The sequence below is a fragment of the Engraulis encrasicolus genome, chromosome 9 (genome assembly GCF_034702125.1).
Source record: "Engraulis encrasicolus isolate BLACKSEA-1 chromosome 9, IST_EnEncr_1.0, whole genome shotgun sequence".
NCBI lineage: Eukaryota > Metazoa > Chordata > Actinopteri > Clupeiformes > Engraulidae > Engraulis > Engraulis encrasicolus.
The window spans coordinates 21859523-21923280 of NC_085865.1; the positions used below are offsets into that span (position 1 = coordinate 21859523).

General features: G+C 45.1%; 3 protein-coding genes across 4 annotated transcripts in view; 1 reads left to right on the forward strand and 2 right to left on the reverse strand.

Moving 5' to 3' along the window:
* The window catches only part of dnah5l (dynein, axonemal, heavy chain 5 like), a 137443-nt gene extending 122218 nt beyond the window's left edge, over window positions 1–15225 (forward strand). The window contains exons 71-80 of the mRNA XM_063206760.1: window positions 844–1008; window positions 3999–4266; window positions 5187–5308; window positions 5772–5873; window positions 6628–6873; window positions 8645–8833; window positions 9921–10053; window positions 10744–10952; window positions 12931–13152; window positions 14675–15225. Coding sequence (XP_063062830.1) covers window positions 844–1008; window positions 3999–4266; window positions 5187–5308; window positions 5772–5873; window positions 6628–6873; window positions 8645–8833; window positions 9921–10053; window positions 10744–10952; window positions 12931–13152; window positions 14675–14896 — 1878 coding nt within the window. The 3' untranslated portion in view covers window positions 14897–15225. The remainder of the gene's footprint in view (window positions 1–843; window positions 1009–3998; window positions 4267–5186; window positions 5309–5771; window positions 5874–6627; window positions 6874–8644; window positions 8834–9920; window positions 10054–10743; window positions 10953–12930; window positions 13153–14674) is intronic.
* Window positions 15226–16124: 899 nt separating this feature from the next.
* Window positions 16125–23128, reverse strand: cavin4b (caveolae associated protein 4b). The gene is made up of 2 exons (XM_063206761.1): window positions 22336–23128; window positions 16125–18557 (listed from the first exon to the last, which is right to left on the reverse strand). Exons 1-2 carry the CDS (start codon window positions 22684–22686, stop codon window positions 17970–17972), a joined length of 939 nt encoding a protein of 312 aa, XP_063062831.1. The 5' UTR covers window positions 22687–23128; the 3' UTR covers window positions 16125–17969.
* A 3110-nt stretch (window positions 23129–26238) lies between these two features.
* tmeff1b (transmembrane protein with EGF-like and two follistatin-like domains 1b) lies at window positions 26239–59405 on the reverse strand. 2 transcript variants are annotated; one of them, XM_063206121.1, is made up of 11 exons: window positions 58650–59405; window positions 54680–54736; window positions 38427–38536; window positions 37886–38015; window positions 37657–37683; window positions 35027–35123; window positions 32305–32453; window positions 31741–31776; window positions 30554–30686; window positions 29831–29989; window positions 26239–28128 (listed from the first exon to the last, which is right to left on the reverse strand). In XM_063206121.1, the coding sequence occupies exons 1-11, from the start codon at window positions 58807–58809 to the stop codon at window positions 28044–28046; spliced, it is 1143 nt and encodes a 380-aa protein (XP_063062191.1). In that variant the 5' UTR covers window positions 58810–59405; the 3' UTR covers window positions 26239–28043. The 2 variants fall into 2 exon arrangements, with proteins under 2 accessions (XP_063062191.1, XP_063062192.1); XM_063206122.1 differs by lacking the exon at window positions 54680–54736.
* Window positions 59406–63758: the final 4353 nt, after the last annotated feature.

The following is a 63758-nucleotide window of genomic DNA, read 5'->3' on the forward strand; positions in this document are numbered from 1 at the left end:
AAAAAGCACAGTTTCATGGTAAAGCGATAACTCTCCCCCCTCCCAATCCCTCTTATTTTATATAGGCTACGGTACATTTGGAACGAGATTGCACGATCAGCATCCATGTGTGGCCGACGATTGTGTCGGTGGCGGTGACCGGTGTTAAATTGATTGAGGCGTGCTTTTATCTGAATAGCAACTTTGAGTCGCCACCAATGTGTCCTGAGACTAACACGGTCCCCGAAGTAATTTTACCCGGTAATGGTGTGTGTGTGTTTTTTTTTCATATAAGAGTGGGAATCACGCTACTGTAGCAATTGCTGTGCCGTAAAGAAAATGACTTTCTCACGTATAATTACACTGCTGCTGTGCCGATTTTACACAGCCTGTTGGGCTTTGCGCGCGCGTGTGTGTGTGTGTGTGTGTGTGTGTGTGTGTGTGTGTGTGTGTGTGTGTGTGTGTGTGTGTGTGTGTGTGTGTGTGTGTGTGTGTGTGTGTGTGTGTGTGTGTGTGTGTGAAAATGTATTCGTCTGTAATTTGGAGACAAGTGGGGAACAGATGCTCTCAATGCTATGTTAAAGTAAGATAAGGGGTGATTTGTGGACCTAAGGACCTAAGTAGGCAAATTGGGTTTGTCAATGGATGTGGCCCAATGTGTTTTTGTGTGTGTGTGTGTGTGTGTGTGTGTTTACGTGTGTGTGTGTGTTTACGTGTGTGTGTGTGTGTGTGTGTGTGTGTGTGTGTGTGTGTGCGCGTGCATGTGTGTGTGTGTGTGCGTGCGTGCGTGCGTGCGTGCGTGCGTGCGTGCGTGCGTGCGTGCGTGTGTGTGTGTGTTTGTGTGTGTCTCAATGTCTCATCCAGGCTCGGAAGTACATCACAGCTTCGCTGGGGAGCAGGTATGCGGAGGGCGCGCTCCTGGATATGGAGGCCTTGTCTGGGGAGAGCGACAAGAGGACTCCCCTCATCTGCTTCCTCTCCATGGGCTCCGACCCCACTGAGAATATCGAGCGGCTCGCTAAGGCCAAGGTAGCTGTAGCATTGTCTGCTGAAGTTGGCTACACAGATATACAATATGCACACACACACACACACACACACACACACACACACACACACACACACACACACACACACACACACACACACACACACACACACGCGCGCGCGCGCGCACACACACGCGCACACACACACACACACACAGACAGACACGTACAATTTCGGACCCAGATATGCATATACTGTACAATCACACATAAAAAGATGCAGACAAACACATGCATCCGCTTCTCAAAATCGCTATCCACCAGTGATCCGCCCACATGACCGTTTTTTCACCAATTTTCAAAACCGCTACTGCTACACACACACACACACACACACACACACACACACACACACACACACACACACACACACACACACACACACACACACACACACACACACACACACACACACACACACACACACACACACACACACACACACACACACATTTTCATGCATGTACATTTGCAGACAGACATGCATATACACTTGCACATTGCACTGTATACTTTATAGTACGTTTACTATACTGTACAGTATTATATGTACAGACAATGATTGAAGTAGTCTGGGAACACAAGCATATGTACAGACAATGATTGAAGTAGTCTGGGAACACAAGCATGAATGCCTGCACAGTACACGCACAGTACTGTAGGTTTATTGCTACAAATGAAACAGTTTGATGTGTTGTCTGTTTCCATCTGAATGATGAATCCTGAATGAGACCACAGCATGATGTGATTCCCGCGAGATCTTTTCACAGCACATCTATAAAATAAACTGCTACGGTTGCCTTTGAAAATGTGCCATAAAACTAGATTTAGTGTTTGTATTATTTTGAGCTTGGTGAAATAGGGCTGCAACTTTCACTTTTGCACTTGTGTGCAATGCATGCTTGCCGTACGCACACACACACATACGTGCGCACACCACACACACACACACACACACACACACACACACACACACACACACACACACACACACACACACACACACACACACACACACACACACACACACACACACACACACACACACACACACACACACACACACACACACACACACACACACTATCATCTATGAGCGATACCACCGTCCTTCGGAGCCTATTGCACCGATCTCTGTGGACTCGTCTCCAGGCAGTCCAGAGATCAATTGTAGGTGGACCGCTGGAAACCAATGCAGGAAAAAAAGAATAGAAAGAAAGAAAGGCCTTGGGTCCTGCCGCAGAGTGCCGAGAGACACTGACTGACATTGGATTACCACTGCTATATAGTAGTATATAAAAACAAATACAATTGAACTGAATAAAATCGAAGTTGAAGTAAATGGAAAGGTGTAGAGGGAGTGGATGAGCAGTGCCTGGCTGTCGCACACTAGCACAGAAGTGCTTCAGGGGCATTGGTGTGGCATCATGGCTTGGTGGTTCACTTCTTAAGAGTAGTGCCTGCTGGATTGCAGGACTGAATTTGACCCAGTACTGCCTTTGAGATAGCCTGACCATGGTGCTGTTTTTGCACAGGCTCTGGGTGCTATTGCTTGATACTGCTCGCTGAAGGAACAAAGGTTCAAAAAGGACCAAGTTAACAAAAAAAATGTTAAGATCTAGATCTAGAGAGGTGGTCAGAACACAAATCTACCATTTGCTGTATGTTTTTTTTTTATTTTTTTATCAAAGGTGCCTCCCATGTTCAAATTTGTAAGTTTTATTGTTGGGAAGTTTTATTGAGTTGGGAAACAGAAACAGTGAACTGATTTTCACCAGAAAAAGAAGGCAGTGAAAATACTGACAGACTATGAACATTTCAAAACCATGCTGTACGTTCATGTTTTTTGGAGAGACACAGTGAGACAGACAGATATTGACAAAACAAGGCCCTTGGCAGTAGGGGAAAAAGTGAGTGTTGTGCTCCTCTGCTCTGTCCAATTTATTTTTCTCTCTCTTAATGGAGGAATGGAGTGTTGCATTGCTCTGCTGTGCTCCCATCTCTCTCCTCTGTCTCGGCATTAGTAAAAAGTGAGTGTTGTGCTCCTCTCTTCTCCTCTTTTATCCCTGTCCTCTGTTCTGTTCTGTTCTGTTCTGTTCTGTTCTGTTCTGTTCTGTTCTGTTCTGTTCTGTTCTGTTCTGTTCTGTTCTGTTCTGTTCTGTTCTGTTCTGTTCTGTTCTGTTCTCTTCTCGTCTCTTCTGTCCTTTCCTCTCATCTTTTTCTCCTCTCCTCTCCTCTCCTCTCCTCTCCTCTCCTCTCCTCTCCTCTCCTCTCCTCTCCTTTCCTTTCCTTTCCTTTCCTCTCCTCTCCTCTCCTCTCATTTGCTCTGGTCTTCTCTCCACTCCTCTCCACCCCTCTCCTATCCTCTCCTCTTCTGTCATCTTTTTCTCTTCCACTCTCTTCTCCGCTCCTCTCCTCTCCTCTCCTCTCCTCTCTCCTGTCCTCTCCTCTCCTCTTCTCTCCTTTCCCCTCCCCTCTCCTCTCCTCTCCTCTATTCTCTTCTCTTCTCTTCTCTTCTCTTCTCTTCTCTTCTCTTCTCTTCTCTTCTCTTCTCTTCTCTTCTCTTCTCTTCTCTTCTCTTCTCGTCTCTCCTCTCCTCTCCTCTCCTCTCCTCTCCTCTCCTCTCCTCTCCTCTCCTCTCCTCTCCTCTCCTTTCCTTTCCTCTCCTCTCCTCTCTCCTCTCATTTGCTCTGGTCTTCTCTCCACTCCTCTCCACCCCTCTCCTTTCCTCTCCTCTTCTGTCATCTTTTTCTCTTCCACTCTCTTCTCCGCTCCTCTCCTCTCCTCTCCTCTCCTGTCCTCTCCTCTCCTCTCCTCTCCTCTCCTCCCCTCCCCTCTCCTCTCCTCCCCTCCCCTCCCCTCTCCTCCCCTCTCCTCTCCTCTCCTCTCCTCTCTTCTCCTCTCCTCTCCTCTCCTCTCCTTCCCTCCCCTCCCCTCCCCTCTCCTCCCCTCTCCTCTCCTGCTCCCCAGTCGGTGCCCTGCAGGCCGATCTCCATGGGCCAGGGGCAGGAGGTGCACGCTCGCCGGCTGCTGTCCCAGAGCATGGCGGATGGCGGCTGGCTGCTGCTCCAGAACTGCCACCTGGGCCTGGACTTCCTGGACGAGCTGCTGGACAGCGTCACCAGCGCCGAGGGCGTCCACGACGGCTTCCGCGTCTGGGTCACCACCGAGGTGCACCCAAAGTTCCCCATCAACCTGCTGCAGTCCTCCATCAAGTTCACCAACGAACCGCCGCAAGGTGAATTGGTTTGCACTTTCATTTGTCACTTGACCTTTATTTAGCCAGGAAGTACGCCATAGTGTCTCGCCCTACCAGAGTCAAAATTATGGTAAATAGTTAGGTCTCCGTTCCCATAGAGAAAGAGTGTTTAGGAATTTGGCAAGGTTGACATTACAGTAAAACTTGTTAATGTAAAACTATTTTTTTCACTTTCACTTTTAAGAATTTCCAGATCATAACCCGTATGCTCCACTTTTGCACGAGACATGTTCAGTTAGCTGAATAACGAGGTGTAGCAGACTGCCTGAAAGTCTCCAGATCTTTAAGAGTTAAAAAAACACAAAACTGTTTTTTGCTTCATAGAATATCATTTTGATTTTGCTGTCAAGGAACAGGCCGACTTGGGAGGAAGTCAGAAGATCTCAGTGTTTGCATATTTATGATCGCTTCACAGTATTATAATCCTGGATATAATTACATTCATCCTCTGTGAAGTCTTGTATAATCACCCATATGGGAACTGTTCCTGTTTATATTTGTATATTTTTAGACGATTTGACGAGATGTGTCGCGACTTCCCGAATATTACTCATTGCCATATTGTCAGTGGGTGTTCGCCGCAAGCTGGATGCCAGCGTGGTTTTCTGCTGGCTGCTGCAGCAACACGGTTCTCTTTGTCTATAAACTACAGTACTTTTGGAGGTGCACTTTTGGATGCAGGGCCACTGACAGCTTTAGCCAGGCCCTGGACAAAGTCATCTGAAAGCCCCCCCCCCCCCCCCCCCCCTTCTCAGTACATACAATGTTATGTGGACCTAATTTTGCCCCACCCCCTTCTTCCTGAGCCTGGGACAACCAATCCCTTTGTCCCCCACTGTCGGTTTGCCCGTTTGGCTGCATGGCTGTGTGTGTGTGCTGTGCTGTGCTGTGCTGTGCAGGTATGAAGGCGGGGCTGCGGAGGACATATGGAGGGCTGACTCAGGACCAGCTGGAGATCACCAACATGCCCCAGTGGAGACCGCTGCTCTACGCACTGGCCTTCCTACACACCACCGTGCAGGTGGGGCTGAACTGCTTCATGTATCCGAGCTAGGCTGGATCTATAAAATGTTAAGCATTATCGAATTCAGGTCAGGAGGGCATTTACATGTGCCTCCCTGTCTTTGCCTCCTCACTTTGTTTTTCACATTTTTATTTATTGCTGAACACACTTTTCAGTCTGATGTATAAGCAAGTTATCAAATCACCTGTATGTGATGCATGACAGTATGTCAATAAAATGATCTAATTCAGGTCAATAGTGCATTTAACTCCTGGTCTTTGCCTCCTCACTTACTTTATGGGTTCCACGTCTTTATTTATTGCTGAACAAACTTTTCTGATTTACAAGCGAGTAAGTCAAATCACCTGTATGTTCTGTATGCCAATATGTCGATAACATTATCTCATTCAGGTCAAGAGTGCATGTAGCTCTCAGTCTTTCCTCACTCCTTGTACTGTGCTTCCTCTCCCGTGTCCCAAAGGAGAGGCGCAAGTTCGGCCCGCTGGGCTGGAACATCCCGTACGAGTTCAACCAGGCCGACTTCACCTCCAGCATGCAGTTTATCCAGAACCACCTGGACGAGGTGCGTGGTACAGTACAGTATGCTACGTCCAGCGGTGGCACTAAACTGGTGTCAAATGTTACGTGTGTGATGTTGAAGTAATGCAACAGAACAATGCATGTTGATGAATGTTCTCCGCTGTGTCTCTTTTACAGTCTACATCAGTGGTTCCCAAACTTTTTTCTTTGCGCACCCCCTTGTACATGTCAATGTGGTTTGCGCACCCCCTAAGCAAATGTTTTGGTGTACTTATAGCCACTTAAATATGGCTTCACAGCACAAATCATTGCACATTATACAGAGCCATTTAGGGAAACCTCATTTACAATAGACTTGATGAAAACACATATCTGCCATTGCTCTATTCAACTCGCAGGCCACGCACCCCCAGGGGTGCACGCACCCCAGTTTGGGAAACCCTGGTCTACACTAACCCATTTTGACCATTTTGAAGGCACCTGCAAAAAATGCCCGCTAAATGCCCAAGCCCATTTTAAGAAAGGTGCCCTCAACCTATAAAACCTACATATCTCAGCCTCCCAAGCACATAAAAAACATGCAATATTACGTAACATGAAGCATTTAAAGGCTAAGACCCTCATCTTGCATTAGAATATGTTCATTCAGCTATAACATACCCACACTTTCAATTTAAAAAAATCTCAAATATCATAAGCCTGAATGCTACGTCCATGCAGCTCCAGGCACCTTGGTCAGTGTTGCGTATACGCAACATCCAGCATCAATGGTTTAATCCTGCTACATACACTACCAGGTGGACGTGAAGCGTGGCGTAAACTGGAGCTGCCTGCGCTACATGCTCGGGGAGGTCCAATATGGCGGCCGCGTGACAGACGACCTTGATAAGCGGCTGCTCAACACATTCGCCAGCATCTGGTTCAGCGAGAACATGTTCGGGGACAAGTTCTGCTTCTACAAGGGCTATACCATTCCCAAGGTCAAGACCGTGCAAGACTACCTGAGCCATATTGATATGCTGCCACTGGTGGACACCCCTGAGGTAGGAACTTTAAATGAGCCATCTCTTCTTTATCAATCATCCCTATCCGAGTATGTTTCCACTGGTGGACACCCCTGAGGTAGGAACTTTAAATGAGCCATCTCTTCTTTATCAATCATCTCTATCCGAGTATGTTTCCACTGGTGGACACTCCTGAGGTAGGGATCATGGGTAGATGTAAATTCACTGTCACATTTGAATGTGCTACATAAGGGATTTTTTTTCAGGAAACATGAAGGGATATTTGGCCACTGGTGGACTCCCCTTGAGGTAGGAATCTCAGGCTTATGAAAACAGACTTGAAAGGTGCACTGTGTAATATTTTTAGTAGATTATTTCCAGAGCTCATGCTGCCCATTCACAAGTGTTAAACCGTTTTCATGATGACCACCATGAAATTCTAATTATTCATTATGACTTATCATGTCAGTTAACTCAACAAAATGTCCTATGATTGCGGCCAATATTTGTTTGCCATAACTTTCATAGTAATGTGTGTCCTTTATAGGCAATGATTAACAGTGTCAAACACAAAACAGTGTCAAAAATTACCAGAAGTTAAAGGGTGTACATGAAGATTTAATTAAATCCAACCGTGAACAACCATTTGAAAATATTCAAGTCACAAATTACGTGAGAGGCATCAGGATAGTTAAAAAAAGATGCTCTAAGCAATGCCTGTGTTGACACCCACAAGCACACTGCATTATGTGTCAGTGCCTGCCAAGTATAATGAAGATCTTTGTTGGCATCCTTTAGACTTCCAAACACTTAGTGTCCTAAGATCCACACGCCCACTCTATGCACCCACCAAGTGTAAAGTTGATGCTGTGTGAGTGAGTGGTTGTTGAGACACCAAGAGATCAGACAAGCAGATGGACATGGAGATTTTTATTGCATTAAACATACACCAGACGTGTGTGAACACATTTCAGAGCTTTAACTTTCTAGTGATATGCTCCTTTAATGTAAGATAAGCATTTGATGTGTGTGTGCATGCGTGCGTGTGTGCGTATCTGTCTGTGTGTGTGTGTGTGTGTGTGTGTGTGACTAATGATAAGTAAACCCAAAACAACTTTTTTTCTTCTTCCACCTCCTTGTAATGCCTCTGTGAAGTCCCTCTATGAAGCGTGAGGATTTCAAGTGCATTGGCATCAAAGCACAGCTCTTTGGGTAGCGGTAGCTTTGTTTGCTGTGAACACAGGCCCCTTCCTTTGTTGCGACACGTTTTTGCTCGATGTGTTGTATGGGAATACAGGCCTTCATTTGACCCAGCGTGTTTGCCTGATGTTTTTGCTCAATGTCTCCTTATGTTTTTGTTTGAGAGTACAGGGCCTCCTTTTACCCAACATGTTTTCCTTGTATTTGTCTACCACGTTCCTGATGTGCTTGTATGTGAATACAGGGCTTCCTTTCGCCCTAACATGTTTGCCTAATGTCTGCCTGCCGTTTTCCTGATGTTTTTTCCTCGCCCCTGTGCAAGTGCTTGGCCTCCATCACAACATGTCAAAAGCTTCCTTTGTCCCAACATGTTTGCCTGATGTTTTCTCATTTTTTCCTGGTGTTTGCCAAACATTTTCTCGATGTTTTCTTGATATTTCCTCAATGTTTTCGCCGGATGTTTTCACAGTGTTTGCCCGAGGTTTGCTGAATGTTTTCCCAATGTTTGCCTGATGTTATCCCGATGTTTCCTTGATGTCGAATTTCCTTTTGGGATCATAAAGTTTCCTTTGATTTGGATGTTTACCGCCTGCTGCTGGCGTACATACAGGTGTTCGGCCTCCATCCCAACGCTGACATCACCTACCAGACGAACCTGGCGCAGGAGACGCTGAGCACCATCATCAGCATCCAGCCCAAGGACAGTGGCGGCGGGGGCGGGGAGACGCGCGAGAGCACCGTGCTGCGACTGGCCAATGAGATGCTGGAGAAGCTCCCGCCCGACTACGTCCCCCACGAGGTGAGACGAGGGGTCCCGGGCACGGGAGACGAGGGGAGATGAGTTTTGGGAAAGGCGAGACGATAAATCATGTTTGAGTTGCATCAGGAAGACCTTGGGTTGTGTTGAGGTGGTTGTTACTGTTGCTTTTATTTGTTTCTTTTTTTCAGCTACTGCTGTTGCTGAGGGGATCTGCTGTCTGTGATGTGATTTCATGTTTGGGGTGTAAGCATGTACACAGAAAAAAAAAAAAGCTGTGTCTTTTCAACTCTTGGGGAGTTGATTTGCCACTTTCTATGGTGTATTTGGTCCCAGGGTACTCTCTAAGTGTTGAATTGACAGTGCATTTTATACTGTGTACTGGGAAGACCTTGTGATGTGGTGGTGGTGGGGATGGGGATGGTGGAGGAGTTGGTGCTTGTGCTGTTCTGTTGTTGTTACCGCTGCTGCTGCTACTGCTGAGTGGAATTGCTTTTGGTGTGATATGAATCCCTGATGTTACACTGTGTGCCTTTGAAACACAGTTTCTATTTTTAACTCATCATCACTCACTTGCTTAATAAACACAAATTGTCTGACAGTGCAGTGGGAGAACTAGACAGAGATTCTAAAGGAGACACGTTCAGAGCTGCAGCTAATCCTCTCTACTGTATATTGATACTGATTTCTGTACACCAGTGAAATGCATTATACGATGAATTACTTGACAATGAATAGAGTTTGAAATAAGCAGTTGTATATTTATTTTCAATATTGTAAACATGGCACACGCACACACACAATCTAGTGCCTTACCATGCTTTGTGGATTATGCTTATTGTCAGAGGTGTCAAAAAGAAACATCATTTCCTTCCAACACATGTAACTTACACAACACATGTAAGACCTGTGTACTTGTCTTATGATCAGCTGACTCCACACTGTTTGGATCAAGTTTGTGGTGGGTGCTTATTAGGTTTTTAGTGTTTTTCAGTAACAACAGTCTTATTCAGTGCAATGGAGTAAGTGGTGTAACAGCTATGTAATGTCATGTGCTAGTGTTGTACTTGCACCATGAATTTACTTTTACTGTTATTTTTGACGCTTCTGCTTCTTGTGTCATGCGTAGGTGCGGTCACATCTACAGAAAATGGGCCCTTTCCAGCCCATGACCATCTTCCTGCGGCAGGAGATTGACCGCATGCAGCGGATCATCGGAAGAGTGCGAAGCACCCTCACCGACCTCAAACTGGCCATAGACGGTTTGTAATGTAGCATTATTAATGATTTTTTTATGCAGAGTGAATTTCAGTTGTCGATCTATCAAAGATATCACTTATCAACACTAGTAATATTTCAATTCAGTTTCTTTGATTTCAGTTATTATCAATTTCTAACTGTGAAATAAACTTTGCTGGTTCGCTTTCTGTAATCCTCCAACAAAGAAAATGGCACTTCGAACCTGTAGTGCGTCTTGTAGGCTTCTAACAATCAGCAGTAATGTACTGTATTTTTTCACCCTAACATAAAATATTATCAGTGACCATCATCATTCAAAGCAACATCAAATTGTTTTTTTCAACTTTGTTTTGTTTGTTTTTGTGAAAATTGTGAAAAGAACTCTGTGTGCTATAAGTGTACACAGTCACATCTCTGTACTGTTTTCTCCTAGAGACAAATCCATTTCCAACCTGAAGAACAACTGAAGCATACATTTTTGTAGAGAGCAAATAGTGCAATAGCAATGAGACTGAAAGGCAGACAGGCGGAAAATAGGGATTTGATACTGACCTCCCAAAAAACAATCAATATGTTGGGCATTTCCTTTCAAGGAAGGTCATAGAAATTCTGTTTTATGGTCAGGGAAAGACATGGAAAAGTCATGGAATTTTGAGTCTTACTTTGAGTGGGAACCCTGATTTCATATTGTGCCATGTCTGAAACGTTGTCAGGGACCATCATCATGTCTGAGGACCTGCGTGATGCGCTGGACAGCATGTACGATGCCCGGGTGCCGCGGCTGTGGCTGAGGATCTCCTGGGAGGCGGCCACGCTGGGCTTCTGGTTCACCGAGCTCCTGGAGAGGAACCAGCAGTTCCACAGCTGGACCTTTGGTGGCAGGCCCAACCAGTTCTGGCTCACCGGCTTCTTCAACCCACAGGTGAGTAGAGAAGATTCAAGATTTGTTTATTACATCTCATTGTAGCCTATAAAATAATTTTATAACCTATAAAAGAATCAAAAAGATTAAAAAAGGGGGGGGTTGGGGGGTTGGAAAAAGTGCAAAAGAAAGTGCCTAGTCTTCAGCATGAGTTCAGAAATCTAATTGCTTGGTGAAAGAAACTACTTCGGAGTCTGGTAGTGTGAGTTTTCAAGCTTCTATACCGTTTTCCAGATGGTAATATCTCAGACATAGAGTAGAGTAAAGTAGAGTATAGTGGAGAAGAGTAGAGTGACCTTTATTAATCCAGGGTCCATGTGGAAAGAGCAAGGGGGAGCCCATTTCATTGTATGTATTGGTTAGGGGGCCATTTCAGATGGCATTGTCCTGGGCTCGTCCAAAGCTGTCAGCGGCTGTGCAGGTGGGTGGCAGCAAGGATGGGCATGTGGCTGAACGAATCCTGAATGATTTTTCGGTTTTGTTTTTTCATTTTCTACAAACAGTTCTTGCTCACTGGGTTCTTCTACTCACTAGTATGAGTCGCTACAATGCGACGCTACAATGCGACGCTACAATGCAATGCTTTTGGCTACAATGATGAATTGATTGCTATTTTTTATATTGATTGCTATTTTTTTATTAATTATGGTTTTGTTTACTGTACATGTTTTAGGTTTGTTTACATGGTTGGATGAAGTTCTACAGATGCTGAGACTTTTTTTTTAAAAAATGTGTCTAAAATGGGTCTTATGGGTGATATGGAGTAGGTCGGAGGACACGTACATGGTTCTTTGGAAATACACTCGGCATGATTTCACTTGTGGTGATGACCCATCATCTTATCAATTAGTCATGATATATCATACCAAATGAGTGTTCATTAACTTTAGTTTTAAAGTTGATTGGTACAAATGATTATATGGGTTGAATTATGTTGAATTTGTCTTCAGATTCTGACAGTAAATAAATCTTTCAAAACTGTCTGAGTAGTGAGGTTAGGATAAGGGGTTAAACTTCATCAAGGTGATCACTCAGTAAACAGGAACATGACCATATCTCAGAAGACCATTTGCAATGTCTCTGAAGGTGCACTACAATAAGTAAAGAAAGTGTTACTCATTCCTTTTTACCTATGAATTATCGACTCATTACAATTTCAAAATACACAAGTTGCGCAAAACAAGCATGTTTCAAATTTGAATATCTCTCCAGGATGATTATAATCGTTAAGCACTGTTTTATTTAGTCCTTTTACTCATCTTTTAACATTCTGCATGTGCATCATGAACGGCAATTAAATAATCCAACGTGATGCTTGATAAAACATTTATTGGGAATGCATAATACCTGAACGGTTTTTATCCTTATCTCTGCAAAAGAGGGGATATTTGCCCATATCTATCTGCCTCTTTGTTTTCCTCTATCTATTTTCTTTCTTTCTTTGTATTTGTTATATACACTAGTATGTCATTGTTGATTTTGTGCTGTGGTCCGTATTGTCAGTAATATCACTTCAAGTCAATCCTTTTAGGGTACAATTGCGTTGACTGCTTATCTCCCAGACAATCACCATGGGGAAGCTCATAAAAAGAAACATTAGATTGGACTTGATCCGTTTGATGGAGGTCTGTATTCTAGGAGTTATTTGTGTAGTTGGGCTTATTCTTTCTTTGTCCGAACAGTAAAAAATGCAGTGTTAATTCAACACTCAGAGTACTCTGAGAACCAGGGAAGCTGACAGGGGTGGACAAAGGGTTCAGTTGTCCAGGGCTCATTCAGAGAGTGGACACAGAAATGAGTTCTCATAGCATTGTATGTATTAAGAGGGGGCCCCTATCAGATGTATTTGTCCCGGGCCCGGTCAAAGCTGTCAGCGGCCCTGCTGAGACCAAATACAATGTAGAAGATGTTAAATCTATTCCCTAGGTGTTGAATTAACATTTCATTTTTCTATTTTACTCTTCATTGCTGTCTGCAGGGATTTCTGACGGCCATGCGCCAGGAGACCACCCGTATGAACCTGTCCAAAGGCTGGGCCCTGGACACGGTGGTGCTTCACAATGATGTCACGCGCATGATGAAGGAGGACGTCACTGCCCCCCCGCCCAGCGATGTCGGGGGCGTCTACATCTATGGGCTCTTCCTGGAGGGAGCCGGCTGGGACAAGAGGAACGCCAAACTAACAGAGGCCTCTCCTAAGGTAATAATAATACAACACTGACAAGCAAGGCCATCTGAAACAGTAATCTGAAAGGGCCCCCCACCCAAGACATACAATATAATGAGGACCCAATTCTGGGGCCCCTCCCCTCCTGGACCCAGGACAACTGTCCTGTGTGTCCTCCCCCCATCAGCTTCCCTGCTGACAAGTACTGTACTAGCTGTACTGTACATATGTTACAGTACATTTAACTGCACCATTTGGTGTAGTGTAATATACCAATAAAACTGATATTGTCTAGCGCTAATGATCTACACTTTTAGTTTTGCTCGTTTTAGTCATGAGATATTATTAATCTAGTAGATCCACCCAAACTGGCTGGCATTTCCTAGATGGCTGTGAGTACTCTCTGTCTATGGAATGGTAGTTGTGTCAGACCAGGCTGCCTACAAGCTTGGTCTGACAGCCAAGCTAATGAGACATTGCAACATGAACTGTATGAAACGTTGCCAAATATAGTATTGACACCGTTAGGTGTCAAGAACGTTGTCAGAGATCCCTCTGCCACCATTTTCTCTATGTACAGGAAAAATGCAGTGTTGATTAAACTCTTACAGAGTACTCTAGGACCAAATACACTCTAGTGATGTTGAATCGACTCATTAAGTGTTGAATTCACATAGCACTTTTTACTGTGTACTTTCCTTTGCCTTCCATGGATGTCATGTCATTTCTGGTCATTATCCAGGCCCCCATGTAACAATGCATTGAACTGGTGCCCAGTGTGGCATTGCTGTAGGTTAACTGGTGGCTGTTGGGCAAGAACATGATAGGGTCCGAATGCTGTAAATTTGCCGATCCTATCAAGTGTCATGCTGACTATTTAAATTGCCCTCTTGACAAAATGTGTAGCGAGCTATCAGTGGGGGAAAGTCCCAGGAAAGCACCTGTCGGTCACATTGCTCAGACAGTCGTGTGTTGTGTTGTGTTGTGTTGTTGCCTTGTGTATCATGGAGGGGGTCTATTATGGGGTACCTGTGGCCTAATGGTTAGGAAGGTGGTTCGACTCTCCTCCTACCACTAATTTTCCTCATCATCTTACTACACCTCCTCTTCCTCCTTGTCCTCCTCCTCACCTCCTTATACTCCTTCTCCTCTTTCCTCCCCCTCTCCTCTTCTTACTTCTTTCCCACTTTCTCCTCCTCCTCTTTCCTCTCCTCCCCCTCCTCTTCCTCCTTTTTACACTTTCTTCTCTTCCTCTTTCCTCTCCTCCTCCTCTTTCCCCTCCTATTCCCACTCCTCCCCTCCTCCTCCTCCACTTTCTCTCCTCCTACTCTTCCTCCTCCTCTTTCCTCTCCTCCTCCCCCCCTCCTCCGCTTTCTCTCCTCCTCCTTTTTGCTGTCCTCCCCCTCCTCGTCTTCCTAATCTACTTTTTCTCCTCCTCCTCCTCCTCCTCCTCTTTCCTGTCCCCCCCTCCTCGTCTTCCTCCTCCTTTTTCTTCTCCTCCCTCTCCCCCTCCTCCTCATCTCTCCCTCCCCCCCCCATCCTCCTCCTCCTCCAGGTCCTCTTCACTCCGCTGCCGGTGGTGCACGTCTATGCCATCAGCAGCACGTCTCCTCCGGACGCCAAGCGCGCGGCGTCCATCAGCCTGTACCCGTGTCCCGTCTACAAGAAGCCGCGCCGCACCGACCTCACCTTCATCTTCTCCCTGCTGCTGCGTACCAGCCAGGCCGTGGAGCACTGGACGCTCAGAGGGGTGGCTCTGCTCTGTGACTGCAAATGAGCAAGTAGCTGTCTGTGTCTGTGTCTGAGTCTCAGGTGCAGGGCTTGACACTGGCACCTGCCAACCGGCCAAATGCTGGTAAAACTTGGCTGTGGCTGGTAACAATTTCAGTGTCACTAGCCAATTTGGCAGGTAGCTCATTCTATGATATGACATATCATAATAGCGTATATTCTGCACTTTGCCCCTTGTGTATCAATTGTTTGTATTTAAGTTCAAGAAAAAGCTCAGTTACTCAGTTTCTATTTGCTTGTTTTATTTCCATGTTGAAACCCATGCACTCATCTTCTTGCTTTAAGCACCTCATCTTCTGAGGTTAGATGTACAGCATCATGATTTAAAAAAATGTGGCTAGTAGAACAGCTGGCTGGCTATTGACAACTAGCCACAGTGGCCGGCAAGAGATAAAGCTAATGTCAAGCCTTGCTCGGGTGTATACAGCACATCCACCTCATTAGGTACAGAAGAGTAAATGGTGCACAAACTCTGTAAGCGTTGCAATTACATCTCTAAGAGTACTTCTACTTAATGCATATCTGATTAGTCCATATCGAGCTACGCAGAGATGTCAATCCTGGGTAGAAATGACCACAAATTTGAAACGACCAGCACTGAATCATAATGAAGTAGACTAGCTAGTCAATCCAGTCACCTGTGTTTGGAAGAAAACTGTTGCAGGGTTTTTATTTTTTAATTTCCTAACCTGGAATAGACACCCCTGTGGTGGTTCCCTATTGCTGGTTCTATTGACCAAAGGGCCTACATGTAATTCACTTCACAATCAAATCAAAAATTACTTCTAATCAAGCAGTGTGTGTGTGTGTGTGTGTGTGTGTGTGTGTGTGTGTGTGTGTGTGTGTGTGTGTGTGTGTGTGTGTGTGTGTGTGTGTGTGTGTGTGTGTGTGTGAAATGTATTTGTACTGTATGACTACGTCACGGATATGTCATTGACGATGACCTAATTATTTTTGACCCATAAAATCACGACAACTGATGATTTAATTAGAGCACAAAGGGATTTCACACTTTGTTTCAATTCACTCTGATAATAAATATATATTTTGCTAACTGGGTCAATTATGCTAATTGGGTGTTAGCTAGGTCAATTAGCCCATTTCTATGCACGGTCCTTGTAATGACACAAGCCCAGAAGTGGTACGCTTGTCTTTTCCTACAAGATTCTGAATGTACTCTCGAACAACGTGAAGAATGTGGTGAAGGTTCATGATTGAATGTATTCTTTTGCAGTTTTATTAGCTGTTTTCCAAATATATAACCAGAGAATAAAAACAATGCATACTGACAAGTATCACAAAATGTCCATTGCTTGAATTACGTTTTGTTATCTGTCAACCCAGTAGAAAATGTATTTGTGTTACCCAATGCTATTTATCTGTGGTTCTTCAAAAATGAAAATGCGTTTCATAACTCAAACTAAGAATCTATTTTTTTTCTGAAATAAATTGCACAAGAAATGTAATTAGTTAATCTAGCAGCAGTTATTACATTCGAAATATGCTTCAAAACGAAGTGCAGTCAAGGCAAGATAAAATCAGATAGCACCACTGATAAAGTTAATAAATGCCATAAATATATTTTACTTAGGTGGCAAGAGAAAAAAACTATACATGCAACAACTTTGTGACCTCAAAACACCATCTATAGGTACTACATTACACTACCTGACATTACCAGTACTTTTGATTTATATATACAGTAAGTAATCAATAACACATGCAAGATCACCTGGTCACAGTGAAGAGTCCCCTCAGTTAATAGTCCCAGAGCCAGGAGCGTTTTATTTATGTTTTTGAGCCCGAAAGCTTAAATGGGTGTGTCTTATGCATCCACATTTTAAGGACTTTGCAGTGTCTTACAAACCCAAAGGGAGACACAAATTCACAATGTTAATCTGAAGTTTGGTACCTGCTTATCTGCATTTTCAGCTTTGTTTGGAGGTCATTTCCAGCAACTTGTGCCTAAATCCATATAAACATAAGGAAATGGCACTGAAGTGGTCTTCCTAACATGAAGTTGGGCTCAAAAACACAATTAAAACCCTCTTGGCTCTGCCACTCCAAGCTGTAGCTGATGGATATAAGATGCGTGCCATTCACCTCTTAGCATCAAGCTAAAGGCTAAAGGACGGGATTCTCCGATACCGTAGAGCATTTTTCCCTTTAAAAACATCTTAAAACTTAAATGCTGCTTTTAAGATTCCAAATTAATTATACTTCATTTAAACGACCCAACTAATTCTCATCAAGGTACTCATCAGAAGCCAGCTGATGGAGTTTTATTTATTATTATTGAACTGTGTCCTACCAGTTGAACAGGAAACTGATAGGATGGACTAGGCAACTTGAATGCATCTCAAATACGTTTCCATTAACAGTTGTATCATACATAAAAAGTTGTTTTATTGTTCTTTCAACACACGACGACGTTCACCCCAAAATCACCACACGTGAGATCCCCATCCTCGAAATAAAGTGTTCATTCAAACTCGCATTATCAGTGATTCATCATGCAAATCATGAAGATGATAATCACCCTGGTGCACTTCCACACTACGTCAATTCCAGACAAGTCCAGAAAATTCCAGCTCTCTTCCAACGCCAAGTTGCGACAATTGATCATTTTTCATCAACATTCTTCATTCTTCTGTTTCTCAAAGTCTATGGTTTGGTGTAAACAAGGAAGAAAATCAGTTAAGGACTCAACCTAAATCTAATTTGAAACCCTCTTCCCACATAAATCCCTCCAATTTCCCCACCCCCTGCCCACCCCCCCTGATAGAAATACTGTACCAGCAAATAAATATTACAGCGGTTTTGCTTCTTACACATATGTGCAGCTCCAACTGGCCCTGTGCTGTACCATAATTCTTTCCTTTTTTCCCTCTCTGATACCAGCCCTCACTCTCTCTCAGTTTCTCCCCCTTCTCGGAGTAATCAACTGATCCAAACGGGCATCGCTGGCACATCCCAAACCTCCGTTGGCAATCAAACAGTCATCTCGTCATCTTTTGAATCGTATTATTCCCCCCTATGCACGAATCGCTCCCCGTCGTTTAGGAGAGCTGCTTCATGTCGTACATGGGCACCTCCGAATCCTCTGCCTTGGCCTCGGCCCCCTCCTCGCTTTCTAATGCCACCTCGGTGTAGGCGACGTCGTTGGCCTTGCGGCCCTTTGCGGGGGCCACGGGTTCGGCCACCTCGGCCTCTGCCCCCTCTGCCCCCTCCTGGCCCTCGGCTACTGTCCTCTCCTTCTTCAGGTTCAGCTTGGCCGGCACGTTCTTGATGCTCTCCTTGAAGCGCGAGCCCGACGCTTTGAGGCGCTCGCCGGACTGGCGGATCTTCTCGCGCCGCTCGGCGGTGACGATGCGCTCGCCCAGATTGTGGACCTTGGTGCCCAGGTTCTCCTTGGTCTTTGTCATGTTGTCACGCGAGAAGGTGTGTTTCAGGCTCTCGATGCGCTTCAGGCCGCCCTTCTTGATTTTGGCGCCGGCGGAATCCCCCTCCTCCACCACCATGTACTCCTCATCGGAGTCGATCGCGGGAGGAGGCTCCACCACTTCCTCTTTGGCCTCCTTGGCCTCTTTCACCTCTTTGACCTCTGCTGCTTTTGGGGCGGCCACAGCCTTGACTTCATTGTCACCCTAGCAGAGGGGGGATAGAAGAACATTGCGTCAGTGATGACAATTATCACCTTCATTATCATCAATGATGTCACCGTATCACGTACGTACATGTTCATACTGAATTGCTATTGTCTAAGATCTATTGAAAGACTGTTAAAACATCACATTTATTTTCACATGTAACACCTTTAATACATGTCTGGAAAAAAATGCACCTGTTCTTTTAAGGGCCTCTCCACCTCAAGTTTTCTGAATTTTTATGTTTATATTTCCTTCACTATAATTTCAATGTTCAATCTCTCTCCCTCAATATTATGATTGCGTATCCGCCCTCAAGGAAGCCAGTTTTTCGAGCACATGGGGAGAAGAGAGATGATGCACAAACACCTGTCACAATGTAATTATGCCTGACATCCAACATTCAAATCCCAGTGGCCCCGTCAGAATTAGAAGCCATTTCTTGGCATTTACCTCCCCATATGTGCAAGGTCAACATGATGTCACTGATCTGAGAAATGCGTCATTGTCCCCAACTGTCAAATCTGTCATGGCTCTAATCTCAGGCTCGTTTGGTGTACATTAATATTGTTTTTATGTCACATCAATGACAAACATGTAGCCTCTTACTGCAGATGGGGTCGCCGGCGGGCCGGGAAAATACTTAACTACATCATAATAACATTGCTATGACATTACAGAGAGCCTTAGGTAACATATTAAGACATAGCCATTACAATTTTGGTGACAGAAAGGTTATAACTCTCTCTCTTTAGCTCTGCGCTAAATTGATATTCTTCCGTGGCTCGCAAACCATTGCCCCAACCCCCTTCTCTCACCAATTCGAAATTGCCTGTTTATCTCAGCAAAAGGTACTTACAAACAGCCTTATACAGAACAGATAAATTTGCGCAAGCAATGTTATCGCCCTTCACAGTGCCATTCTCGCCACTATCACACTTAAAAACTGGGAGCTAATAAGGAGAGAGGAACACTGATTTAATTTATTATGAACATTATAATATAGTGATCAACGGCCATCAAGGCATACTTAACCTACTACATTTGTTGATTTTCAAAGGTGTTGCTGCGTACCCTAATAGGGGCCCCTGGTGTGTCTGGTGCTAACAGCGGCGACTGCCAGGGTCATGGCAAAGTTATGCAACATCCCCGCATGTCAGCAGAACCTGACGGTGCATATTTTTGCAGCATATCAGTTGGTGAAATATTCATCATTCTGGTTTGCACCCATCTTGAGTCCCAACTTGAAAATGAGGCCAAGGTGTATTGCGTAAGCCTACATGACACCCCATTCGTCGCACAGTGACATTTGCAGCGCAGCACCACTCACATTACCCGCCACATGTTAGCACTTTCCGCATCTCCAGGGCCAAGCCTATCACAGCCACAGGCAGCCGATATGGCACTCTTTTGCCGCTTTTTCACAAACCATTAAGATGACACATGCTCTCTGACTGGCCTCCTTTCTCACCACATCCATTCTCATGCAGTCATTCCATTAGACGCATGGTTCAAAGGCTTATCGTATCAGGTTACCGCGATAGCCTGCACCCAGTTCTCATGCGCTGGCTCGCTCGTAAATGTAGATCTTAACATTTGCACAATGGCAGGCTGCATGCTTTGCATCACAATTTGAATCAATACTCGCTTAATGGGTTTTTTTTCGGTGCCTTTAAACGCGGTGAGAGAGGGCTGCTTTTCTACAGGGGGCTTTTTAGACGGTTGCTGCGCCAAACATGATAGTACTATATTAGGAGATGTGTGCCTTCGTGGCGTACGCTCTCAGAATAACTCTGGACAAACTGTCAGCTGTCGGGTTGCCTGAGCCGGGGCCCTGGCAGTGCAGTGTGCCCCAGCAGACAGCCCAAGCACAGTCTGAGTGTGTTAACACAGCACACAACTGGCAGCAATCGCCTGTACATCAACATCCATTTTGTGGTGTGATAATGATGTGAGAAACCAATGTTGAAGGCTGCAGTATACAGTGTGCAACGGATCGGTGGTGGTACACAGCTTTGTGTAGTCATCTACTCGTAGAGCTGGCTATCATTTTATCAATTTATCCTTGTTCCAGTGGCCTGCTGCACCTTTTCACTGAGTGCGATAGCTCACTGTGAATCATTCCCACTGTCAATGCAACTGCAATGAACTCTGTGGTCTTCTGAATCTATACTCTGAAGAGAGATTTAATTAAACCGAAAAACCAAGTCTATTCTGGCTCCATTTTACGAAGAAAGGGCTGCTTTCAAGGTTAACTGGACAAAGGTGCTGAGTAGTGTTACCACAGATGACACAGAGCCATTATACGTAGTAATTCTACATGAAATTATAAAAAAGTAACATATTATGCTGATTCCTTCATATTTCAAGTTTGCTTATTATATTATTCCTTATATTTATGAATTCATTATTGTGATTTTTTTTTTTTGCTTTAAAATGTACAAATGTAAAATTTACTGGTGTAAAACATTGAGTCGGTTTCGCAATTCAGCCAGCACATAATAAAGAATAGCTCTTTTTCATTTTGATTAAGCAGTAAATTAGGGCTACGCAACCTGATACGTATTGATTGCAGGAAGGGTAATTGAAAAATCCTCTTCGTGTGTTAGTTCATCTCGGCTTGCTTAGGCTCATATCCTTCGTCATTAATCTAACAGTGAGAAGGATCTGGATATACACTAACAGGGTTATATCCTGCATGAGACTGTAATGTAGATGGATACAGGATGGCTATCTTGTTGAACGCGCTTTAGGTAATTTCAACAGTCAGTGAATCCTCAGATTTTATTCTTCAGTACCGTATGTTACACAGACTAAAATTACTTGAGCATGCGTTTACAAATGTACAGTTTGGCACAGCACGGATGCAGGGGACTTTAACACTCTGATACTGTAATCTGAATGAATGGCGTGGAGAGGACTACTCACACCTGAGACTCCTCCCACAATGACCCCTCTGTTCTAAAAACAAGATGGCCGCACAGCCTAGTGTCTGGCTTCTACTTCGTTTTGATTATTTCGTACCTCCCCAGGGCCAAAAAGAGGCTCAGAGTGGAGGAGAGCTGTGAGGACTGGCAGTGCTGCCCAGCCCAGTGCACTGTAGTGCTTCTCCTGGATTGGTCCTGGCTGGGCTCCACATATTAACTTTCATAAGGGCACCGTCTAACCTTCTGGTGCCTGCCCATTTATCTTGTATTCTGCCAAGTCAAGTAGGAGGTTGAAATAATGAGGTCACCAGCGCACTGTCAACCACTCGCAATCAAGGCCAGAGGATGTGTGTGTGCGTGCGTGTGTGTGTGTGTGTGTGTGTGTGGGTAGCCTCCCTACTGTGCAAAACAATTACAGAGTGCAGTTTTGAATCCTGTTTTCAGTCAGTCAAAGTGTCCTTGTCTTTCAAGTCACCACCTGAACTGTGAAGAAGTCCCCTCAGGCAAGCAAACTCAACTGACTACATGGGCCAGTTTTAGCTCGTGCTGATATTACAAGTGTCACTGGCGAAGACAGCTGACAGAAATCCAGAGGACAAAAATGGAACTCAAAGTCAAACTCAAGTACTGGCCCACTGTACAGTTTTGTACAGTACATGTTTTTATAGCAGGAAATGTAGCTTTTTATGACTGAGACTTCAAAAAAGGCGAGATCATCTAACAAACCAGCCGCAGTCACCTATCCCCTTCAACTATTCCTTCCAATGCCAAACCACCACGAAACAACTCGCTTCCTTCCTTCCTTCATTCCTTCAGTCATTCGTTTGCAAACCGCCGGCTTCTGCTCTCACCTGGTAGATGACGACTTTGAACTTGTTCTTCATGAGCAGCTCGCCCTGGGTCTCCTCCACCTTCTTGACGCGGTCGTTCTGCTTCTCCACGCGGACGCGCACGTCCTTGATGTGGCAGCTGACCTTGCGCGTCTTCTCCAGCAGCTTCTCCACGACGCCGTTGGTGGTGGTGTGGTCCTTGGTCAGCTTGGCCACGTCGGCCTGGATCCCCTTGACGCTGGCCTCCAGCTCCAGCTGCCGCTCCTCCATGCGCGTCTGGCACGCCTGCACGTTGTCTATGATGCCCGCCACGCGCTCCAGCAGGGCCAGCACCCCGGCGTCTCCCTCCAACGCGTCCGCTTTCGTGGCCATGTCGTCTGTTTTATCGGGTACACCCGGTTCACAAGCTTGTAGGTGGGAGAGGGAGAAGGAGAACTTGTTGGAAAAAGCAGCAACCTCCTTCTGACGGGGGGCTCCTTTTCCAAAAGGGCTGCTGGGGGTCCTAAGGTGCCTCAGGAAGGGTGAATGGGAGGGAGGGTAAGGTTTTTTTTTAGGATCTGTCAGGGGGCGGGTTCGGGTGCTGGATCATGGGGGCCGTAGACAGTCCTGAGGTCCTGGGGGGCTGGGTCGCGGGGACGCGGAGGGAGCACGGACGGACCGACAGACGGACAGACGGACGGGCAGAGTCTCTGCTGCTGAAGTGTGCCCTCACCCAGGTCTGCTGCAGAAGAACGTAGAAGCTCCACCTCACTCACATGTAGGGCAAAACAGGGGGGATCAAAGGGCAGACAGAATCACATGGCACGGCCAAAGAGAGAGGGAGAGAGAGACAGAGCGAAAGAGAGAGAGAGAGAGAGAGAGAGAGAGAGAGAGGACGGTGGAGCGAGCCATCGACGGAGGTAAGAGAGCAAGCAAGCCAAGATGGTAGAGTCAGGGTAAGGGAGTGCCCCGCTCCACACGGATTCATCACAGTTATAAATATCCCCCCCCCCCCCCAGTAAGGTGACACCAGGACTTTTTTAGAAGATGTGTATAGGTGGGGGTCTGGGGATAATGGAAAGCCCCCCCACACACCACCACCACCTTTCATTCGCACCATGGGACTTTTTCTGTTTTCCATTGCAGCACTTGCATCGCTTTTGTGCTAACATACACAAGCGTAAAGGCATCCATACATGGCCTATGCCTTGTATGGACCAGAAGGGGCACCCGATGCCAATGAGTGGCCGTGAACGTTTGACTGTGGCATGCGAGTGTAATTGGCAGAGGGGGGCACTGACTGGATAGGATGGGTAACATCAACAAGGATCCCATGACTACATGCCTGGAGAGATACTAGATATTGCCACACACACGCACACACACACACACACACACGCACGCACACACAGGTTTTTGGAGCTTAGTGCAAAGGAATGATCAGACACTGGACTTCCCCGTGCATTTAGTGTGTGTGTGGAGGGGGGGGCTCTGCTTCGCCATTCACAATAGTGGTGGGGTTTTGGGGAAGTTTGTCAGGCACAGCAGCCCGAAGCACCTCCCCCTCCCCCTCGCTCTCTCCCCCCCCACACTGTCCACTGATCTCACCCCTTAGTCACGGCTGCCCTGCTTCGTCATCACTGTGCAATTTTCTCGTTCGGTAGCATCCATGCACAAACATGGAAAAGCACTTGGTCCATGAGCTGAATGACTCCTCTTCTTAGTCAAACGCTAACAATGTTTTGTCTTATTATATACATGTTTTTTTATATTAATTTTTTTATATTTTATTTTATACATTTTATATATGTACAGTACCTATGGACCACAGCCGTGATTCAATTTTTTTTCCTCCTCTTTTTTTGTTGCTGCTTTTGTGTTTCTTTCTTCTTTTTTCCCTGCCCAAGGAAGCCAGACGATTGTGAGTCAGATGGCGAATTTTACTGGGACATCTTGGATATAAAAGGAGCTTTTCCCCACAGCTTCTGAAAATGATACTCCCGGGTCTTTTTAAAAAATCAGAGATGCCAGCATTTTCGCTGAGATTAGGAAGGATGTTGAAAAAGAATTTCTAAGAGACAGAGATACCGATCTGATGAAGCTTTGGTAATACCATCTGATATAATAATACTTTTGATTTTCATCTGATATGTGCAAACTCTTGTTTTTTGGCTATTGCTTCATTTTTTCCGCATGTAACCTTTAATCCTAGAGAGCGGTGTTTAATGATGTACCTTCATGCACATTAAACAGGTCCCCTGCGAACGCTCATTATTAGACCACAGCTGACAGATGGGTAAAGCCTGTGGCCCATTCTCAAGTGTTTGTGTGTGTGTGTGTTTGGGATTGTGTGTGTTTGGGATTGCGTGGGTGCACTTGTGTGTGTGTGTATCTGTGTGTGTGTGTGTATTTGTGTATGTCTGACTGGGTGTGTGTGCGCGCGTGTGTATTTGTGTATGTCTGACTGTGTGTGTGTGTGTGTATGTGTGCGTGCGTACGTGCTTACGTGCGTGCGTGTCCCTGTGTGCGTGCGTGGGTGACAGGAGTGTTAGTGCCTTGACATGCCTCGGGCCACTTTTTATTCTCATTGTCTCGTCCTCCTGATCGGCAAAAAGGTTAGGATGGTTAGGCTGCTGTCACTTAGCAACCACTGAACTGACACCAGCCCATCTCGCATTAACAATGCGCTAGCTTAGCACCTCAGGGGGAAAGGCTGGGCTGGGCTGGGAAGAGGAGTGGGTGTGGGGGGCAGCTGGGTGGCCTTGTGGTGGGCTGAGGAGGGGTGTGTTTGGAAGGTGAGGTGGGGGGGGACGGGTGAGTTGGGGGGTGGAGTGGGTCAGGGCTGATCTGGGGAGGGTGCAGTGGAGTGGCCTTGTGGTTGGGTGGGGAGGGGTGAGTTTGGAGGGGGGCATGAGGTAGGGGGGGGGGGGGGGGGGGAGAGCTGTCCAATCCCTAAAATTACACCACCAGCTGCCACCTATAATTACCACTGGGACCTGACTATAATTACCCATCCGTCTTGTCACACTCCCGTTTGGGCTTCCTTGCTAGACACTAGACTTGTAACGCACTTGTAACCTGCACACATGGCCGCTGACAGCTTTGGCCAGGCACAGGACAAAGACGTCTGAAAGGGCCCCCCAGCCCAATACATACATTGTAATGAGGACCCATTTCTGGGCCCCCTATCTCCCTGGTCCCGGGACAACTGTCCCCTTTGACCCCCGTCTGCACCCCTGCCTACACACATACACTTGTGCGTTCGCACACACCCCTCCACGGACAGCACACAGTGTGCGGCGCTTTCATAGAATGTTGTCATACTTAGATGTGTAGATGTGCGCCTTCTTTGAAAACCAAGAGCTCCTCCACTTAGTGTTTGTCCTCGGGCTGGCCAGTTATGAATGTGTGTATGCTTCACATCATTAACAAGACTGAATTCTGGCTGTTGGCTTTCTAGAAATTTGCATTTTGTGAAAGCAGCAGCATGAAGCCTCACCTGTTCTTGATTCGTGCCATACTCCCGTACCGTGTCAAACAGAGAAACAGCAGGAAAATAAGGACTGGCGGAAAAAGAAACCATTTGCCAACATATTTTTCATCTGCACTTCAGATATTGTAGATTTTCTCATTTATCATATGTTTCTTATTCAACAATTTCTATAGTTGTATAGTCTCTATATCTTTTTTAGGGCTTTTTATTTGATAGGACAGTTGGAGATGGTGACAGGAAGCAAGTGGGAGAGAGAGATGGGGAAGGATCGGCAAATGACCCGGGCCGGAATCGAACCCAGGTTGCCGGCGTAGTAACTCAGTGCCCTACCACCACTGCAGGGCCTATAATATCTATATCTTATCATTTATAGTATTTATATAGTATCTATAGATTCTATTTCTTATTCCTCTCACTTCAGTATCTGACTCTATATTTGGCATTCATCAAGCTATTAATCCGCCATGTCTACAATAACAGTTTAACACAATAGATTTGATACATCGGAGACCATTTTAATTCTGTTTCGTCTTGATGGTAGAGGATTTGCAGGGGGAACATACGTACGGTACATTCAGTCAATCAACTGGATCAAAGTTGTGCAAGGGTTGTTCATGGTATGACTTTTATGTGTTCATTCATAAAAAAAAACAAATCATCTTGTCAATGTCAACCAATTCCTTGTGAGGACAAAATGTAGAAACACAGAGCAGAGCGGCGCTGACACAAGAGGTCACGCTTTACAGGGAATTGGAAATGTGGTTTTGTCTACCCCTAGTGGACCCCTGCCCCGTCAACTCTGACAAGGGGGGCACGTGGCATGGTCCACGGTGGACAAGGGCATTATTATTTATTGATTACAGTACATAGTCACTGCTTCAGAGAGACTATGCTGACATTATTCAGGCCTGATAGTAGAAGGATATCCTGAAACTGAAACCTAATGACTAAATGTTCTCAATGTTTTTATTCTCTGTCAAGCCTGAAATCAGGCACTGAGACTGAAAACTATATTTATTACCCAAATATTGAAGTTGGAACATTTGATCACCTTGTCAAATTTGAAAGATTAGTTCAAGTCTTGTCATAGATGGTCGTTGTATGAGTACACCAAATTGAATTGCCACCAAAAATTCGGAGTGTGACAATGTCTAGTCAGTGTTATCTTGGTAAGTAACATTAGGTTTAAGTTTCACATTTACTATTAAAAAGGAGCATGTAAAAAAGAAGCGTATCATTTTAAACGTGTTATAATCTTGTTTTTAAACATTCACACACAACCCACCACTAGTTAAATCTCCGTGGATACGGTCCTTCTTGCCAGATCCCAACATTCACAAAGTCAGTCTCCTTAGCATACAGTGGGTTTCACATTCAATGCAGCATGTTTAGATACAGAAATGCAACTGACATCTTATGTGACTAATATTCAGATGGAAGCAGCAAAAACTACTCATAGGACGGAGAATTTAATTCTATCAAGTCTACAGCACTGAACACAGTTCCACAGGTCATGCGATATGCAGTGTCTAGAATTAAATTAAAGTCAATAATAATGATCATTTCAACATCAACAACAGTTACACCAATAACATTAGAACATAAAAAAACTACAAACGATCCAACATCGAAAAATGATTAGCTATGTCAAAAAACACATTGTGTTCCATTGCTGGAATTCCTTTTTCAAAAGAGAGAACTTTTTGTAAACTTTTTTTTTCTTTTTTAAAACATCATCGGCTCACATTTCATTCATGTCCAACTGCATTTGGTGTTCAGCTGCATTCGATTTGCGAAGGAAACAAGAAGAACAAAAATATTTAAAAAGCAAAAAGAGTAAGACTTGGAAAAAAAAACGAAAGTTCAAGACAAGAAATCCATTTTCTGAGTGGTCCCAATGAGTAGCACATTCCAAGAGACAGCGAGAAATCCATTTAGGTGGTGGTAAAGGTATGTGTGCCGAGAGCTACTTAAAAAACAAAAAGAAACAAACAAAAGAGTTCAAAAAAGTACCAAAAAAATAACATTTAAACCCACAATAGCTTGCTCCTGATGTAAGTGGACAACACAAACATCAGGAAGTACCTTAATGTCCAGTAAAGAAAAAAAATAAGGCCTCTTTCAAAATAATATTTAAAAAACAAAAAAATCTGTCATCCTCCCAAGGTTAAAAAGCAGAAAAAATAAAATAGATACGTTAAAAATGTAATCCACTTGGTACGAAAAAAGTATAAAAAATTAAAATAAAAAATTACAGCTACATCATCCTGGAGGAAGTATCTGAAGAAAAGTGTCCAAGGTTTTGCTTTTGCCGACGTCCCCTGTTGTTTTTGGGGCACTTCCTGTTAAAGACAACGAGAAAAAAAGGAATTACTTCAGTGGCCCTTTCAAAGACCTGCTATTCATTGCATTTCAGTGGCTAGAAAGGAATAGGAGCCCTTTTTTAATTAGGGAGGTTTACCGATTCATCCTTTTGAGCACGGTAGAGCCTCGTTTTAGCCCATACCTATTATCTGGGCTGTTTCCAAAATGATTCCTATTGTTTCCTTTGATCATCATATTGAGCCTCAAAGACCTCAATTTCCCAGGGTCACCTAGACAATCTCACACCCCCGATGAAAGGTTTCCTTGTAGGTAGGTACGGCGCGATGCAGTATGCAGCTCAGGTGATTTGACGCACATTTTTCTAAAGCCTAAAAGATGCTAGATGGGAACAAAGGGCCACCCCCTGCTCTACAAAAGCGGAAACAAATCCTGAGCCTTACAAGTGAAGACAGATACTGCTGACAGGTAACGGCCCTTTTGACAGCAGTTTTCCCCGCTAAGACCACTACGGATTTATGGCCTCAAAACTTCAAACTTGAATGCTAAAACCCCACACAAGGATGATGGCACAAAAAAATTCCTGAGCCTGAACTTCAATTCGATTCGCTTCACTCGGTGTGTGGCTAACTGCTTTATAAGATTGGCTAAACATAATTAACCTTAATTAAGTATTACCACGGTGTTACCACAATGTTGGCATTTATAGAAGGCTGAAGACACTGATTATTTTATGCTTGTGTTATGGACCATGGGCAGAGTATGGCAATAATTGGAGGGCAGATGAAAACAAACAGTGCACCATTGTGAACCTGTAACCCTCTGATCTTAACGGTGCACTGTGTAATATTTTTAGCAGTTTCTTTCCAGAATTCATGCGGCCCATTCACAAATGATGCTTTTTCCAAATACTTACCACCACCATCAAATTCTAAGTAGTCATTATGACTGGGGAAATGGCATTTTTCATACATGAAAAAGTGGATGTTCTTCATGTCCACCATTTTGAATTTCCAGACATAGACATTTTTAGCTGCAAAACTTCTGTACTTTCGTCATGCTAGTAAATGTTAGTTTATTATTTCGTAAATAGGCAGCACAGTTGTCAATGAGCAGCATAGCTGCGATACCTACTTTGGCCACCATCCTACACAGTGCACCTTTACAGGAAGACCACCTTCCTAACCATTAGGCCACAACTGCTCCTTCATTCCTTTGTCCTTAGAGCAGTGTTTCTCAACCAGGGTGCCGGGGCACCCTGGGGTGCCCCGGCAACGTGGCTGATAAATAAATTATGTAATTTAACACACATATGTATATATCTTTCATCTGCCATGTATGCACAATAAAGTCAATTTAGGTTGCCCCAGTAAGCTGCAACTTCGAACGTAGGTTGTGTGACGTCTCCAAATGTGTTAATTTTCTAAGCTTTAGTGGCAGTGGTGTAGTCTACTTTTTTATGGTGGGTATACTGTATATTTGAGCATTTTTTGAAGTGGGTATACTGTATATATTTGTGCTATTCAAAACAATGGATCAATCAATTTTAAGTGGGTATACTGAAATCCCTGAAATTTAGAAGTGGGTATACTCCGTATACCCACGTTCTACGTAGACTACACCACTGTTTAGTGGTATCCGATGCGATGCCCTGTTACAGCTTGTTACTTAGGGTGCCTCAACTAAAAAAAGGTTGAGAAACACTGCCTTAGAGCCACTCACCTGGTGATGCACATGACGACTCCCACGATGATGGCGATCTGCACGGCCCCGATGATGGCCGCAATGAGGACGTAGTGGAGCTTCTGCCCACTGGGTACCACGTACAGGATGTTGAAGTCCTGCACGTCACACTGCACTCCGGTGTAGCCTGACTCACACCTGTAGGGAAGCCCAAACACTAGGACTTAAATTGGGGATGTAAAACTCGGGCCTGGATGGATACCAAGTCCGCCCCACGGTGTCATTTTGTTTGGCCCTCGAGATAATTTCAAATTAGTACACAAGTACAGTGCGGATGTGGTATCAATGAGTTTGTGTTATTTGCATACAGTTGTAAGCATTAAGCACATGCATGCACAATTTCTGTGCACTTTCTGTAAATTGAAATTGGCCCACAACTTCATCACAGATTTTGATTCTGACCCCCTGTGAAGTTGACTTTGAGACCCCTGACTGAGAAGTTACATGGGAAAATTAAGCATTGATTAAACTCTTGATGGCTGAAAAGGTGTTATGATGTATCAAATTCTGGAATTGTCAGCCATCATTTTTAGTTCACTGGTAATACCTAACATCTGTGCTTTTCTTTTGAACTGAAAATGCTTTCAATAGTGGTAATGGGAGAAAATAATTAGTAAATCTAAATGCGGATAGGAATTATTTTTTGTGTTACAACTGACACATCCCAGCTTCCATACTACATTGTGTATCCGGAACCCTTACCTGCATGAGACGGCGTTAAAGTTCATCTCGCACTGCCCGTGCACACAGAATTCGGCGTACTTTTCTGTACACGGCACTGGCATCCAGCCATTGGTCCTTCCGCTGCCCAAATCCGTCTTCTCCTTAACAACCGCTGTGAATGAGATATTTGCACCGGTTACTGGTGTGAAAGAGCACATTGTGCCAAGCAACAGTAGTAGGAGTCCAACCGTGTTTTTTTCCCAAGGTGGTAATAGCACAACCAGAGAGAATACAGGCAAAATGTAATGTACCTTTGGTCCAACAGTTATACCAGAATGCACTATATTACACTTGGATGATTAAAGGTGAACTGTGTAATATATATATATATATTTTTAGTAATTTATTTCCAGAATTCATGTTGCCCATTCGCATATGTTACATTTTTCATGAATACTAACCACCATCAAATTATAATTACTCTTCATGACAGGGAAGACTTACTGTACTTTGGAAAAACTAGTACATATACATTTATTATTTAGTAAATATTCATGAATTTCACAAATTTGGCAGTAGGCAGCATAGTTGCAATACCTAATCTGGCCAGCATCTTACACAGTGCACATGGAAATCATCAGTTGTTTGGATTTCACAATTTTATTTGTAGAATTAGTCAATTCAGAACAGAGGAGTCACCCACAGTTTGAGTTCTTCAGAGGGATTAAGCAGCAGCACACCCACCCACACCCACTGCTCCATATGAAATGAAATGAAATGAGAACACCCCATGTGCTGTCTAATAGCTCAACGATATGAAGGTGGGGGAGGGGAGCTCAGGCAGAGATGGACAGGCGTGCCATAAAGCAAATGCCATGGCACTGAGAGGTATAGGATCTCTTTCTCTATCGGTCTAAATAATGTATCTCAGATTAATGTAGAGGACGTTCGGCCCCTCCGCTCTGCCATTTTATCACACAGGCACACCACACCCCCCACCGTTCACCATTTTGAAGAGTCTTTGTTCCTCATGTGGCTTTCATTATTAGCTGCCGTTTCTTGCAAGCAGGAAGCTAATTACCCTTGACAAGCCTCGTCTTTATTATACAATATTGTGGAGAGCCGCTTAGTGGCTTCACGACTGCAAAAGACAAAAGCAACCCCCCAAAAAATGAAGAAATTAAGAAATTATAGGGAGGAAAAAAAGATAAAGAATTATCACTCACCAAAGACATCTGGCGGAACATCCTTCTTTCCTTTATCTGTGTATGGGAACACACACATTGCATTAGCTGCTAATCACAGTGAGCTAGCGTTATTAGACAGCATTATCTCTTATCGGGGTATTTGCACGGAGCAATAAAAGAACAGCTTGACCTACACAGTGCAAACCGAACACGCTAGTAGCCGGGCAGACTGACTCCGCTACAGTATGTTGTCATGCGATGCGAGTGTTAAATCGTGACTAAAAAGGCCTCTTAAAGCATTAGCATCAGCGTTTAATCTAGCAGAAAATCCAATCCGTTGAGCGCCTGCAAAACCATGCATCTCTCCTCCCATATTGGGGGCTATCATCATGGACCTGGTTGATCTGGTGTATAGTGGGTCTGTTAGAGGAGATTTTGTGTTTACAATACAAAGTGCTTGTGTGCATGTGGTTTGTGTGCATACAGCATGTGCGTGGGTGGAGTGTTTTCACCTGGACATCTCAGGAGATCGCAGTCACAGGTGTAGGTGTAATTGTGTGCGTGCGTGTGTGCGCGTGTGTGGGTGCGTGTATTGTGTATTACCTAGACACCTCCCGAGGTGTTCCACGTCAATCTGCTCCTGTTTCATGCAGGAGGCCTCCCGCACGTGGCAGGGGTTTGTGTACGAGTTCCCATCCGTCCCACACACCGGATTCTCATTGTGCCCACTGCAGTCGATGTTGCACATACACCTGCAGAACACAATGAAGACAAAGCAGTCTTTTAGTATACGTATTTAGACACAGTCACAGACATGTGCGTGTGTGTGCGTGTGTTTTTTCACAAAAAGAAAAACAGAAGGCGAGATATTTTTTTGAATTGATGGAAATGAGCATTGTCTTTGAGCTTGCCCTAACTAGACCTAACATGTTGCTTAAGCGATTGTTTTTCCAGCACGTTCTACTTTTAGCATCTATCCATCCTTTTACACTTATCCATTAATACGAGGTATGTTTTTTTAACTTGTCTAACTCGACCTTGTTTAGCCTATTGTTTATTGTTCCTGTCCATACGTTTAGAAGCTATCCATCAATACCATGTTTTCATCGTTTGAGTGTGTTTCCCACAAAAAAACATAATGGGTGATATGACTTCAATTCATGGAAATGCACATGCTATTTTTTTACTTGCCTGACTACGGCTATTGTTCATTGTTTATCTGTTCTTTTAGCTTATTTTTATCAGTACCATTACGGCTATTCATCAATGTTATGACTGCTATTCTGCTGCTATTACTACAGTACTATTATTCATCAATACTATTACTACTAATGGTCTACAACTATAAACAACACCAGTGTTGATTGTGTGGAAAAAAATAGAGAACTAGGCAGGCTGTTTAGGTCCTGTGGATTAGTTCATCCCAATGTGCCAAAAACTTGTCAGCAGAACTTCAATGTAACACACAAAAACAATCAGCTATGAAGCAAAGTGTTGCTGTCAACACTCAGGAACAATAGACTGGCCTGTCTGTGCTGTCAGCAAGCCACTCATGACGTCTCTCATGTCTCTCCATTTGGCAAAGCAGCAGGACTCAACGCACCCTGACGGCCTCCGCACATTGGCTCCGACAAAGTGTGGAGCACTGCTCCGCCAATGTTTGATTCCATTGTTGTCAATACGACCCCGCACACCGGCGCCGATGTCCGAGGAAATTTGCGGATGTCGTCTAGCGATTAGAGACGAGTTCTAATTTGTCGGAGCCGGCCATTGACTGTCCATGCTATGTTCGTGTGAAATTGGGTTTGGGGGTCAGAATTGTGTCGGAAGCGAAAGTGCTCCGCAGTGCTGTTGGAGCCGATGTGCGGAGGCCCTGACTTTGTCTCCTACCACATGTTGCAGACAAGTCACTAGCAGGCAGGTCTACACGCGTGCATGAGACTGTGTGTACGCCAGTGATTCCCAACTGGTAGATGCATGTGCAACAAGTGAGATGCGTGAGCATACTGCAGGGGGTGCATGGGAAAACACGACAGCAAATAGTGGAGCATAGTCACGTTGGGAAGAAGGCAGAGATGGGAAAAACCATAAAGTAGGAAATGCCTACCATACTACAAATTGCTCCGTAAATGTGTGTGTGCGTTAATCAGTATTTCTATGTCTGGCAGTGCTGAAGCCATTAGAGTTGTGGGATTTTGGATGTACTTCTCCGGAGGGTGATGTATGTTTTATGAATTTCTACAGTACTCACTAAATCAAGCAAATGGCGCTGTGCTCCCTTGTGAAGACAAACAACAGTAAATCACCAGCAAAGGTGGAAAATGACTTTAAAAACCCTGATCTTCCACTCTTCCACTTCCTTCTGCAGACATTTTGCTTTAAAATGTATGTAGCTCTTTGTTCCATGTCACACACCTGTACATCGAGAATGCATTGTAACTTGATCACAATTGCTTTTTTTATCTTACTGACTTCTAGCTTGTTGAAGCACAAAAAACTCATGTTTTTCGTCCGCCATCCCTTTAAAGTTACCAAGTAGCTGTGTCAAAAGGCTGAAGCATCATCCCCTCATTTTTCAAAACAATGGGAAAGGAGTATCCACCCTGTTGTGCGGCTGTCACAGCACGCCAATGAAGTATTTGTTTGCACAAACAGCCCAGGATAAACAGTGTACTGCATGAATGCACTACGGAGACAACTGCAGCTGAACAATAAGGAGAGTCCATGCTGTTCTGGTAGACACTAGTGGACTGGTGTAAGTACAATCCGTAGTGTGTGTGTGTGTGTGTGTGTGTGTGTGTGTGTGTGTGTGTGTGTGTGTGTGTGTGTGTGTGTGTGTGTGTGTGTGTGTGTGTGTGTGTGTGTGTGTGTGTGTGTGCATGTGCGTGTGTGTGTGTGTGTGTGTGTTTCTGCCTGAAGCTTAACAATAAGGAGATCATGCTGCTCTGGTAGACACTACTCTACTAGTGTAAGTAGAATCCATATTCTGTGTGTCTGTGTCTGTTTCTGCCAGTGTCGAAAGGACTATCAACAGCGTCTGTGTCTGTTTCTTTCTGCGTATGCTTTGTTCTGTGGGGGTAGTATTGTGGAGTTCATGCATTGTTGACATACCGTAGAGGTACCAAAAAAACAGACCACACCAAACTGGTCTCATAAATTGTGTGTGTGTGTCTGTGTCTCTGTGTGTGTGTGTGTGTGTGTGTGTGTGTGTGTGTGTGTGTGTGTGTGTGTGTGTGTGTGTGTGTGTGTGTGTGTGTGTGTGTCTGTGTGAGTGTGTGTGTTCCCATGGCCATGATGAAGGTCAAGTACAGAGCTCCAAACTCACCACACATCCTCGGCATCTTCGTCACATTCGGCTCCGTACTTGCAGTTGCCACACTTGTTGGCCTTCTTGCCCGAGTCACTTCCGGATCCCTCGTATTCTGTCAGAAAATTCAAGAAGGACGCCATTACGTTAAAACCTAAGCCATTCCTCGCCCTCTTTCTTTAACCCCATTTTCTATGCCTTCCCGCTATTCTTCCAACTAGCAGGGTTGTCTGGAGCAGGACCATTGCTCTCTGAGGAACATGGAACAGGACAACCACCTCTCCATTACTGACATGTCATGCATTAGCCTACTCAATACATTGCTCCTGATCATCATGTTGTTCTTTGACTTGTTTAACATTACAATAATCTACACTACAATAGACATTACAATAGACAAAATTACTACTGCTGTTTCTGTTGATAATGTTGCTCTTTGAATTACTTTCACATTACTGTTGTTACCGTTGCTCTTTGAATTACTGCCACGTTGAATTATTTTGGACCGAATCAGGGCCATGTATGGTTCCAATAGCCCATTATTTTTCACAATGGTTAAGTTAAATTTACATGTACAATAAATGTTGGTACAGTTCCCACTTCTCGTCCTTGGTGAGTTTGAAGGACAGAATGGACATTTTACACATCAGACTTTTAAGAAGCAGTCTTTTGACAAAGTCCGTCATGAATTTTTAATAGTTAAAGGCAATTTTATGACGGGACCCGAGCTGGTTGGTCGCTCTGCAAGCTGGAACACTTATATTGCGGCACTGCGCAAGCATGTGCATCATCTGTGTTAAATTTATAACTACAGCAAAAAAACAGGTTTGAGGATCTAACTGCGGAAAAAAATTACCATTTTAATTCAGTTCTCCCCTCCATCTCTCTTTTAAGCGTGCATCGCAATAATCATTATGAGTCCGCAAGAGCTCCCCCAATGGCTCTCGACTATGAGCGTAATAATTGCTTACCGAAACAACGCTCAGAGGATAACGCCTGAGAAATGGAACATACACGCAAGCAATTTCCAAACACAATGACATCCAATAACAGGCGCTCTTGAACAGTACTCGCCCTCCTCCACCTCCAAAGACTTCATAGTTACATCCATTGCCCGAGGGCTCCTATATATTGTGTATGTTTTTTTTTCTCCTCTTCTACGCGTTCTTTCGTTTTCCCGCAGCCTTTTTTATTACAAGGCCACAGAGTGTATTTACCATGCTCTGTGTCAATGTGTTAGCGGCATTCTGTTAAGTCTAATACAAAAGTGCAAAGCCAGTGCATACAAAAGCCATTTTTCAAAGAAAGGGAACAGAGATGGAGAGTGGGTGTTTGTAATGTGTGCGCACACATGTATGTGTGGTTGCTTGTGTGTCAGTGTGTGTGAGAGTGTCCGTGTGTATGTGTATGTGTGTATGTGTGTAAATGTACTGTATGTGTGTGTGTGTGTGTGACTTAATGCCTATGAGTGTGAGGTTATTTCTGCATGTGTGTCGCATGTGTGTAGTAGTGTAGTAGTAGTGTGCTGAATCCCTGTGCCTTCTAAGGACAAAGAACACAGCAGTGGCATTTGGGGCCCAAGCTTTGCATGCGCGGCCCTGTAATTTAGCAAAATGACAGCTCTGGAGGGCAAGCCTCAAAAGCCACTCTTCATCTGCGCTCGGAAAAAAAAAGAAAGAAAAAAAAAACCTCAAGAGGTGGAGTTTCAAATTAAACACTGTTTTTTTTTCTCGGGGTCAATGCTCCAATGGCTACTCTGGCAGTACAGTGCAGCTGGATCTAAAAATAAGCGTTTGGATAAGGATATTCTGACAATCTATCCCCACCCTACCCCCAACCCAAACCCAAACCCCAATCCTCGTCCTCTCTTGCTCTTTTTTTTTTCTTCGCCTTTTAAGTAGTGCTCCAGAGCTCCAGCTCTAGAACTGGCCTGACACAATCCACGCTGAGAACATTTCGGCAGCGCAGCGTGGAGCTGTAGCAAAAACACATCAGCCGCGGGAACTATTTTCCCTCTAATTCACCGCGGAGAGAGGCAGCCGTAAAAATGAATTACCATGTGGATAGCGCTGCGAATATATGCAGGCTCTATATATTGTGCAGACTAGTGTTTCTCACCCAAAGGGAGCCCGTGGCCGTGAGACAGAGCAGTGTGATGTCTTAATGCACTATTTATATGGCCCATTAAGAGTGTGGAAAAGTGCCTTTGAAGAAACATTATGTTTTTTTTTCCTTCATATTTGGACGCTCTGATCTCTTCTACCTACACCAGCCCTGTTTGAATCTACTGAACAATTCATGCATGCGCGCGCCCATGTGTGTGTGCGCGTTCATGTGTCTGAGCGTGCGTGTGCGTGCATGTGCGTGCATGCCTATGTGTGCGTGTGCGTGCGTGCATGTGTGTGTGCGCGTTCATGTGTCTGAGCGTGCGTGTGCGTGCGTGCCTACGTGTGTGCGTGCGTGCGTGAGTGTGTGTCCATATGTGTGTACAGTAAGTGGATGTGTGTGTAGGGCGGGCGGGTGCTGTGGGCTGGCTGTTGCAGATGGCTGACTGGCAGACGCCCTCTCTACTGTACATCATTACTTCTCACGGCTGATGGCGGGAAAAAGAAGGACAGCAAAATAAAGACAAGCAGTGTCATCCTTACCTCCGTCTCCCGATCCTGAACTGCTATCTGCAAGTGCACAAGTGTCAGAGAGAGAGAGAGAGAGAGAGAGAGAGGGAGAGAGAGGGAGAGATTGACAGAAGGTTAGACAGGTTCTTGCCAATCACGAGTGGCCCTTAGGCTGTTGGTGTTTTGTCAGGACTAGGCATTATTGTACGGTTGTGTTGTTACCGGAGTGATGGCACACGGCTTAGTTATCCTCCAGACTCACCGGGATAGCAGGGCCCCTCAGAGGCCACGGATATAGACTTCTGGTGCTTGCACGCCGCTTGCCTCAGGAAACACTCGTTCTGGTAGGTGTCTCCGTTCGAGCCGCAGACGGGAATGTAGTTACTATGGCACTGGGTGCAGTCACAGGAATGGCAGAGAGAGAGAGAGAGAGAGAGAGAGAGAGAGAGAGAGAGAGAGAGAGAGAGAGAGGGGAACAGAACAAAAAAGAACAGAGCAAAAAAAAGGAATATGCATAAGTGAGCATACTGCCTGGAGACACTGTGAGAGTGGGGTGGGGGGACAGAAAAGCAGTTCTGTCGCATGCGAGACCGAAATTAATTCAGGCACGTTAGAGGAAGGAGGAGGAGGAGGAAGAGGGAGGCAGGGAGTGTGGAAGCCTGTCTCTTGGTGGTGGCACCTATATCATCTGGTGTTGCTGATATGTCAGTGGTTGGCTCATATCTGGCTAGCCGGATGGCTAGCGCAACGCATTGGATGAGACAAAGACAAAACGTTGAGATTTTTGATATATGATCCCTTACCTGAAACTGACAAACACACTTCAGGTCCGAGCCGTCATCGCGACAGGTTCCCCCGAAGCGGCACGTGGCTGCGTCGCACACCCGCAAGTCGCTCTTCTTCTCCGACAGGTCTGCGGGGAGAGAACACACAGACGCAGCCATGTGAGACGCCAGGGGTATAGACATGACAAACACACACACATCAAAATAGTCACACACACACACACACACACAAACATAGATAGCTGTACTACGCACACACACACACACACACACACACACACACACACACACACACACACACATACAAAGAAACAAACATAGCTACACACACATACACACACACACACACACACACACACACACACACACACACACACAGAGGCACATCGGCATATAGTAGCTTACATACAGTATACTCAAACATGGACATCCCATCCAAACACATACGTATGTGCATGAACACCAAGATAAACAAAGTATCTGTATCATAGATAGGTTTTCTGTAAACAAACATTTGTGATGTGAGGAGGGGCAAGATGCTAGGCAGCCAACCGCATGAGCACATTTTTTGAGTGACAGCATTTTCCAACTAGAAAAGCACCCAGAGTGTGCAGACCTCCGCCAAGGATGTTGATACTACTGTGCACATATATGAGTGTGTGATTTGTTTAACTTTTGTTTTGAGAAAGTTGAGGAAGTTTGCCATTCAATATAATATAAAGAGAAAGGAGGATTAGAAAGTCTAACCGTTCGTGTAACCGAATCCCAAACGTTTCCACTGCGCATCCCCTTCTATATCCCCCTCCCCCAACGACATCAAAACAACCTAGAAACAGACCCTGAACGTCATACAAAATACACGTGTTTTTTGATGTTGATGAACGTCGACCAAAATGCAATAGCCTGTGCTTTTTGTAATGAAGGTTGTTTGTAATTAAGGTGCTTGTGAACTTCTCTAAATAGGCTATAGAGTGATAGCTTTAAGCCTCATGACAAATTAAAAGCAAATATCGTCGTCAATTTAAACATCCCTCTCAGACTCATGGCGAATGTTTTAGGCTATTAGGTTATAGCAATCGTAGGCCCTATTAACCTAATCTAGCCTTATGCGCAAAAGGTAGAAATCAACCTACTTGAACGCTTGTAATCACGCGCTAGAACTGCAGCCTAATTAGTGAAGGGAATGTAATGATTTTGACCAACAGCACTAAACAACCAAAGAAGGGTTAGGCCTATATTTTTTTTTTGCCTATGATGGTATGCATTATTGTCATGGGTCACTGGTTGGTCTTGGCGCTGTCGGCTGAAGTGCATTTTCCTCTCCGTATTCCTCATGGGAAATCACTATTCACCGTTGTTGATCAGTTCACGTAGGCCTACATTGCTGTTGCGCTTTGAGGTCCATCTCGCAACTGTGGTTAACTTTAAATTCAGTGGAGGGGGTGTAATGCATTTGATCAGCATTGTGAACTTACACAGCCACAAATTCCATATTTTTGGCGATGGTAGGCTACCTAATTGTCAACCAAAATGATCTGCGGTGGTCACTGTCCATCTCGCAACAGTGCACTTCCACGACCACTTCACACACATTTTAGGCAGCGGTAATTAACAGGATTGCTTGTTAACTTCAACGAGGGTGTAGCCTACAGGTTGCCAGCTGATGAGCAACTTTTTAGGTTGATGTTGGAGCTGGCGTCAAATGAGACATTCGCAGCCAATTCCGTAGGCAAGGCTAGTTCTACTGCTTACAATGGCGCAGGCAAATCCGTGTGGAATATTCGCCGGTGCTCGGCCATTATGCATCCTGTCGGGCATTGTGATCCCTGTCCATCTCGCAAACTTTCCTGGTGAACCAGTAGCCTGTAGTTTGTGTAGCCCAGCCCCCTGGGCGTCAACACATAGCTTCTGGTTCACCAGGAAACTCGCAAACAACTTGGGGTTCACTTTAAATGTAGCTAAGGGGATGGAATGAATTTTACCAGAATTGTGAACGTACATTCTTATTTTGGCAAGGGAGCCTAATAAATTCGACAGCATAGTGAACCCAAGTCACAGTCCACAACAGCATTGTGAACCATATTTTTGACAACGTAATTAATTCGACAGAATTGCCAACCTAAACTATCTGCGGGAGTGGTCACTGTCCATCTCGCAACAGCAATGATAAAAATAAAGGCCAACACAATCACAAATTCCATATTTTTGGCAGGTAATTCATTTGACATGATGCTGCCTGCGGCTGAGCAACATTATGAAATGCACTTGGCGTTGGAGCTGGAGGCGGAGGCAAAGGTTCCTCCCTGTTGCTGAGAGAAGCGCAGGAACGCCAGTGCTCTGTGCTTGGGAGCTCGCGCGCACCTTGTGGCAGGCAGTGGTATAGCAGGGAACGAACGAACGAACAAACAGGGAAAAAAAAATAGCATGGAACGAACGAACACAGACAACACAGAGACTCAGGTGATCACATAACCTCCTGGCGGAGGTAATAACAATCAGAGGTTGAAGAGGGACCCTGGCTGAACATGCAGACAGGGATTCTTTACAAACGGGAAACCGTTTGTATACAGAACATGGGTATAGGTGCATTTTAAAAAAACACATACCTAGATGTGGACAAACAGTATAGTACAAAATCAGTCAATTATTATGTGTAGTATAAAGGAACAGCTCCTTGTACATACAAATGGTGTTTTTTTCTGCTGTTATTGTATTGCAGTTGGTTTCCTCCATGGCAAAATGGAGGCTTCCAATTAAGCTACGCTTCATTAGGCCAAGAAACTCAACAGCACAGTGTCCCGAACGAAGCGTACAGTAGTACACGAGCCCCGCTCTTGTACTCCCTGCGGCCCGTGACTCACACGTGTTTCGCGCACGTAACGACGACACACAGCTATTGTCTTCCACTCTCAGCCAGAGTGTGACACGAATCACTCCAAAATAGCAACAGAAAGTCAACTGCCTCTTTTCGTTGGAGAAAGGGCAAGCGGGAGAACTCGTCTTTTGTTTGAGAAGAGAGCCATCACAAATTGGCAAAATGAATCAAGACAAATGTTTAAGCAAATAGAAGACAGAAGAACCCCGCAGGTGGAGGTATCGTTAGGTGCAAGTGTACAGAAGCTAAGAAAATGTGGCAGCAAGAATGTGAGGAGCGGCTCAGAAGCACTGAAGTCTGTAATTTAAACATTTTTAGTCCGCATGATTTATGTATGAGGCCACATTTTATGCAGCCAGCCAGAGAAAGGTGTCACCGTTTTTTTTGTGTGAGCTAGAAGCTAGAGTGGGAATGCCTGGGTTGGGTTATGCTTGGAGAACGCTGAAATAAAACGTAATTTCGCAACAATAGCTCTGAGATGAATGTCCTTTTTGATAAAACCACAAAAACCTGACACGTGAGTGAGGGCACATTACGGGAACTCATAATGTTCCACCTAACATGATTAATAGCCCCTTATTACAACCATGATTTTCCTATTAGTGTCGTAAGACTCTTTAATTACATTCAGTAAATCATCATGAAAAAAAGTATAAAAATGTTGGCAACTATTAATATTGTAAAATTTTACCTTTGCATATATGTTTTTCGTAAAAGTATAAAAATGTTAGCCACAATTAGTATTATCAAGCTTTACCTTGATAACTCATCTGTTTTGTACATTCAGGCTTAACTCTTACATAAACTGGCTTAGTTAACTCCATGGAAGGGCTGACTAAAGCCTGGCTGCAAACTCACCCCCGTCTTGTCACATAAATACTAATTTCTTATCTACCATTGATTCAAGTATCACCAGCACTGCAAAATGTGCAGCTGCTGCAGATGTTTCATATGGTATTTTCCCTGAATCCTTTCTTCCTCTTCCTCTTTCACGCATAGAGTTCACATAATATCTGAAGTGCACAAATTAGCGAGAGCTTTAGGTGCTCTTCAGTTGAGCCGGGGGGGTCTTAAACACCTGACCTTTTGGAGCAGTGGAATATCACTTGCCACATACTTCAACCTGAATCCCCCCCAAGCTGCGAGTGAATCAGCTTAATCTCATTCCCTCCTCTCTCTCTCTTCCTCTCCCTCTCTCTCCCTCTCTCTCTTGCTCCCTCTTTCTTTTCAAGAGGCTCTATGACACAAAGGCTAGCTGGAAAAACCCACCCAGGCTTTAATCCCAATGAGCCCAGCCAGCAGAGAGTGTGAGGCGAGCCAGGTTCAACAACACAGACATGCTTAACAGGTGCACTGAGGGGTGGAGGGGTGGAAGAAGGATGGGGGGACGGAGGGGAAGAAAACAGGATCCTCTGTTGTAAGGCTCCCAAGGAAAAGGCCTTAGGGGTCTCTCTCTCTATCCAGGATTCAAAGGGGGGGGCCTGGGTATTTACACAGCGGTAAAAAGGGGCCGCTAATGGCGGGTCTACACCGGGCTCCAAGTAAACAAGGGAGCCATTTCCAACAAGACGCTAATTTTATATATATAGAGAGAGAGAGAGCGCGCTGGAAGTAGAAGAAGGCGAAGGGACAAACGAGGGAGAAGACAAGAAGAGAGAAAGAAGAGAAGAAAAGAGAGAAAGCAAAGCTCAACCACAACAACAACAACAACCACTCATCTCCGCAACTCCAATGTAGCCTCCAGGCCAGCTGTTGTCATAGTGCATACGTCTTGGCGGGATTGGAGGGCCGTGACTCAGACAGAGAGGCAGCCGGCTGCTTCTCCTCTTCTCCGTCTCCTCGGAGATTAGCGTTGAGAGAGCTGGCCAGCGCAGTTACGCAAGGCCCCCTTTTGACTCCCCTCGTTTTACATGGAACCGCGCCGCGCAGGGGCCAAGACCAACATCAACAGGCCACGTACCCGACCACAAACCCATGTGTTTTGTTCTTGCATGAAAGAGAAAACATCATATTTTAAATACACGAGAAGGAATGGTTGCCGCAATCGAGCCTTCGAGGGTTTTTTTTTGGTCAGCCTCCCCCTAATGTGTATTAAATTCCATATCTGTCCGAATCATTTGCTACCAATGAGTTATACAAAGGGGATGCAGGACGTCGTCGGCACAGCTTGCCAGATACTGCACAATTTCGCAGAAGGAGAGTACAAGAGCGGATTGTTTCCCTTGTTTTTGCTGGCATGTAGTCCCAGATCCAACCATTCCACTTATTGTTCGGATTAAAGTACTAACCGACAGAAACGAGCAGAGACGGCAAGCAGCATCTCCCAGAAATACTCTTCAGCTGGCAGAGCTATTAATCATATGGTGATGGGAATGCATGCGGTGATGGCTTGGACTGATATCACAGACACACACACATACACATACACACACAGTGATACAAAAACGCTCACATCACTCGCATATGCACGTGAACACACACACACACACACACACACACACACACACACACACACACACACACACACACACACACACACACACACACACACACACACACACACACACACACACACAGTGATAGAAAAACGCTCGCATCACTACATATGCATACGTACAAGTAAATAAACACACACACACACACACACACACACACACACACACACACACACACACACACACACACACACACACACACACACACACACACACACACACACAGCAGGGCTCCACCATTAGGATCCTCAAGACTGTTGCATAAGATGGCCAAGGGTCCACTAACAATCCAACACTTGTTTCCATGGGACCTCTTGAGCATATCAAGTCCTCCTCTTCCCCACCCCCCCACCTCCATACACCCATCCAGCCCCCCACCGACCCCCACTCACCAAAGCCCCCCGCATTTCCTGTCAAGATTAACAGGAAGTGAGCCGGCAGCTGTGTGCAGCATGTGCGGGGCCCAGCAGCTGGCACACGTCTGCTGCCCACTGCCCGCCAGTAGGCTACACTTCTGTCCCACGCTTCACCACACCCCCGCCCCCGTCTCCAGCCTCAGCCTCTGCGCTGGCCCACCAACCCCTCCATTGGAGGAGGTGGGAGGAGGAGGAAGCATTCACAATGGCTGCATTCCTTCAATTAGTCGGCTACTAGTGTAGAATAATTGGCTGGAGGATGGTGGATTGTGGGTGGTGGAGATGGAGGAGGGGGTAGGGGGGTATGATGTGGGAGTCACTTGGCCTGGTTAGGCTTGTTCTGATTTTTAGCCTAGTTACTGACCTATAAGCTATATGACTGTACGTATGTTTTTGGCGTTTATGTTGGCAAAATGCTCTTTCAGGTTACATCTCTTACATCAAGCTAAATGTGCTATCCAAGAAGTGTGTGTTACTGTTATTCTCATCGTTGTTTATAAATTGCTTATTTATATATCAACATTGCTATGGCAGCATCATCATTGTCCCAGACCTTCAATAGGAGATGAAGCGAGGCAAAAGACAAAAAAAGCCAAACGACACACATTCAATGGTTTGGATCAAGAGAAAACATCATCAGCATAATTCACTTGGAGTCTGTGGAGAGCACGAGGCTCAACTCATCAATACAATATTCATCAATACGTCAATACATAGAGACCAGAGGGCCAGTGTGTTAGAAGCCGCTAAAAAGCAATACAACACGAGTGGGAGAGCCAGAGCTTGGTCCATGGATATGTGTGTTTTCAGCTGCAGGCATGAAGCAGCTGGCTCACGCAGCGGGCTGTGCAGTTCGACCAGACCAGACTCTTTTATAATGCTCAATACTTCGGGTCAAAGTATTCCAGGTGTCAATACGCCGGCCATGCGTGCGACCGGCCAAGGACACAGCTGTTAATCACTCATTGGAATAATTAACTTAAAGCACCTTTCAATTTGGAGAGCCCTTGAGAAGCTTGTAAAAAAAAAATCTTTATTGGAAGCGACGGCAACAGACATTGAACGCTGCTGCTGCTGCATTATGAAAGGCTATTTTTCTAAGTACACTCACGCCCACAGCAACACGACAAAGAAGTGCCTCTGTCACACCGAGAGCGACCGGGACAACAAAAAGGATTTCAACAAACATGACTGTGATATCCAGAGGGAAGTGGAAGGTTATAAAAACTTCAGGAGGCGAGAGGAGAGGCGGGCGGGGAGAGTGTTTGATGGCTGTGGTGGGTGTCTGTGTCTGTGTGTGTGTGTGTGTGTGTGTGTGTGTGTGTGTGTGTGTGTGTGTGTGTGTGTGTGTGTGTGTGTGTGTGTGTGTGTGTGTGTGTGTGTGTGTGTGCGTGTGTGCGTGCGTGCGTGCGTGCGTGCGTGTGTGTGCGGATTAGATGTGTGGTGGACGTGTGGTTTCGCTTCCGTGGGCCGTGGTTTTATGGTCTCCCTTCCAGCCATTTTCTCATCTACTCATGTGCGAGTTCGAGCCTCTCCTGCATGGCAGACGCTATTAAAAACAAAACAAAAAAGGAAAAGAAGCCGCACATATTGTCACCCTTTGTTAGCGCCCGGGACGCGGAAACAAATATGGATTGTGACACCCGAGGAGAGGATGATTGTTTTGGAACACCCAGGACTTAACGACATAGGTGTGATGTAACTCTTATTGTTCTGCGCAGTGCCACATTTGTATGTGAGATGCATGCGTCCACTTTGCCTGGGAGACAAAACCTGAAAGGTTGGGATTATATGGTCCAAAACCTGAAAAGGTTTGGGATTATATAATCGAGTTTCTCTGCTTAGTCATTGTCTGAGTGAGACCAGTTTTGCTAAGCACATTCACACATAAATACCAAAGCTGAGAGCATGGAGCATCATATTTCTCCTTGATGTCCCAACGTGAAAGCAACCCCCACCCCCCCTCCTCCACATCTAAGAAAAACACCACCCATCCCACCTCACCACCACTCTGGCAGAAGAGAGTATACAAACCATGCTTCAGATACATCATCACAGTGAGATCCTCCCCCTATCCCCTCCATCATGGGAGGGGGAGTCCTACCCTCTTCTCTCCTATCGTCGGTGGCCTGAATCTTAAACAGTTGTTGGGAGAGTGGCGGCCACGGGGGAAATGAAAAGCGACAAGTCGGGGTGTTAATCAGTACGGGCCACTTAAGTCCAGAGCGGTAGCAGTGACTCGGTGCGGTCCGCTCGGTCGGCTTGGCGCCCGGCCGACTCCCACATTTGGTAAATGGGGAGGCTGCAGTCAGGCCCGGTGAGGCGAGACAGAACCGGCCAGCCAGGGCGTTTGGACAGGGCAAGGATGGGCTGGGCTAGGCTGCCGTTATCGGCTCTAAGTACGAACAGGCAGTCTAGTCCATGTTGTTTGGATTAGCGGTATACAGCCATGATTCATTTTTATAGCGAATTCTGAACCCAGCTATTTGATTGTTTTTGATGCAACACTCAGCACTTGCACAAGGCAAGTAAAGACGGAACAAGCCCGGCAGGTTGTTTGCATAGTCCGGTGCTGGACAGGGCTGCGGTAGAATGGGGTGTTATCTGCTCACAGTCTGAACAGGCAGTCCAGGTTATTTGGATTAACTGTGTACAGCGGTGATTCAATATTGCTGTGTACCGATTCCTCAACTCCAGCAATTATTTTCGATGCTTTGAATATTTGACATGATACTATTTCATTTCATATACTTTGCACTTTTTGCATTATGCATATCAAGTTTACAATACTCAGTACTCACACAAGGCGAGTAAAGATGAAACTGGACAGTTGTGTTTTTTGAACATGGTTGGGTGTTATTGGACATACATCTGCGCCGGCAGCAATAATTCTAAATGATATCAATGTCTGAACCTAAAACTATTTCATTCATTGTATTCGATACTTTGAAAATTCACCAAAATATTCTACACGATACTACACTACTGTAGTGAGCATTTTTACATTATGAGGTATCAGGTTTCCAATACTCAGCATTCACCCCAGGCAAGTAAAGATGGAACTGGACAGTAGTGTTGTTTGGACAGGGTTGGGTGTTATCGGACATACAGTACGTCTGAGCTAGCAGTCCTTCCCTCTGGGCCCTGAGGCAGTGGTCTGTGGTTTTAACCCTTCACCCGCCTTACTGGATCGCCAGGCCATCATTTATGTATGAAATCCAGAAAGGATTATTATTAGTAGTAGTAGTAGTATTACTATTAAAAAATAAAATTAGGGGCTTTTATGACTTTATTAGATAGGACAGGAGGTGGTGACAGGAAGCGAGTGGGAGAGAGAGATGGGGGAGGATCGGTTAATGACCTCGGACTGGAATGGAACCCAGGTCCACTGCAGAGCCTTACTATTACTATTATAATTGCAAGCGATGAACACCATACATACACAGAGCATACAGTACGTCATGGTTAGCTTTATGAATCTAGTCATATGATAGAGGAACATTTTAAACAGTGGTGTAGTCTACTTTTTTGTGGTGGGTATACTGTATATTTGAGCATTTTTTGAAGTGGGTATACTGTTTATATTTGTGTTATTCTAAATAATGGATCAATCAATTTTAAGTGGGTATACTGAAATCCCTGAAATTTAGAAGTGGGTATACTCCGTATACCTGCGTTCTACGTAGACTACAAAACTGATTTTAAGATTTTTTCTGTATATTTAATATTTAGGTCATATTTTGTCCTGGAGCTTGTCTCTATATTTGAGAGAAGAAACTGCTTATTTTGAGGGCTCCAAAGGGTTATACGCTGGCATTAGACTCATTAGTGCGACTGTTTGGGGACATGTTGCGAGATAGACACACAAACAAGCACTCACTGATGACTACATTTTGATGCTAAACGCCACTGTCATCATTGTGCCTGCAGGCTAAAGAGCGAGCAAGTGAGTTACATACCATGAACAAAGTTGGAAAAACTGCTCCTAAGTTTACTCTGCCCCCTCCCCAGCCCTCAACCCCTCTTTCATTCATCCCCTCTGACCCACTTCCATGGATGGAGCGAATTTCCAAAATGGACGTCAGCGGGTGTCCCTGTACTGTTTCTGCCCTGTACTGAGCTGGGCTGCATTATGCTGGAACTAGGACTGAAAGAAGAGAAGAGGAGAAAGGCAAGGGGACGCAGAGAAAAAAAGAAGAGAGAGGAGAGGAAAGGAGAGGGGACAAAGAGGGGACAAACGCTTGCTCCAAAATGGATAGCAGCGGGTGGCCCTGCACTCGGGCAGAGCTGGGCCATGCTATGCTGGGGCTAGCTGGGGCTGCCGGAGGCAGATTGGGACTGTGCCTGGAGCAGGGACAGAGAGGGGAGAGAGAAAGAGAGGGGACAACTTGCACTTGCTCCAAAATGGGCCACAGCGGGCGTCCTAATAGTGTGCAGAGCCTTGTGCCGGGCCGAGCTGGGGCCGGGCTAGGGCCAGACTGGGGCAGAGAGAAAAACTCAAAGAGGAGGGAGAGTGAAAGGAATAGAGAGGAGGGGGACAGGACAGGAGAGGGGGAGACAGGGGTTGGCAAAGGGAGAGAGGAGAGGAGAGCGGGAGACAGAGGAAAAGAGAGGGGACGGAGAGAGGAGAGGAGAGGAGAGGGGAAGGCAAAACTGGATCTGGTCTCACGCTGACGCCGAGATAATCAGAGCAGAGAACAAAATCAATGTCACCGCACAGGAGGGGGAGGAGGAGGAGATTGGGGAGAGAGGGATGGGGAAAATAGAGGGAGGCAGGAAATAGAGAGAGAGGAGAGAAAGAAAGAAGAGAGAGAGAAGACAGATGGGACAAATAACATCCAGGCAGGACAGGGGTGAAAATGAGAGAAGAACACTGTAGAGACATTGATATATACGTAGGAAGAGAAAAAAAACAACAGCAAAGAACAGATGACAAGAGAGGAGACAAGAACGAAAGAACAGAGACCTAAAAACAAAACACAACAGGATAGTAGTCAGACAGAGAGAGGGGGAGAAAAAATAGCGAGTGAATGGAAAAAAGAGAAAGAGAGAGAGGCGAGTAAGGCAAATAAGCCCCGAGTCCAATGCACCCAGATCATCTGACTCCACTTTAGAAAACATCAATACCCATCTCCACGGCGGGTCAATGACCCAGAGGACCTCTGCCGTCAGCCAGTGGGGTGACACCGGCCATTTCATCCCCTCCAGCCATTGGTTATTATGGCTGTCAATCAAAATACTTGTTTGCTTTGCGTCTTCCAAAGACAGCTAGGAAAAAAAAGACCCCCGCAATATTGATGTTCATTGAGGCACGTATGGGTTTTTTTTGTTCAGCCAATGAATTCCGGAGCCTCAATAACGTCTGTTAATAGGCGTTGAATGATTATGAAATGGGGAATTTTCTGCAGTAATGCAATTGACCTGAGGCTGCACAGTTTGAGTGTCGGTGAAGGGGACATGCTGTCTAACATTGAGGCTTGTATTTTTCTCTTCTTTTTCTCTCTGTCTTTCTACGCCCCCTCCCTCTTCGACTCCCAGCTGGGTGGTTTCGTGCTGTGAGAGGAGAATCACAGTTGAGCTCCGACAACTCTGGCTTAGTTTCCACCTCAGGGAGGGCGATTGACTGCTAAAGAGAGGTTAACGGCAAACGCTGCCCCGAGACTCAATTTCTCGCCGTGTGGGCCAGGCCGAGGGGAATCGTCATCTCTCGGTCTTTCTCTCTCCTTTTTCTCTTTCTATTCCTCTCTCTCTGCCTCTCTGCCTCTCTCTCTCTCTCTCTCTCTCTCTCTCTCTCATTCTCTCTCTGTAGTGTGTCCCCTTTGCTTGATGAAGCTCTCTCAAAGTCAGCGGTGTTATCTCCACCTGGCCTTGCTTTCTTTCTCTGAGGGCAAGACCGACTGAAGCCCCACCAATCCGTCTGTCACCCCAGAGACAGACACAAACAAACAAACAGCAAGGTTGAGAGAGAGGGAAGGTTGAGAGGGAAAATCAATAAGAGTGTGGAGCGAGCTACCAAAAAAAAGAGAGAAACCGTATAAGAAAAGCTCAGAGTTTCGTAATTGGAAAAGATTCGGAGTGTGTCCTCCCTCCTCTCCTTCAAAATGTGGCCTCCGGTTTCAGCCATCAGGGTGCTGATGCAGATGATGACTGGTAAAACCGCAATGAACCGAACCACACGGCACACAGCACAGCGCTCACTTCCTCATAAATTGATTAATTAGGCCTGCAGCCCAGAGGGAGCTGCTGAGGTATCGTGCGACGATACGGCATGGGGAGCTGAACATGCAGGAGTGAAAATCAGAGATCTGTCGTAAACAGGAGGAGAAGAAAAAAAACCAAGAAGACCAGAAACCCAAAGGCCTTCCCTGTTAATCTGCAGTTCAACTCATTAGCAAGCACCAACACCACTGTGCTGCTGCTGTATTCACCCAGGCAATCAGCGAGTCATTATGGATCTCTTCAGGAAGACGCTATAGCGCTCAGCTATCAGGCTAGCTCCAACACAGTATATTACCGCGTTTAGTTGCTGCTGAAGTCTCCGGCGTAATCTCCACAATATGAATGAGGAGAGAGGAGGGCTTATAGCTCGCCTCCCTACTCTGTCTCTTAGTGACCACCAGGGACTAGGAGGGTCTGAGAGAGTCTGTTTATATTGTCCTGTTTTAAGGACCATTCATCTTTAGGTGACTCTAAAGCCAATACGCGATCTCATTAATGGCTCCGAGACAATATATTTTCGCAAAGGAAGGAAGAAGACTGAAAAAAAACTATTTCCTCCAGGGAGTTCATCTTTTACTGAAAATGATGACAAATTGGCTGTGATGTCAGATGCTCTTCATTTATTTTTGCCTGAATCTGCAGTGAGGGGGGAGAGAGAGAGAGAGAGAGAGAGAGAGAGAGAGAGAGAGAGAGAGAGAGAGAGAGAGAGAGACGAGAGAGGCAGAAAGCAAATGTTTCACGCCGCTGCTTTGAAGAAGTCCCTCTCTTTAATCCCCACAAGAGCTGAAGCGTAAAGGGACGGCGAGCGACTGAGGCACTTTATGATGGACAACAGGACTTCAGAGAGAAGGGGCATTAATAATATCACTACCGTCTGTGTAAGTGGAGTGAGTGCAACTACGCTAGATCTTAAGTCAAGTCAGTAAGTAACAACGCGATAATGGCCATAAAACGTCTGCCTAAGCATTGCGGCAAAGGCGGTTATGTGTGTGTGGGTAGAGAGTTGAGGCGGGGAGAAAGAAAAAAAAGGTTTGCGTTTTTGAGAGACATCTGCTGGAGATCACTCAGTGTAATGAGCACTTGATTACTGGTTGTTGAGATGCTCACTTCAAAGCCAAACAAGGGCGGGCCAGGCTGGGCTTCCAAAACATCTTTCTAAAGCGAGGGAAAAGAGGGAGGGAGAGAGGGAGGAAAGGGAGGGAGGGAGGAATGGAAACAGACAGACAGCATATGACACTGACTGTATGTAGATGCTGAGCTGGTAGGACGTAGGCAATGTTCAGAGACACTAACCTGCCAGCTTGACAGTGTGAACAGCACTGTAGAAAATATCAGCATGGTTTAAGTTTACCCCCTGCCTCAAAATTTCAAGTTAATTTGAATCCTTATTGTAAGTTGTGTGAAGCTTTGAACACAACACTTCAATCCAAAGCTTTACACAACTTGTAAGAAGGATTTAAATTAACTTGAAATTCTGAGACAGCTGGTAAATTTGTGGGGGGGGGGTTTTTACAGTGAGGGCACATGGCAATACACTGCAGCTTGTGTGTAACTATACTGTATGTCCTCCGTTTCACGTACGTATTCCCTCTCATGCCCCGTATTGTACTCCTTTCCTATAAAAGGATGCTGTTCTCCTTTCCAATAATATTCCGTCTTTACTTTCCTAATATTCTACTGCCTACTACCCATTGCCTATTACAGTGGTTCTTAACCTGGGGTACGGGCACCCCCTGGGGGTGCGCCAGAGATTTCAGGGGGTGCACGGAATTTTGTTTGTGTTGAGGTTGTGACCAAAATTCTGATTCCAAACCTCATAATTAGGCCAAATCAAGAACAAATTAAAACATGTTTTGGACCTAATGTAAAGTCATTAAAGAATTGATTAATGTGTAAAGCAAGAATCATTGTAATTATTCACTGAAATAATTTTTTTAGTGCGTATACACGTATAGACGTTTGGTTTGGGGGTGCGCGGCTTGTCTTGGGCACAGATTAGGGGGTGCTTCAAGAAAAAAGGTTAAGAACCACTGGCCTATTATATTCTACTCTGCTCCTTTCCTATAATATTCTGCCACCATCACCAGTTCTTCTCGTTTCACTACCACTGCTCCTCAAAGAATGTCACAGAACCCCTGTTCCTGTTGCAAACTCAGGTTAAAAAACTGCACATATTTTTCTAAAATTTTCTAATGTAACCTGACTAACATATGTTGTATGGCCATGAAATGAAGAAAAACTCCAAAGTGCTCAGGAATTGTAAAAAATATTCTCTTGCAGGTGCTTTTTGGTAAGGGGAGGGAAAGAGTCTCATCAAAACGAAGGGGGTGCAACGCACTCTTCTTATCCACAAAAATTAAAACGCCTTTATTCATTATTGTTAGGTTAAAAAGTAGTTTTAGCTTTACTTATTTGCTGCCACCTTGGCCAAAACCTCTCAGAGGAAGAACCAGCAACAGGGCATTTGTGGTAAAAGGATGAATGGGGGAAAAATGTATTGCCATCTAGAATGCATTGCTTCAATATTAAGGTTCTCAGGGTCTTGTGTTAGCTCTAACGCAAAACTTGTATAGAAAGCTATGGTACCAAACACACACCTGCACATAAGTTGTCTTTGTCATGGCCAGGTTGTGCTTGAGAGTGCGTTTGATTGATGTAGTTAGACCACCATTTTACAAGGGGAAAACCACACTGCTGCACCACACCACCTGGCAAATGGCTTTGCTATCAGCCACTTGCATGGACATTTCTGACAGCCTGTCAGTCTGACAGCCAACACTGTTTACTGGCAATGGGTGTTAACAATGTGTTGTAGCGCTCAATGTCTAACAGCCCATGAGCTGATATATTTCATACCAAGAAGTGCACACAACATATCAAATAAAATACAATTTCAATCACAGTGGCGATTTGCTACGAAGAAAAAAAATAACATTTCCGTTGTCAGTTCAGTTTACTACATTCTGAACATTAGCCTAAGATTTTAGAGGTTACTACCATGAAAGAGGAAGCATTCCAAGCCGACAAGCTTGTCCCTGTTTTGAAAAAAAAGGCCACAAGAGCAGAGAGAGTTTCTGTGTGAAGACAACCGTGCAGCATAAGAGAATTAGGCACACCACAAATGCAGAGCGTGCGCACCAAGCATAGCATAGCACGCTGATTTACAAAGGACTTCCTATACTGGAGGAGACTTCATGCATTTTCAGAGTCAGCTGCACAGAGTTTAAATGTAAACAGACCACCAAGCCCATATATATCTGAGTAAACAGACTCGTATGGAGAATGGCACGCAATGACACACAACTAATCAAAGAGCATTTCGTTTGCAGAGATGAAATTAACAAATAAAATAATGTATGTTTATGTTATGATATGACAGTCCAACCCCAATGTACAACCTTTACCTGGTTACGCCTTGTAATCCGAGAATTGTCTCGGTACAGTGTGTAAATATCAATATTTTCCTGGCTGTTTTCCCCCCATTGTCTGGGATGCAGCCTAGTGCTCCTTGAGAGAGAAGAATGAAACATAAGGCAAGGAGTCATCTATCCCGCTGTCTCCTGCAACACATCAATGTACATTTTCCAAAATAACCTTGACTTTTTTTCTCTCTCGGCTTTAAAGACACCGGCTAATAGTCCATTTGTCATCTCAGACTGTACAGCTAAAGCTGCAAGACCCTCAGCGAGTCTCTCTCTCTCTCTCTCTCTCTCTCTCTCTCTCTCTCTCTCTCTCTCTCTCTCTCTCTCGGCTTGTCAACTTGTCGACTGGCCCCCTATCCACAGTCCCCTTGAATGCACTGGCCTGCACCACTTCCTACTTGCGACTTTGAATGGGGCCTCAAACAGTGCCGCCAACTAATGCATGCAAAACCCCACGACTTTGTCCCAGGCTATTAGGCAAACCCGCCTGGAGTGGAGAGAGGCTTGCCAAGGCCCATCAATCACCTCACCAAACACTTGTTAATGTAATGCACATAGCGGAGTTGACCTCGAAAAGACCCACGTTTAATAGGTCGAGATCTTCTTGCAGAAATAGGTCAAGAAGAAGAAGAAGACCACAAAGTTTTCTTTAACAACAATCATCAGTGACAACAATCGTGAAGCTAATAAATGGTTGGCGTGATGGAGCTATTATGTGGATTCTGAGATTTACACTAGCTTTCTTTTTTTTGCCCACGTTTATTACTCAACCCAATTGGTTAGCTACTACTCCAATTGGTGACCCAACCGTTGAACCGTGAATGTTGATGAATGAAAAATGTACCTTTCGGTGAAGTTCTCGGCCCAGTTTTTGGTGTTTGATGAGGTTTAACCCTGGTTCCTGTGACAAAAGCAGCACATGTCAGATGGGACCAACCACGAGCACATGAACGCAAACACACATGGGGCACGCACACACAAACACACACAAAAACATCACACACACACACACACACACACACACACACACACACACACACACACACACACACACACACACACACACACACACACACACACACACACGCATGCACATGCACAGACACACACAAACACACAGACACATACACACACAGACACAACAGCACAGGGGACCGCCTGTTTGATTGCTTGCTTGCTTACTTTGTTGCTATTTTGCTTCAATAATAAATGGGACTAAATTTCTGCAGCTGCGACCGTGTCCCTTTTTTAACACAAACACGTCGGGCCACAATGGCCGTCAGTGCCTCAGCAAAGTCATAGTAACTAGTGCCAGAAGGAATCCTGGGGCAGCCATTGTCTCCAGGCCCATTTATAAAGGCAGGCACTCTCTCTATCTCTCTCTCTCACTCTCTCTCTTTCTCTTTCTCTCTCTCCCTCTGAGGCCATCCCTGATTAAGCCTCTTCTTTTCGAAGGGCCCAGGGCCTTGCGCTTGTAACCAATCGTGCACAATGGCCACTATTGTCGTGGCCTTTTCCCTCAGTGTCACAAAATGGTGGGGAATAAAAAGCATTGATCTGTCCTGAGGGAAGGGGTGAGATCAAATAAAAAGCCACTATAGAAACTCGGGCTCCTTCAGAAACACTTTGCACACAAACACACACAAACATGCACGCACACACACACGCACACATACACACAGACACACACACACAGACACACGCACGCACGCACACACACACACACACACACACACACACACACACACACACACACACGGCCACCACCTTTTTTCTGCTACACTTAACAATTTGGTTGGCTGTGTAGAAAGGAACAAGGCCTCACAAGAAGTTATTGTCACACCAGCAGAGGGGGGAAATACTTTGAAAAAGTCACTAATTTGCTATAGGGATGTGGCACCAACTAACAAGTCTTGGTGCTGAAGGGCTTCAGCGAATACATGAATAGATTAGAAAGAGAAGAAATAATAATAAAAAAAAACAAAACAGACACAGTATTTAATAAGACATATAGGCCTAACTTAGTATAGTGTAATTACTATGTAATGTAATTTGCTAATTTCACTATGTAATTACTATGTGATATAAAATGCATGTGTTACTGTACAGTAAATGATTACTGATAAGCTACAATTTTTGTCATTCAGGATATTATTAAAAAGCATGTTCTCATAATTTAGTCTCTGCTCTTAATCAAACCATCTGACAAAGATACCTCTCGTTTAATGAGTTGCCACACTTGTTCACATTATTAATGTGCTTCGTTGTGCATGATTTCCTATCTCATAAGACACCAGAACAAGCAATCTTGGGAGCTTTACGCAGCCAAAAACATTACTGCTGGCAGCTCTAATGCTGAAGTCGACAAGTCGCCGCCGCCACCAGGGCTCATTGCTGCCACAGTGTCTGAAGCAGCACGTGTGTGTGTGTGTGTGTGTGTGTGTGTGTGTGTGTGTGTGTGTGTGTGTGTATGCCTGCGTGCATCCGTACATGTGCGTGCGTGCGTGCGTGCGTGCGTGCGTGCTTGTGCCTATGTGTGTGTATGTGTGTGTGTTGGTGTGTGTGTTTGCACATGCACGTGCATGTGTGTGTGTGTGTGTGTGTGTGTGCACATGTGCATGTGTGTGTGTGTTTGTTCGAGTGTGTGTGTGTATTTGTGTCTGGGAGCCAAATTAGCTGAATATTTGACTATTGGTCTCCTCAGGGTGTCCCTTGTGCTGATGGGGCTATAATTCCTAAATGTCAACCCTGGTGTCAAACCGCTCTCTGAGTCTCTTCACACAACACTTTGTTTTTAATCAATGAACACAATTAACAACAGAGGGAGAGACACTAGACGGCGGACGCTTTACACTCACATAAAACCCAAATTGGCCTTCTTCAAACAAGTAGAAATGGGGTTACACACAGACTGAGCTGTAAAATGATAACACTGTAGTGCATTGCGTACCACTGGCAAATAACACGAGTAGCGCGTCAACAAAATAAAGTGCTCTGTGTGTATCCTTTAAGTAACAGTTAGTCTGTCCACTCTTTATGTTTGCATTTTTTCAGCACAGTACCAATGCCTTATATTGCCAACAGGTTAATTACATGTACGGTATATTAATATGAAAAGCCATCTTTTATCCCAAAAGGCATCGCTTATACAACCGCACATGGGGCCTCCATTAAATACTGTTTTGAAGGCTCTTCAGTCCAGTAATTAAAATGAATATTCAGATAGCGGCTTTATTAAACGTGGCAGATGCAGAGTTACATTATCCAGACCATTGTCCCTTCCAGAATTGATTACGCCAATGCATCGTTGGACGACTGCCCACCGGCACACAGGCGCACGCATAGCCTACCCACACGCACACACACACACACACACAGTCATTCACACACACACACACACACACACACACACACACACACACACACACACACACACACACACACACACACACACACACACACACACACACACACACACACACACACACACACACACACAACACGCCAACACACTCTCACACCAGCACGCCTCAGCTTTGGCGAAATACGGCTCCCAGATTATTAATTAGTAAAACAGGCCCTCTCTCTCTCTCTCTAAGCTGAATATTATATTCTGCACGCAGTCCAACCTACTGTACAAAAGACAGGCGGAAAGACACGGGACTAGAGTTCTGCAACTGTTCACTATTAGGGATTGTGGAATGGAAGCCACATTTTGGGGGTTCTGCAACATCAAGGGAAACCTCTGATGGTGACTTTAAACTGCTCCATGTGGCTCTGGGTTCACTGTTGTTCAAACAGAGAAGTGGGTAGTCTGTGCTATTTCCCCTTGCCCACATCCTCTGGAGTGCCAAAGCCACATCACTGGCGAACTACCGAATCTGGAACCAGGCTTATTTAAATCACAACACAACATGCAGTTTGATTCCTGGCTTGATGCATTACTACCAGATGCCTTATGGCTTGGCAGAGTACCAAGATGGTGAAACCAGTTGCAGGCAGCATGGCTTCATTTGTCAAAAGACCTTTTTCCTTCCCCTATGAGGCAGCCTGTATTGTGCGTGTATTAGAAAGTGGATACTACACAAACCATATGCTGTTTAAAGAGAAGAGCATTTTCAACAGACAGACGACACTGATGTCAATGCCTGATGCCCCCAGCCTCACTAGCGCCCCTGACAATTCAGTGGGACCAAACGTTTAGCCCCGGGGCCTGTGGCAAGCAGCAATTAACCAGGATGGAGAGGAAGCAGAAATGCGTATTAAGCCCATCTGATAACACTGTGGCCTTGCTCACGATGCCTTTAACTACACGTTTGTGTACTGGGCAAATAGCAGGGAAACGTGGCGTGGACCACTGCTTGTGACATGGTTTAGTTGTGCGCGACTATTATGTATGGAAAAGAAGGTTAGCGGTGTAACAGCTTGCATGAGTCTAGCAGGAGCTACGCACAAGAGCATTGATGGGTGGGGTTCGGAACTGCTATTCTTTCATCATAGGCTACACCTGATCGTTCACAAGTGACACCAGCGCATCAAGGAGGATGCAACATCGTGGTGGGTCGATTGGGGTTATGCTGACACAAAGCCTATATAACAGTTATTTCCGCGTAATAACGCATAGAGAAATCTTTAGCCCATTCCATTTTCCATGTGCCATTTTGTCCCACAAACGCTAACAGAGATAAACTTGGCGGCGTGCGTCTTTTGTTTGTTCCTATACACAAACAAAAACAGCAGCTGACTGTTGCATTGTGCTTTGTGTACAGCTTTCCACAACAACGTGTATATTTGAATATTGATTAAATGCTTACCAACGCAGCCTTTTCCTTTGCCCGATGTACATTCACCGCTCTGTGGATACGACGAATGGACCCCAAGCAATGCCGAGATGGACAGTAAATAGATGAACGTTAGGTGAGGCTGACTATGGAATGGTCCCAACCACCGTACGATCCGATAGCCTGACAACATGATGGAAAACCGTCGGTGCAGACACGGCAGTCCTCAGTTGGAAATAAATTCGTTCCCTTTCGTTGGATGTCTCGTGCGAAAAACAAGAAAACAAAAGCGACCTAGAAGGCACGCATGCAGGCTTCGCAGAGGCAAAGCACCCCCGATCCAAGTGCTACTCTCCGGTGATTAAAAGATGGTTGCGTGGATGGGGATTATTACCCGAGATGGAGTATGCATATGTGCCAGCATCACTCCAAAGCCCCTACTAATTCTGCATCCGAATAAGCCTACACGGACATTTTCCTGGCCGTATTTACGACTCCTCACTCACTCGCTTTCTCAATGTCCCGAACGTGTGCGCACGTAAATGAGTAGCCTGCCTCACAGCGGTGCCTCTCTCGCTGTATCGCTAGGTCCCTCTGTCTTTGTGTGCCTTTTCCTCCGCGAATCCGTCGATACGCGCAGCTCATCAACGGGATGAGCGAACGAGGCTCCAGATACACGTTAGTCCCCCCAATACTTCTTTGATATCATCCGATTTCTTGCACCATAAAACGTCAATGTAGACTCTAAACTCGGAGGGCTGTTGGGTAGCCTTTACAACAAAGGGTCGGTAAGGATGTCTTGCAGTCACGTGACGCAAGACCACCTCCCCCAATATCCTTTGGGAAGCGTGAGGAGACCAGACACCTCCACGCAGGATGCAATCAAGCCGCTTCCCCTGCAATTCCAACATGCGATTGATGTGCGGAATCTGTCCTTTTATTGGATTTTCCCCCTTGGTACATTTATATCATAACGCAATAATTATTTTTTTCCAAATTGAATCCACAACTGCTTTACGCAGACTTTTAGATTGGTTCACTCCTTTTCACCCTGAAATCTAAATTAAGCCTGTGAGAGTCTTTTTTTTATCCATTAATACTTTAATGACAATAGTCCCCACAGGCTAATTATTTGCAATTGTGTTGGGATAAAATGGGCCTACGCTTAGGCCTACATACCTCTTTATTAGCCTACCAAAAAAATTGCATTTAGTGTGTTTTTATATTTTTGAAATAGCTCTCAGGGCAATGGTGCTGCCAACATCTTTATATACACCAGCTGTCAACTTAAGTTTGCAACAGTTTGATGTACACCTTGTCAGTTCATAATTAATAATGCTTTTGTGGGTGTGCGTGAGTGACATGTTAGGCCTAAAATCAAAAATTCCACATCCATCTCAGTGTATTGGAATGAGCTGAGACAGCTTTTTTTTCTAAGTTAGTCCCTCACCCCCTGTCACCCACCGTACCCCACCCCACCCAGGCACCCTCACAATCCCTGTATTTACAGATTAGCCTGACCCTCAGTTGATGAGACCTGATGGGAATTATCTAGAGGCAATAATGCCACAGTCTTTTCGGTAGGCCACACAGAACATTTCGCAGTGTTACGTAATTCAACTCTAAGAGCGCAGGGCCAACACCCATGAGTGTTCATTTCAACTCTCTCACTAGGCGTTGAATTTACATTACAACATTTTCTGTGTATCGTGCCACCACCACCGCAGGATAAGCGACTAACTGAGGCTCTGGCCTTCTCCTCCTCCACCTCCTCCTCCTCCTCCTCCACCTCCTCTTCACTCCACCTCTCCCCAATTGGCTAACCATCTGGGACATAAGATGGTCACCCCCCCCCCTTCTCTCTCTGCGATTCAACACTGTCTCAGCAGTGTGTCCGGCTAATCCCTTCTTTACTCGGCCCAATGCAAATCATTAGCTTACCTCCAGCAGCAGGGAGGGGAACTGCCTCTTGCCATCTGCATTGTGCCCTGACTTTTGTGACGGTAATGAAATACAGAGAGCGGATGCATATTTGAAGAGTTCATGAAGGAAAGATTCCTACGGATGGAGTCAGAGACAAGGGTCGGGGAGTCGATTTAGTTCAACTTTATTTTGCGGCCATTGTTACATTAATTACAATGTAACGAACTGTGTAAAAGCATGTAACAATGGCACCGGGTTAGGCTCACAATCTGTATAGTCTAACATAACATGTTGATGCTAAATTAACTTATTGTACATGTGATACATAGTGACCATTTTGTCATTTTGTAAATTTTTCATCTTTAATTTGTATTGTTTCACTGGGAGCGCATTCAAATACCTGATCTCCAGCAGCACAACGTGTTAATCAGGGCTCTAAATCAACACCAACCAACCAGTCAAATGCTGGTGAAATTTCAGTTTGACTGGTAGAAAATATCAACACTCGCCACTTGGAGCCATTAGTGAGTGTGTGTGTTTGGCTAGTAAGATTAACATCTACTAGCCATTTGGCTGATGACAATTTTTTAAAATTTAGAGCTCTGGTGTTAATGTCCAGACAAAGAGTAACCACAAGCATCAGACACATAAGTGCATGGTCGAAATTGTCATTGTGGAGGTGCATCACAGTGGAATGCATGTCCCTGCCCCTCACATAAACCCAATGGTCTAAAATGCCATTGTCTCGGAGCTGTGCAGTGGCGTGGCCCGCCACCGCAACCTCACAAGAGTGAATTGTTGCACCTTTTTTTATGGGTCAGCCCGTGAGGGCCAGGAAGAAAACTGCATTTGTGTCTCTGTGTGAATTCATACGTAAATGATAACCTCAGGTCACACGCTTGGCTGAGCAGCTTTATGCATCCTCCCGCTGCAGTGCAGTCGAGTACACACCATCCCATCCCATCCCTGGCCATCACATAAAAGAAAAAAGGGGAACATTAAGGTCCAAAGAAGAAGAAGAAGAAGAAGAGAAAAAAACGTGTGAGAGTGTTTTCACTTTGACAACGCCACCAGCCAGGCAGCCAGCCCCTGTGAAAATTGCTCGTGGGCACATTGCGACAAATGAATGGCCTGGTCCTTCCATGCGACGACCTTCCCCACTTAGTAACACGGTTGCCTCCAGGGCTGGACTGGGGAAGAAATAAGATCCGGGGCCCCTCATTATTAGTGGTGCAGGACCGGTGGCCCCCGACCCTCGTGGGCCCCTATTTTCAGAAATGTGAAAACAAATATATAGGCCTATATTATTTTTTTTATATTTCTGAAAATAGGGGCCCACAAGGGTGCTGGCCCCACCGGGAAATGCCTGCTAGGCCAGATGGCCAGTCCAGCCCTGGTTGCCTCCATTTTGTTCCAGCAAAGTGCGCCTACGTGTCTGGTGCATGCTGGCTCTCTCTGACTCTCTTATGAGTGTGGCTCTTGCTTTGGTAGGATCTTCTGTCTATACGGTGCCACCAGCGTGGTTAACCTAGATAAGGGGAGTCCCTGAGGTCCTGCCCCAGTCTTAAGACTACAGTACATTCAGTATGGATGAGGCCTCACCGTGACAGGGAGCCTCTGCCTGCTGCTGTCTGCGTGTCTGGGATGAGACTCTGCAGCTACTGTAAGTATGTCAGCGGAGCCAAAAAGGGCCCCTGTGAAGAAGAGGGTTTTTCTTTCCTCATTTTCTGCTACATTTATGTAAAGGGAGGGTCTGGCCTGTATGCCTCCCTGGGCTGTTTCAATAGGCCTACTGTCTCTACTGAGGTGCAGGGACAGTTAGCCAGTTATGACTTAACCAGCCCTAGTCTTTTAGACAGTCAGGCAGACACAGACAGATGGACAGAGGCAGGCAAACAGATAGACAGACACATAGACAGACAGACAGACGGACAGGCAGACAGACGGACAGATAGACAGACAGACAGATAGATAGATAGATAGATAGATAGATAGATAGATAGATAGATAGATAGATAGATAGATAGATAGATAGATAGATAGATACACTGTAGATAGAAAGATAGATACACTGTAGATAGATAGATAGTCTTCATCTCCGTCCAGCCTCTGCGTCTTCGCAGCATCCAGCCTTGTATCTTGCTGCTCGATCTCTCCTGCTGTTTGCTGCTATCAGCGTGCTGGAGGCTCAATCAGCATCGCCGCGGCCCTGTATGTGGCCTTTCGCCGTCATCAATAGAACTTAACCTGCTTGTTCAGGTTCCTCCCTTGGCCGAGCTCACCCCCTAGATAGGAGGCTCTGGATTTTCATATCCCCATGGCCCTTTACCTCTAACCTGGGCGAAAGCAACTGTTGACTCCGTCAAAGAGTCTGGCAAAAGCCAAGAGGAATCCGTCCCCCAGTGGAGGGTGAGAGATGGTCTGATCTTACTCTGCCATTTAAATTCATTGGAGTTCCGAATTCAAATTAAAACCCATATTGTGCTTTATTAGCATGACTGTTACGATATAGGGTCGCAAAAGCATACAAAACAAAAGTGTGAATATAGTTACCTTAATCAATCAGTGACGGACTTTACAATTGAGTTCTGCGTCACCACTCTCGACTGTTTGCTGATTGACTAAACAGTGAGTGAACCAAGCTGGGAGGCTTTTGCCAGACTAGGTGCGGAGCCAAAATCTTTGGGTGGAGTACATAGGATGGCGTCGCCAGGCTACTTCACCTCCACCAAAGCTTCCATATCATCATGGACAGAAAACCTTTCATTAACATCCACTTTGTTGTGTCTTTCTGTTGCACTTTTGTTGAGTCTCTGTGTGTGTCTGAGTGGCTGTATATATTTTTGTTTTTATGTTATATGGTCTGTAAATCGTCTTTGAGTCTATAAATGTATTGTTATTATTATTATTTCATTGATCCCAATCTTGGACCCTTAAGTAAGCTTTCCACTTAAAGCACATCCCTTCAGGCCTGTTCCCTTTTGTCTTCACCATTATGTCAGCGTACGTTAGAGTCCATTTTTAAAAATGTGCCAGTAAATTGAGAGAAACGAGTGTGAGTGTATACGCCAATAAGGGCATCTATCTCTCCGGGCGCCTCTCTTCCTCCCTCCGCTCTTGACTGATGACAGTGATTTGTCAAGATAGATGGCACTGAAAAGCCTGGCTGGCACGTTAGCTGTCTGAAGCGCGTCACTGCATGTGGTAATTATTCAATTT

Bases quoted from the DNA above. Each gene is read 5' to 3' on its own strand.
- cavin4b (XM_063206761.1), bottom strand. From the start codon at position 22,686: ATGGCCACGAAAGCGGACGCGTTGGAGGGAGACGCCGGGGTGCTGGCC. The intron at 18,558-22,335 runs GTGAGAGCAGAA...CCCCTCTGCTAG, and splicing joins TCAAAGTCGTCATCTACCAG to GGTGACAATGAAGTCAAGGC.
- tmeff1b (XM_063206121.1), bottom strand. From the start codon at position 58,809: ATGTTGTCAGGCTATCGGATCGTACGGTGGTTGGGACCATTCCATAGT. The intron at 29,990-30,553 runs GTAAGGGTTCCG...GCTTCCCTACAG, and splicing joins TTTAACGCCGTCTCATGCAG to GTGTGAGTCAGGCTACACCG. The intron at 28,129-29,830 runs GTGAGTGGCTCT...TGTCTTTAACAG, and splicing joins GTCGTCATGTGCATCACCAG to GAAGTGCCCCAAAAACAACA.